Here is a 72089-nt window from a genome sequence, read left to right on the forward strand (position 1 = left end):
AAAAAGTGTGTAATAAACTCACGTTGAGCTTCTAAGTAGAGCGCCATGATCAGGACGAAGCCCAGGACCAAAACCACACGACTCATCTTCATGTTCTCAGCAGGTGTGTGAAGCTCTGCTCTCTTCTCTCTCTAACATTAAATTAGTTTAAGTCAGGTTTTCCTGGCTCATTTTATACAAACATTTATTCAAATTTTCCCCACCCCCCTACATCACCACTTCCTCCACTCAGGGTATACAAGCTTCTGAAGATCTATCTAAAAGATAAATGGGAGCAACTAATCCATTGCTCAAAAATTAAATACTGCTATGCAGCTTACAGTTTAGTGCAAAAGTTGATGAAATCAACATTTAATGCAAGTTAGCTTTTACAGAAGTTCCCTCATTATCAATAGTAACAAAAATGGTAAAAGAAATAATAATAATAATTAAATATGTAAATGCAAGCCACTGTAATCCATGTTTAATGGATAGGAAAAGAGCATTAAACGAACAGGGAATTCTGTTTTGTAGACAAACTGTAAAGTATAAATGCTTTTATGAGTAGGACATGTCTAGAAACCTCTCCATAGAAACAGTGGTGGCTGAAAACTAATTGGATTTACATTAGCCTGGTGTTATAGCGGGCCAAGGAGTTTTAGGACATGGGACACGAACAAGGGAGAAAATGGCACCAATCTCCCTGTCAGTGTCCACAGTAACTATGGTGATACCATCCGAATTACAGGAGAGACGGAGAGACAGTTATATCAAGTGACATGGAGGGGGGTCCACATCTACTCCATACAGACTCTCTACTGAAGTATCAGAAGGCTCACTACTTAGTCCGCTTCTATTTTCCCTCTTTACATGCTCTCATTGTGGTTATATACGCATATGCCCACTGCTATGCTGATGATACACTCAACTCATTCTCCCTGAGACACCAACATTTCTGCTCCGATATTGGCATATAATTCAGCACTGGGTGCCACTGAGGCCCTGTAACTTACAGAGCGTCGAGGATTGTGTCTCCTCTTTTTTGCATGTTTGCCTTAATGAAAATATGTTTTAGAGTGTTTATAACTAAAGGTGCCTTATACAGATATAGATAGACAATGTAGATAGTTACTCTGGTACTTCCGTTTTTCTGTTACCAAGTTGATAACAGTTTACTATAACAGGACACAGATACAGAGTGCTTTTATTATTTTCTTACTGCATTTTAATGTTCTAAAATCATGTGGTCTATTCAGTGCGCATTATTTCATTTTTATTATCTGTATTAAGCAGCAGTAACATTGCAATGAAGCGTAACTGTCACATAATGTGTTGCATTTTTATCCCATTAAAGCTGCAGCATAAAGTTTAATTTTTTTCTTTTGAGTGCACAGCCCAGGGAACTTCAGTGTCGTAACAGTGAAACACACACACTGATAAACACACATCAACAGAGTCTTATAACAGATCATTCAGGAGTGAAATGGGTTAAATTTTAAATTGAACTTATTGTCACTTAATAAAAACATTCATATATGTGTTTAATGTCTAAAGGCAGATACTCACATGAAGCCGTTCTGTGGACAGTGTGAGTCTGTCTTTTCCACCTTCAGGACATGTTAATGAGGAATTTTGACAGTAAAGAATTTGAAACAGCACGAGACAGGATTAACAGCGTGTGCTGGCCAAGAGAGACTGATCAGCTCTTTCAAGTTACATTGTAAAAAAGCACATATAAAATAAACTCTCAGAGTTAATAAACACATCAGAGATTTTACATATTTTATAGTGATTCATCCTTCAATTCTTTCATATGGGAGACATGTCTTAGAGAAATAATAATCTTGCTACTACTATGAGTAATGTAATAATGTTTATAAATAAGAATTTAATCTTTATGATTAGCAATAAATTAACAATTAACTATATGCCTTAATATTAATATTACTATTTTCTATATTCTTATTTGTATTTATTTGTAAATAGTGTTATTTTTAATATTCTTATATTAATACAAATCTAAAATTATTTAAAATTGCATATACACAAAAACAAAACAATTCATTAATATACATATATATATATATATATATATATAAAAAATTCTATACATTTATGAATTGTTTTGTTTGTTGTGACAATTTCTGTTGTTAAAAGCATAAATGTCAAATTGAATTAAACTGCATTAACACACTGCACATGGAAAAAGATCATGTTTATTCTTAGGCTATACGTCTACAAGGAGGATCGACAAAGTCGGTGTGGCTAAAATGTGCAGTACATTGGGTTAAACACTTACTATGTTGTTGCATTTAATGTACAGTAAATTTTGTACAGTTACATAATTGTGTAAAGGTGTATAGAAAAGGTGTATAGTAAATTCATGGTTAGCATCTGAGGAGAGCACCATGCTCAGGATGAAGCCCAGACAAAAAAAAAAAAAAAAAACATGACTCATGTTCTCAGCAGAAGTGTGAAGATCTGCTCACTGCTTGCTCTAAGATCAAAGTTGCTGTGGGCAAGTTTTATTGGCTTATCATATGCAAGGGTTTATTTAAAGACAGATTTTTCCCCCGCCCACTCTATGTTTACACCTATCTACACACATCCTCCACAAAACACTTCCCAGCCTCAGTGTACAGTCATCGAATTCTGCTGAAGACCTATAATTAAGACTTATCTAGAAGAAAGTAGCTGATCCTTTCAACTTTGCATCATTCAGACACAGGATGAGAATCCATGTGTTTAGGTTTTGATAAAAAGCACACGGAAACACAGTCCACAATCCAAATGCAACATCCAAACTGATGCGGAGGGCAGGGCATGATATCAGTAACAAATTAGAGCCAGACGGTCATCCAAAAAACAAATCCAAACCATAGCAAATAAAGGCAAATACAAGAACATGGCTCAGATCTTAATCATGTGTATAGCAAGGCTTCACAAAGAAACAAACTCCAAGAAAAGTTTATATAGTGTAGGACTAGGAAGTAATGAGGAAAGCGGGCAGAAGTCATAGTAGAACTCTAGTGAGCACAACCTCAGTGGAAATGTCCTGAGCCCTCAGTACAGTATCTCCATATCCCCCCTGATGGGCTACTCGCGAAGCCAAGCCACCCCTTCACCAGGGTCTGCCCCTACGTCTGAGAGCAGGCCACTCTGGATGTTAATGATGGAAGTCTGAAATTAAGGAGAGATCCAGGATGTCCTCACCTGAGACGTAGGAACTTTTCTCTGGACCGTACCCCAATGTCTGCTGGAGGTGTGGCTCACCTACAGGTGTCTGCCACTCTGATGAAATAACAGCAGGTTTCAAGAGTTAAACACGAAAATGTTGGTGCAGTTTGATAGAAGGCAGGCAATTCTAATCAATATGAAACAAAATTAATTTGTCTTGAAGTACTGAAAGAACAAATGCATCATGGGCTTTTTTGATGGTAGTCTCAGTTTGAGATTGCGGGTGAACTTAAAGAACTTTTTAGCCACTGGATCAGCTGCTCTTTCATTTACAGTGGGAAAAAAGCACCTTGTCTGGGAGACTTTCAGATGGCGAAGTTTCCTCTTGTGGTTCACTTGTGAAGTCATCCATCATATCCCACCTGATTGGAGCCACAATACAGCTTGAAGGCAGAATAGTTTCATTTGAGATTCCAATTCCCATGAATTCTAGAAAGGGCATCTGCTTTCACATTCTTAGATCCTGGTCTCTAGGTCAATGAGAACTTGAAGCACGTGAAGACCAAGGCGCATCTTGCTTGACAAGAATTAAGCCTCTTGGCAATGATCAGTGAGTATGAGGAAATAATGACAAAGGAGCACTGAAAGCACTGATGAACTTATCATTTAGAATGTTGAGTGAACTGTTGGCTGCTTCATTCCACTTAAGCTTATTTGGATTTTCCTCTGAGCAGAAATGTGAGAGGAGTGGCCATTGAACCTCTAATGAGTCCTCTATAAAAGTTATCAAATCTGAGGAAACACTGCAGCCCTTTGAAGTTGCAAGGTTGAGGCCATGACAAGCTCCTTCAATTCATTTTTGACCACCTTGACCCCTTGCGCATTTATGAAAATTGAGAGCTGATGAATTTCACACTTTTCCAAATTGGCATACATTGTCTAAGAGCTTTCTGAGAACTTGATAGACATGCTCCACATGCTAGACTTCTGAAGAAGAGTTGATATCATCAATGTACACAATGAAAAAATGCTTAAGAATTTCATTCACAAAGGAAGATGGAGCATTAGCCAGACCACAGGGCATTACTAAATATTCATAGTTACTGGAGACGGTGATAAAGGCTGTCTTTAGACTTCAGACTTGCTTAAAACTATGGTGAGATTGAGATAAGGTTCAGAGATAGAAATTTCCCTGCTGCTCTTGACATATCCTGACATATCAAACACACTGGTAAAAAGCACTTGCGTGTCTCAAGTAAAGGAGTAAGGCAAGTGCTCACTTCTCTAAACCAAGGTAAAGGATGATGGTCTCACCTTACAGCCACTTCAGAAATACCTTTTTCTCCACAATAGAAACATGAACCTTCTCTCTTCTGATTGATTTTCTCCTCTGCTTCTAGCCTTGTGTGTCCACATTTCATACTTTCCTCTTCACGCTTGTCATATGTGGAGAAGGAGAGTGTGGGAGTGCTTATTGTAGGCATCATGAATGAAAGAGATTATCCAAGTAGATAGCAGTTGAATTAACTGAAAGACCATTGAACTTTTCCACGTCAGAATCAGAAGCAGAATCACTTTATTCACCAAATATGCATAGGAGTTTAACTTGGCAGATCAGTGCAAAAAATAAAAAAATATGTGCAACAGGTGTGTAAATATGCAGATGTACAGACCAACAAAAGAGCAGACACACATACCATACAATAAATGACAAATGCAAAAAAAAATCCACATACAATACAATAACACAATAAGCTCGATCACAATGTCTGGTGAAAGCTTTCATAGAAAAAACAGTCACTGTTGAGCTTTCCTGATTAAGGTTATTGTTTTCCACCTGATTATGGTTACAATTTTCCATCTGAGGTCTTTACAGATGTCAATTCCTAGGAATTTGAATGGATCCAACATATTTTGCAGTGTTGGAACTGAAATGGCCTTAACTGGAAATATATGTCATGAAATTACATGCAATAGCTCATAATATTGATGCGGACAATATAGTCAATATAGTTTGCAAAATGATTTACAAATAAAAAAATGTAAAAGCTGTGATTGCATAAGTATTCACCCCCATTGCTGTTAAACCCCTAAATTAGTTATAATGCAGTTGCCATCACAGGTCACTTAATTAGTTGTATGGACTTGACTTGTGTGCAATTAAAGTGTCACGTATTATCTCAATATAAATACACCTGTTCCAGGAAGAACCCAGAGTTTCTTATAGAAGATACCTAAACAAACAGAATCATGAAGACCAAGGAGCTATCAAACCAAGTCTGGGACAAAGATCTGGAAAAATATCCATCAGGGTATTGTTTTTAAAAAAAATCCCAAACTTGGAGCATTTCAAAGAGCACTATTAAATTCATTATTTGAAAAATGAAAAGAATATGATATAGGCCATCCACCAAAAGTGACAGGGGAAGATGGGATAAGTTAGAGAAACAACCAGTATTAAAAGCCCCCACGGCACATTTTCTCACTCTCTCTCATGTCCATCACCTTAGTGAGCAGATGAAAAGAAACACCCCCTGAAGAAACAACTTATTGAAAAAGCCAATAGTCTTTGTGTGCATTTGGGCCAGAAGTGAAGGCATGAAGTGGCCAGACCCTCCTGTGCACTTCAAATCAAGATCTTGACTTTTATTTTTCCCCAGGATGAACAGATTCACAAGAATCTCATGTTCCAAAACACTCCATAGAAACAGTGGTGGCTGTAAACCAATAGCACATTGGAATGATGCTATCCTGGTGTGGGAGTTGACCAAGGAGGTTTAGGACATACTCTGACAAGAGAGAAATTGATGCCAATCTCCCTGCCTGTGTCCACAGTAGCCTGTGGGGATACCAACTGAGTTGCAGCACAGGAGATTGTCATATCAAGTGATGTGGATCTCCCGTTCTTCCTGAGTTTCTGCTCAGATCTTGGCATAACTAGTGGACATCTTACAAAGGATGAAAGCTCATCACCTGAAACTAAATCCCAGCAAGATCGACCTGTTGTGTATTCTTGGAGATGCATTTACATTTTGAAATCTTGTCATTTTCCTGATGAACTATCAGGTCCCATCATCAGACAAGGCTCACAACCTGCACAACTAACTATCATTCTCGGTCCACACCAGGAGGATATGGGCATTTATCTCCATGCAGACCATTCAGGTGCTTGTTCAGCTGCTTGTCGTCTCAAGATTGGACTACTGTAATTTACTCCTTGCAGGTTGTCTCTCTCTCTTCCCATCAAACCCCTGCAAACTGATCCAAAATGCAGCTTCACAGCTTGCTTTTAAGTTCCCCAAGTTCTCCCACATTGCTGTGTTCCCTTCACTGGCTTCCTGCATCATATTTACTTGCTTTGACAGACACCTCCCAAAAACAATGCCAGTAGGTGGATTGGCTGTGGTACATTGCGCAGAGTTGGCAGTGTATCAGTGTGTGTGTGCATGGTGCCCTGTGATGTTCTCACACCCAGTGTTATTGGGATAGGGATCTGCCACTCTGGATCTGCCTACTACACTACTGTCAGAGCTGCTGTTATAGAAGTCTTTGTGTGTGTGTGTGTGTGTGTGTGTGTGTGTGTGTGAGAGAGAGAGAGAGAGAGAGAGAGAGTGTATTACACTCTTACTGACTGCACAGACAAACATACACATGCTAACAATTAAATCATGCTGTCGGAGAGCCGAGGTTTAGTGGCTGTGTGAGTATATATATGTGTGTGTGTGTGTGTGTGTTTGTCTGTCTGTCACAGAGAGAGAGAGAGAGAGAGAGAGAGAGAAAGGGAGTGTTTTACTAGTATCTGCACAAAAACATATATGGGGTTATACAGTGATAATTTACTGATTAGTAAATTAATTAGTTATTAACATTAATGCATTTAAATGTTTTGAAATATGAGATTTTTTTCAGTGTTCAGTATTACATTTTTATTCATTAAGCATTAAGCATCAATAACATTGAAATGAAGCATCACACTGAGAAAAAATTTGAAGTGAATTAACGATTTATTAAAGTTTATTACATTAATATAGTTTATTAGATTTGTATTTCTGTCCAGTCAAAGCTGCAGCATTAAAGTTTAATTTCTTTCCCTGGGGTCTTCCCGAACACACAGGTTAGGGAACTTAGGCGTTGTAACACTGAAACACACAAACAAACAAATAACAATAATAACAATGTTATAACAAGAGTCTTATAACAGATCATTCAGCGGTGGAATGGGTTAAATATTTAATTTATGATATTATTGCATAAATAAACTGTAATGCATGTGTTTAATGTCTAACGGCAGATACTCACATGAAGCCTTGCTGTGGACAGTGTGAATTGGTTTTTTCCACCTTGTTGACATGTTGAGGAGGAATTTTGCCATGGAAGAATTTGAAACAGCACTGGCCAAAATCAAAGCTTTGTGCTGAGTAAGAGAGACAGACGAGTTCTTTCAGGTTACACTGTAATTACTGCATAAATGTACATTAACACAATGGCTTTGTTAAAAAGCAAACATTAAATAGGAACTATAAGAAATAATAAGTACACATCATACAGTTTATCTATTTTATTCTTGAAGTGATTCATCCTTCAGTTCTTTCACTCGGGAAACACTTATATGTTAGAAAGATTGTGATCATGCTACTAATAATAAAATAATGTTTTTTTAAAAAGTATTTAATCTTATTTGTTATTGTAATTACTTTATGAATAGCAATAGCATTAATGATTATTTATATTACTTTATGTTAATACTACTAATTATAATTATTTTTTAATTTGTCTTTATTTGTGTTTATTTATTCATATTTGTACTTTGTAATTAATGTTACTTCTTAAATATTTTATTAATATAAATATGAAATCATTTGTGATTGATTATCCATAAAAGAAAACAATTATTAAATATTTAGGGGAGGTCTAGCCTCAGACTGTACATCTACAAGAAGAATTGAAAAAAAAGTAGGTGTGACTCAAAAGTGGTAATGTTAAAATAAAAGTCAAAGTAGTGTTAAATACTCACTAAATTGTAAATACAGCACTTAATAAACAATATAACTATTGCATGGTGTGCAAATACATAACTCTACAAAAAAGTTATGTAGTAAACTCACGACTAGCATCCGAGGAGAGTGCCATGATAATGACGAAGCCCAAGAAAAAAAACACACAGCTCGTCTTCATGTTCCCAGCAGGTGTGTGAAGATCTGCTCTCTTCACTCTCTATGATCTAATTAGCTGTGATCACAATTTAATGGCTCATTATATACAAGCGTTTATCTAAAGACTGATCACCCGCACCCACACCGAACAACTCTACATTTATACATATCTACACACACATCTACACGTCTCCTCAACTTACCACCTCCTCCCTTCAGTGTCTATCCACCAAAAATCTACTGAAGATCCATAATTAAGACTTATTTGAGAAATCTGTAACTGATCCATCCAACATTGCATGGTTCAGACATAGGATGAGATTCCATATGTTTAGGTTTTAATAACATCACAAAAATGATGCAAGACACAATATTAAATATTAAATATTAAAGGTTTCACAATGTGACAGTGTCCATGAACAGTTTATATAGTGCAGGACCAGGAAGTAATAAGGAAGTTAGAAGGCATAGGTCACACTAGAACACTGATGAGCATGACCTCAGGGGAAATGGCCTGAATCCTCAGTACAGTATCTCCATATCCCACCGATGGGCTACTCCTGAAGCCAAGCCCCCTTCACCAGGTTCTGCCCCTAAGTCGGGGAGCAGGTTGGTTCTGATGCTCATGCTGGAATTCTAAAATTAATGAGAGACCTAGAATGTCTTTAGCTGACACCCAGGAACATTCCTCTGGACCATAACCCTCCCAGTTCACCAGATAAAACATACACTTGCCTTGGTGTTTCAAATTGAGCAGATTTCATATGGGGTATACTGGTTCAAGAGATAGCATCGTGGACTGTTTTGATGGTGCTCTCAGTTTGAGATTTGGGTCAAGAAACAATCTGTCCAAGTTGAAATGGTGGGTGTGGGCAGTATATTTTGTTTGGTTTTAATCTTCTGTCTTCTGGTTGCTCTTTGTAGTCTAACATGAGGCATTCCTCAGGTCTTAACAAGGAGGACGGGTTTATATTAATGCACTCGATCTAACACATCATCGTTTCTACAGTAATTCATAAGGACTTGTATTGTGGATGCTCCACATAATCTAAGACTAATAAGAAAAACACAGCCAATCAAATTTACTTCACCAAGACTGCTAAAAGGACCCTTTTTGCTCCCTGACTTCTGAATTAAAATCTTGGGTTTTGGTCTACCCTCTTAATTTTCAGTGTCAGTGTTTGAAACTTTAAGTTTGAGATGTCAGTGATGTTAATTCCCGATTCAATGATTGGCAGTAAGGTTCCTGTATTGACTCGCTACAGTGGCAGGCAGAACACAGACACAAACAGAAAATGGGGCTGGTGGTTACGGAGCCTTTCACTTTTTTGGTGAAAGGGGAATGGCAGATGAGAGTGCAGAGGTGTTATGGGACGCAGTCCCGAGGTGCAGAGGGCAATGAGGGATGTGTCAAGGTGAAGTGTGGTGGTGGAGGACTGGAATTCTTCCAAGTGTAGCGAGGGTAAAGGGTCTCAGCCATGGCATGCAGCACATGTGACCCTGCGCTCTGACCCCAGCTTTCTAACAAGCTGGGATATGTGAAGAAATGAATGTCACTGTGCTGTAATGTGTATGTGACAAACATCGGCTTCTTCTTCTTCTTCTGATGCATCTGTGTGCATGCTGAAGGGACAATCAAAATCTAGGTTCCTTAGCACCGGCGAGCTAGGTAGGCTACGAACTGGTGGTGTGGTCGTAGGACGACGTCTATGAGCCGCTGGAACCTCACAGCCACTCCGTGGAGCCCGAAGGGGAGAACTCGGTACGGCCATTGGCCACTTGAGGTGCTGAACGCAGTCTTGGGAAACAGGCTCTCCCAAGATGCGCCACCAGGTCATCCACCTGGAGGAGGGTGTAGCTATCAAACTCCCACACCTGAGGTCTTCAACCTTTTGAGGTATGCTCTGGCACTTCTGGGGAGCCATCACCAAAGGCTGACAAGGCAGTATCAGGTTCAATCCACTTTTTTATTAGACTGATGTGATACAGTTGAGTGTCTTTTTTCTTACCTGGCTGTTGCAGGCGGTACTTCACTGGGCCCACCCGTTCAAGGCTCATGTACAGGCCCTGCCAGGAGCACATGGTCCCCCAGCTGGAACTCATGGGGTCGGGCTGGTCAGTTGTAGATCCATTTCTGTTCCTCTTGTGCTTCCTTCATGTGTTGCTTCACAATGGCAACTACTCAGTCGGTCTAATCCTGCATACTTTCTGGGTCTCCTCCCAAAGAGAGCTCGAACAGGGTGAAGGCTGTGGATGCCTATGTGGTTTTGTGGACTGCAAAAAGGACAAATGGCAGGAGGAGGCCCCAGTTTCTCCTTTCCCCATCTACCACCCGCCACAGCATTCTCTTCAGTGTTTGGTTGAACCTTTCAACCAGGCTGTCTGTTTGTGGGTGGTAGATGGACATTCTGATTTGCTTAACCTGCAACAACCAACAGAAATCAGACAGTAACTTGGAAAAAAAAGGCGTACCTTGGTCAGTTAAGAGATCCTTGGGGATCCCTACTCAGCTGAAGAGGAGGACAAGCTCCCTGGTGATGTTACGAGAGGTGGCCTTCCAGAGTGGGACTCAGGGAACCTGGTGGCATAGTCAACATTCACTATTATGTACTCATGTTCCCAGGCAGATTTTGGGAGTGACCATACAGGGTCCATGCCCACCCTTTCGAAGGACACACCAATGATAGGAAGCAAAATGAGCGGGACTTCTTGGGTGAGGTGCACTGGCACTGAGGGCACCGCTGGCAGAGGTTCCACACTTCTGCCTCAATGCCTTGCCAGTGGAAGTGGTCCCTTAGTTTTGACATTTTTAGAAAAGTTTGCTGTTTCTAGAAGTCTGCTATTTTAGAGACTTCGTGCCATTTCTGTTTGTGTCATCGGGAGAGATATTGTGCCATTTGGAGTAATTTTTCTCCTAATATACTACCCGTCATGGGTTAGGTTAAATCTTTTTACCAGAGGCCAGAAGATGGAATTTCTGCCTGTTTTGGGGGTTCCCGTGTTCAGCATTGAATTTATTTGTGATGTCACACTCCACAGTAGTGGTTAATGGCTCATATGAAAGTAGACACTCAGGGCTTTAAGAATTTGTTGTGCTATCCTTTTTATGTCTCTACCAATGTTATTGTGGAGAGGTGTGAATTGTTTGCCCAGCAGAGGGCTCACACCCCTCCCCTTTCCCATCACCCTGCTCACCAGCAGCTAAACACAAAGTCACAATAGTCCACACAAAGAAACTCAACAGTGTCTGACTAATCTTATAACAGACCTGCAGTGATAAAATAATTAATTTGTTTATACTGATTGAAAATGTCCAATAAATCGATTTCCATTTGGCCAGTGGAATTAATCACCACCTTCTGATCCAACAGAATTAGAAACATTAAGAACATTCATAGCAAATAAGTCTGTGTGTGTGTATTTATATCTGTTTTACATAAATATATATCTATAGTTTTAAAGGATGTTTTTGTGGGGATATTTGGCTGGTCCTACGAAGAGTTTTTTCTTTTTTTAAAGTTATTTAAAAAACTAAAAGAGTCCAATTTTGGTTACTGAGGTTAAGGTTAGTGTTTGGTTTAGATATAGCATAGTATTAAGTGCCTACATTAAGTCGTTATGCATTATGTAAGGTCCCCACAAGGATAGTAAGACAAATGTATGTGTGTGTGTGTGTGTGTGTGTGAATGTGTGTGCAACACTCTTGCTGGTTGTTGGTTAATAATTCTAGCAGCACAGTCAAACAATTACACACATAAAATCATGCACGCACAGCCACTAAACCTCAGCCCTCTGTGTGTGAGTGTGTGTGTGTGTGTGTGCGCGAGACTTGGTGGGTGTTGGTTAATAATTCTAGCAGCACAGTCAAACAGTTACACACATATAATCACACTGTCAGAGGGCTGAGGTTTAGTGGCTGTGCATGCATGTGTGTGTGTGTGTGTTTCTTACTAGTATCTGCACAAACACACATATGGGGCTACAGTGGTATTTAAAATAGTTAATGAATTAGTTATTAATGCAGTTTACCATTATAAAAGCATGAGATTTATTCAGTGTTCATTATTTAACTATTTATTTATTTATTAAGTATCAATAACATTGAAATGAAGCTTCATATGGAGAAAATTATGACATGAATTAACAGTTAAAGTTAATTAGATTTGCATTTCTGTCTCGTCAAAGCTGCAGCATTAACATTTAGGGTTTCTTTCCAGGGTGTTTGTGAACACACAGCCTAGGGTGCTTAGGGGTCGTAACACTGAAACACACACAGATACATACACACAATAACAGCGTCTTATAACAGATCGTGAAATAAAAATATTAATTTAATAGATTAATATTAGTTTCATGTTAATTTTACTTGTTATTATCTCATAATCAATTCGTAACACATCTGTTTAATGTCTAAAAGCAGATACTCACATGAATCCGTGCAGTCTACATTGTGGGTTTATCTCTGACACCCTCAGGACATCTTCAGGAGGAATTTTGCCAGTGAAGAATTTATAACAGCATGAGACAGGATCCACAGCTTGTGCTGAACAAGAGAGACAGATGAGTTAGAAAAATTATAATCCTGCTATGACTAATATGAGTAATATAATAATATTTATCAAAAAGTATTCAGCTTTATTAGGTGTTATTATTAGGTAAGATAATTTGCAACTGAGAACCATACCTACAGAACCATATGTAGTAATATTTATTTGATTTTGAGTGCAATTTGTGACAATGTCTATTTTTAAATGCCCTATACTAATATCAAATTGAATTAAACTGAGTTAGCACACTGTTCATGAAAAAAGAGGTTTTTTCAGTTTCAGACTGCACATCTACAAAAAGAACCAAAAAAAAGTGTAGCTGTATCTAAAATGTGCAGTACTGAGTGTTAAATACTCAATATATTGTAGCACTTAATATACAGTATAAGCTGTTGTACAGCCACAACGTTATTGTACAAAAAAGGTGTGTAGTAAACTCACGCCTAGCATCTGAGGAGAGCATCATGATCAAAATGAAGCCCAGCAAAAAAAACATATAACTTGTCTTCATGTTATTAGCAGGTGTGTGAAGCTCTGCTCCCTTTTGCCTCAAATTTGCTATGCTTAGGTTTATTTGGGTCATTATATACAAATGTTTATCTAAAAACAGATTTTTCCCCACCCCTTGTATATTTTCATATTTCTACACACCTCTTCAACTCACCACTTCCTAGTCATCAAAAATCTGCTGAATATATATAATCAAGTCTTATCTAGAAGATTGTATCTGATTCATCCAACATTGCATGATTCAGAGACGGGATGAGGATTCATGTGTTAAGGTTTTAATAAAAAACACAGAATTGAGCTTTTGCGAGTAGAACGCACAGGGATATAGTTGTGGGAAGTTGAAGCATCAACCTCCACCACAAATGGTAAAGACGGATCTGGATGACAAAGAAGCACTGGGAGCACTGGCAAACTTGACCATCAGGATGTTGAAATCACTGATGGTGGTTTTGTTCCACTTAAGGTTCTTGGGTTTTCTCTGAGCAGGGACGTTAAGAGAGCAGCCAATGAATTAACCCTCCAATGAATCCTCTATAGAAGTTCACGAATCCTAGGAAGCACTGAAGCTCCTTGATTCTGCAGAGTTGAGGCCATGATAAGACTGCTTCAATTCTTCTTTCATCCATCTTTCATCCATCTTCTGGCACCAAGGTGGTGGCATGAACTTCCCCTAGATGTCCGAACGGCTGAGTCACTGGCAGTCTTCAAACGACGTCTAAAGACTTACCTCTAGAGATGTGAATGTGGCCTCCAAATCCATGGCTTTTCCTCAGATCAGGCCCGGCACAAGGCAGAAGAGGTGCCAGTGTGAACATAAACACAAGCAGGCTGAGACTGGGAGACTCTGCTAGACTAAGGAAGCAAACATACAATCTCCGGACAATAAAATGGATGAACTGAGACTCTGACTCTCAACATGACATGAAATGAGAAGCTTTTTATCTTCACTGAAATCTGGCTTCACAACAACACATCGGACTCAGCAGTCCACTTAGAAGGATTTACCATGTTTCATTTCAAAACAAAAGGAGGGAGCATGTGCATGTTTATCAAAACACATGATACACAAACTCAGCAACTATTGCCAGCCACTGTTCACCTAAACTAGTTTTCCTAATGGTAAGATGCCCCCATTTTTATCTCCCTAGAGAATTCACTAGCATCACTGTTGTAGGTGTGAATGTACCACCACAGAGAGAAAATAGTTTTAGGTAGTGCTAAAAGCATTAGCTGCAGTCAATAACAACCAGCAAGCAAAGCACCCAGGAGCAGCGATCATTGTTGTTGGGGCCTTTATTTAAACAAACCTGAAGACTGTACTCCTAAGTTTCATCATCATGTGTCCGGCCCAACAAGGGGTTAGAAAATATATTGGACAATGTTTACCAAAACATTCAAGAAGCCTACAGGACAATTCCACTAACGCCTTTTGGATACTCAGACCACATCTCTCTGTTCATTCTCCCTGAGAGGTCTATCTACTGACATAATCTACTGAGAGGACAGTGAGTGTGTGGCCAGAGGGAGCTGAATCAATGGTGCTGTCTTGATTATATGGACTGGGACATGTTTAAAACCACAGTGACTACAGGAGCGCATGTAAAAATGTGGGCAAATTTGCAACTTAAGTGACAGGATACTTTAGGAAGTGTTGATGATGTTGTAATTTTAAAAGCAATTAGAGCACTCCCAAACCAAAAACCTTGGATGAAACAAGAGATGAGGTGCCTGCTGAAAGCCCATGATGCAGCTCATAAAGCTTGTGCCATGGGGGTGCAAAAAGCAGCCAGGAACAAGCTGAAGGCTAGTGTCAGAGTTGCTAAAAAAATAACTACAGTCTGAAAATAGAAATGACTTTTCAGATAACCACAGAGCATGGCACATTTGACAGGGAACACAGGCAATCACTGACTATAAAAGCAAAGTCAACATTGATACAGCCACTAAAGCCTTCCTACTAGATGAGCTCAACATGCCAGCTTCGATGCCAGCTTCGAAACTCACTACAGAGAGAAAGCAGATGCCATCTCACAGGACCAGGCACTCTCACTGTCTATACATGAGGTGAGAAGAATGCTGATGAGAGTACATATATGCAAACTACTGTCCCTGCCTGCTTTAAAGCAACAACCATAATCCCAGTACCAAAGACACCCACCATCTCAAGCCTGAAAGACTACTGTCCAATTGCTCTCATGCTCATCATAATGAAATGCTTTAAGAGATCATGGACCACATCCAGTCCAGCCTCCTGCCCAAATTAGATTCACATCACCTACTATGCAAGCAGGTTTCTCTAAGTATCCACACAGTGCTTACCCACCAGCACCTACCCACTTACCCTCTGAAGAGAGTTTGAGAAAATATTTCCTGAAAGCAATTCCTTTAGGCCCTAGTTATTATCCACTTAAATGTCTATGGTAATAAGTCTCTTTATTCATCACACAGGTGAATAAAGATGGATTAATTTAAAGTTATTTCATCAATACCTTCAGCAAAACTGAAACAAATGATGTCTCATGGCAAAATCACCTTCTCATAGCATGCAGTGTTTAACCACATCAAATGACATCATAAGAAATGAGTCAAACATTAGTCAGCTATTTATGATTTTGCTCCACAAATGTTGATTTGCACTGTCCCTAATGCTACACACAAAAAAAAAAATGAAATTTAAGATACATTTATATAATATATATCTGTTCACTGATGTTGTTTCATGAAGATAAATAAAGATTTATTCCCAGCTGTCACCTTTGCTTTAGTGGATAATCTCACCCGAATAGTGTAGATTTGTACGTCAAAGAACTGCCGCTGTAGTCAAAAAGACTGTCCTTTGCTCAACCCAAGACTCTTGTCTACAATCCGCTCATGCTGAACATCCTTTCAACACACTCAGTACTGTTTGTCTTTACTCTTCTACACGTGTGTGTTGTACTGAGTTATAATCCCACTATCCGGTGCTCAGAAGAGCATTGGTTCACTTTTGGAGCTGCTTTGTGCCAATGTCTATTGATAAAAGCACTATAGAAATATTGAATGAATTGACAGCCTATAGAATGAGGTGTAACTTGACTGCTAGATGACCTTGATTTAGCAAATCATGCATTTTGCGTACAGCCAATCATTCGTCTGTATTCAGAAATCAGGCCAATAAACTTGGAGTGTTTTTTTGAACAACGGTTCAAATCTCTAAAACTGTTTAGCTCTAAACTTGGATTGTATTCTGCCCCACTTGTATAAGAGTACGAAATTATTAAATGTAATTCAATCCCATACTGGCTTTAGCTTTTGAAATGAGTGCAACGTAAATGTAGACTAAGTGTGCATTACCAAGACCTCTGTGGTTTCCTTTCCCGCTTATCTTCAATGCTGCAGCACTGACAGGCTTAGCAAAATGGTTATTATCGACATGTCACAGATTGTATCAGTCCATCTTCACACTGCAACATAACATGTTTACTTATTTACTTGCTTTTCTCTATACCAAACCCACTTCCCTTGCATGATTAAAAGTGTCCACGTCACTTTTCTTCAGAACAGAAAGAAATGTCATGTCACGTTTAGGGCGTAAGAAAACGTCTTTTTTGAGAATTGATCAGTAAAAAGAAATTAGGTCGTAATTAGCATACCACCTAATCGTGTAACACTTTTCCCCCAAAAGGCACATTTTATTCAGCCCTTTAAGTTTTACTCTTACTCTTTAACCTAATTTTGTTCCATATCTCTTGGAGGATCTATAAGTATGCAAATGACAGCTTCCTGGAAGTTTATTTTACTCTTGAAACAGTTTTGCTAGATGGAAAGGGTCATACTGAGCAACCAGAACATGACAGAATGAAACACACGAAAAGCAAAAGGTAAAAAGAGGCCTACGGGTCACCGACTATGTAAATGTGCGCATTATACTAGATTAATACATCATGTAGTTATCACTACAAACATTTCAATATTCACAAACATATTTTCATTGATACCACCTTTCTGTAGAATGCTGGATTCTGATTGGTCAGAAGGTGTTGATTCATTTTCTACTTAATACGTGATCATTTCCATAGTATCAACGTACACAGGGACTCGTACAGGCCTTTATCTTATCAGAGGAAACCTGAGTGCAAACATCAGTGTGTTCTTATTAAGGGAGAAGTCATGATCTTAAAGTTTTATCATCAGTGGGAAAAAAATGACACTTTGGATCCAACTTTCATCAAAGGTTTTTTTTTTTTTAATCCAAAATATATTTTTTTCAGTGTGGATAAAGATAGAATCCAGTCATAACAGTACAATTCTTTGGGAATTACATTCTGACCTCAATTTTATTTTTTTCCAATTAAATTTCACAGAGTAGGATTATCTGATAGTCAGATTTACCAGACGGTGAGATTGTGTCCAGCCCAGTTTTGGTTTTTACCCCAAGCAAGACTCTTTAAGAGTTCTTTAGGATAGACTGAATAATTAAGGGTTCTTACTTCCCACTTCACTGAACTCGCTTTGAGAACCACTGTCTTTGTATAGTTAAGGATTCCTTCTTAGATTTCTAAAAGCATTCCCATTTCCTGTTTTGTTCCTGTTACAGACTCTTTTTGGAGAAATGGAGAAACACTCTCACATACTACATTACATCAGTTTTTTTCACAGTCTTGTGTGAAGCAGCATTAGGCTGAGCTCTGGCATGAGTTTGCAGCTTAAGGGCCATTCGAGGGGAGTGGGCCGTTGGCTTATGTGGGCCTAAATTTAACCAGATAAGGCCCACAACCAAGTTACTATCTGGGTAAGAGTTCTAAATTTTCTAAGCATGTACATCATTATAAACTACCTCAACACCATCCTCAGAGAAAGGACCCTAAACTGTACCTTTCCTGTCACTTATCTTTTGTACATCTAATACTTAATATATATGAATGGAGTTTTAGTGTAAAGAATTAAAGGTTCACTACAAGCAATTTTCTAGGAATAAGACAAATACTAAAGCTACAAAAGGTCTACCATAGAGAGCAGCACTCCAGTGACAAGGAATGTTATAATTTAGGATGCTTTTTTTCTCAGAGCGTACGCTAGAATGCTAAACAATAAAAAAGTATACAGAAATCTTTAATGATTGGCTAAAGTGTGAGTTTGAGTGATTATAGGTTAGATATCTATCAGTCTAATTATTTTAAGATTTAGTAATGTTTAATTCACATTTTAACCATTTACTAATTGATAAAGTTTGGAAACTTTATTAATGATCAAAAGGAAGGCTGTATTATATCCGACACTCGTACAGGGTTTAATTTTGGGACTGAGCTGTGTATCATTTCAGTTTAACATGATGTGTCATTAACTGAAACTTCTAGTCGGTGTGATGGTTACTGGTTTTGATGACCTGTTACTTGAGAATATCTAAATGTCAAAGCAAGGATTTTGTAAAAAAAAAAAAAAAAAGAAGAGGTGTTCAACTGTCAGCTTTTGACATTGCCTAATGCGGACCGTAGGTTTCAGCAGGCGTGTAGGAGTGACCGCTTGATTTTATCTTCAAACACTTCTTTAATCACAGGAAACCTGAATGAATGAGTAATCTAAATTTACTGTCATGTACTTTATGACTGTAGTTTTGAAGAGCAGTGTGAGGACACTCGGAGATCTGGGAAACACGCTCATTTACCACTAAATGAGTTATTTATGTTGTTATTACTTAGTTATTATAATTCTGAGCCTAACTGAATTGAAATGTTTGGTATTAAAATGATACCAGTGACGTGTTCCTTACAGGTAATTCCTAAAGCTCAATGATTCTTAAATCTAAATTACCAAACCTTGAGTGAGCAAAAATGTGACACGACATGTTTCCAATGTACATTTTAACACAGTTGGTAGCACAGTGCAGTTGAATTCTCCATTCTGTAAAGAGATGTTTATGTAACATTTATGGAAGGAGTCTCCAGTGTCGGCGCTTTGTAAGAGTCAGGGGTAAAGCTGTATCTTTAGGTTTTCTGACAACTTCAGGACAGAGGAGTTTATGCGTTTTGCAGTTTCTAGATTAAAAATATGACCCCATTTTTCATTGTTTTATTCCTGACTCAGCTTTGTAGGTGTAAAGTTCAGGATTGTTCATAATTTAGCTAATGTGCTTAATATTCAAACAGATTCATGATGCGTTTAAAGTTAATGTGCTGCAGTCATAAGCCTTCTTTACAGTTAACAGCGTGTCTGTGTTTTGACAACGATGTTGACGATCATTTTACTCTGTAGCTTTTCTGTGTGACTGATTAAGACTGAAGTGATGAATCAGATAGAAAAGGAGACGTATGTTCAAGAGCTCATGTACAAGTCAGATAATCTGATAATCTGATAGTCTGCTGACTGTGGGGAAGGGTCGCTTCTGAAAAATTTTCCACAAAATTTACACACAGCTACTGTTCACCACATTGATAGTTAAATGATGCAGAGGCAGCAGTAATCCGTTTGATGCTTGTGATTTGACAAAGTGAATTCAGTTATGCTCAAAAGTGTGACGTATTATGAAAGGCAAGTCTATTTCTACAGGACGTTTCATATACAGAGTATTTTACATGACTAAAATCTAAATAAAAGAACATAAGGCATAAAATAGATATATAAATAATTAAAAACAAGTGTAAAGATTAAACTTTTTTTTTTAGGCTTGGATTGTCTTTTGCTGTATTTGTCATCAGAAACACTCTGGACTCTAAGCTTAGACATTTTGCCATTCTTGCCATTTTTACAAGTTATTTGTTTATTAGTTTAGCAGTTAGGTTTGCAAAAAATATTTTGCCAGCATTTCAGCACACACTAATGCACTGTAAAGTTAATCTAAAACTGAATGTTGAACTGTAAAAATAATCATAAAATATTTAATAATCATCAAAAAAGTGTGTGTGTGTGTATGAGTGGATTATATTCAGCACTCGAAGCCGTCTTCTCCAAGGCAGCTGGATTAAAAACAAAACTCATCCTCACGTGTGTCAGAAATAAAGCTACCAGACTAGCTTTCCTATGTTGCTGGTGCGACGATCAGAGTTTCATCTTTTACCTGAAAACATGAATATAGTGTATAGTCTGCTTTTATGTGCTTTTTTAAAAAAAAATCACACAAATAATAAAGCATGAATTGCATATGTGAGTTGCATATTCTGTCCAATGATTTAATGATTTAATGATTTAATAATCCTGTACACTATTTCAAAGCTCAACATCAAAACTATTATTGCAAAATGTGCTGCAAAAAATGAAGCAATCAATTGATTGTTCCTGTTTTTAATGGTTTTGCAGTGATGTTTTAATTGTTTAATTGTTATATGTTGTGTTCTGTGTCTGAAAGTTCTTTGTGGTAACTATTGTGGTTCCTTCTGCATGAGCGCTTGTTTGTAGAAGAGATTTTATCTCAAAGCGACTAGCCTAGTTACAGTAAATGGTAAAAGGTTACATAATAATAATAAAAAAAAAAAACTATTAAAACGAATGAAACGAATTTGATCAAATATAATTATTTAAAATAATTACATCATTTGTATAAATTTACTTGTACAGCATTTGGCAGGTGGATTTATCCAGAGTGACTTACAGAAGCGCTTTGTAGTCACAATAAACAATATAGCCTTGTGTAAGTACATATAAAGGAAATGAAAATGAAACTACTGATTGTGAAATTAAATTACTATTGAAAAATATTAATTAATTCATTATTTAATTTTTAATTAAACAAATTAATTAATGTAACAGTTCCTTGTTACCAGCAGGTGGCGATAAAGGAGGCATTTTGGTAAAACAGCTTTTAAACTACAGATTTGTTTGTTTGCGCGCCCTCTGGTGGTAAACGGGCGCAGCAGCAGCCGCCTGTCTATCAGGGTGTGTCCCAAATCACAGCAAATTCACTACATAGTCCACGATTTCAAGGGTCCTCCGATTTGTAAATCTCGCCCAAAATTCTAGTGTGGAATATTTATTTTACTCATTAAATCTCAGATTGTTATAATGTACCCTAGAGAGTACACACTCTACAGCTAAGTGCACTTTGGAGATGACGTGCGACCTTCATAGTGAATAGGGCGCGTTTGTGGTTCGGGACACAGCCAAAATACACTGGTAATGCTGAGACGATGAAACATGATGGACTTTGTATAAGGGAATTTTAGTGTACGGTCAGTGAGTGATTAAAAAACAAAAACAAAACCGATAGTGAACAAAAAGCGTTTATTTGTATCTACAGTGAATCCATTTCCTGTATTAGGGAGCTACATACATGGTATTGCTAGCTCGCTAATCTAATGATGGCGCCATTTTGAAATACGAACACTGTAGCTAGGAGACGGGAGCGAGAACTGGGCGGGGCATAAGTGATAACGGCAGCAATTTGATTGGCTGATGCAAATTAAATATTAAGAATATTTTTAGGCATATAGAAATTTTAACTATTATGCGAGGATTAAGTCTAATTTTTAATACAGTTGCATTTTCAAATATGAGTTTTTAAAAATCGTCCAATTAGAGGATTACTCGTCATGGTGACTTAGTAGCCAATCACAACACAAGGGGGCGGGGTTAACGGAATACGGGTAGGACATAGCAGTTCCGTCGACTGCTAACCGGCCGCCGAATCAGAACGCCTGAGTTCACGCGCCAAAACTAAGTAAGCTAAATAAACCATGGAGGTGAAACTGGACGGACCGCTGCGTAAAGAGCTCGCCGACTCGGTCTCCTCCTGCCGGGTGCTGGTTGTCGGAGCGGGCGGCATCGGCTGCGAGCTGCTGAAAAACCTCGTCCTCACCGGCTTTAAAAATATCGAAGTGGTAAGGAAGGAAAAGCGCGTCGGCGGCTTTCTTTGTGCGGCCTAAAACTTGGGCCGCATCTTAAATCACTCCACAGTCAACATCTAGGGCACTAGGTTGCGCGTGGACGCTGTTCCTTTATGTGCCCTAGATAGTGCACATAGGTAGGGAGGTAGGAGTTAATTTGGGATTCAACCTAACTTTTAGTCCGAGTTAGCTTTCTTCGTAGCATCGCTAAATATTAACATAAAATTCATCATAATTAAATTGCATTTCGTTAACTGTTGCTTTTGCTTTAAATCCGAGTAATTTAAAATGTATATATTTTCTGCTTTCAGTAAATTGAATGGCATTAATTAGCGTTAAGCTAGCAGCTAGCTAGCTAGCATCTCTATAGGTAAACTCTCAGACGTCATTGCATTCATTTATTATAAAGCATATTTTTAAGTAGAATTCTATATTTTTTAAACACTGAACAATAACATAATTTACTCTTGAGCCTAAATGTGAGATGTGTGGTGTGTGTGCTGGTCACAAGGAGCAGCTAAGCTAACGCTAATAATAATAAGCTAATGCTAACCGGCTAGCTGCAGCATTAAAGTGAGAATATAATATATAAAGAAGTCCTGTTTTGTATTAATTTGCATATTTTACTTCAAACTCTTCCAGTAAATGGCTTCAAAATACAGCATATTCTCTGCACAAGATAGATGCTTTACTTATATAATGGTGTTTTAGTTTATATATTTGTATATAAACACATTAAAGCAGAATGTCACTTTAAAGTGCTTCATGTGTCATTTTGCTAAATTCATATCACAGTATTAGCATAAAAATCAATTAAAACTACTCTTTATGATTATGATTGTTAATTACTGCTGTCTACATTTGCCCAATTAGACAGAGAGAGAATTTTAGAAATAATAAAAGTGTAAAACCATGAGACGAATAAGTCACCAATCAGACCGCAGCATTTAGGATTCTGAAGCTTGTGACAAGAAAAGTGCACAAAAAATATCAGATGTGAGCAGAGCACCTGAGGATGAAATGATGTAAAGAATAATACATGACCGACTGAGCGGTTCTAACAAAATTTTTTTTAAAAAAAAGTCCATGCTCAAGCGTGTTATTCAAATTTAAATTTTATTTGTCACGTGCATAACCATACACAGTACGAGTCGCAGTGAAATGCTTTATACAACAGAAAATATAGAAAAATATTAAATATATCACTGAAATATATCACTGATTTACACTGTTTAGTTTATTAATTAAACAAAATGACAAACATTTTACAGGTTTATAGTTAAATTTCGTGTCGTGGAACGTCCGAGAGACAAATTAGTTCCTGTTCTCATTTGCGTTATAGAAGCGATAAACATCCTGTCACCAGCATCTCCTTTCCCCTTTCTCTCTCCCTCTCATTCTCTCTCTCTGCGTTCCTCTCTCTCTCTCTCTCTCACTTTTTCTCTCTCCTTTCCTGTTGCTCTCCCTCTCATTCTCTCTCTCATTCTCTGTCTCACTTTTTCTCTCTTTTCCTCTCTCTCTTTTTCTCTCTCCCTCTCATTCTCTCTCTCTGCGTTCCTCTCTCTCATTCTCTCTCTCTCCCCCTCTCACTTTTCTCTCTCTTTTTCTCTCTACCTCTCATTCTCTCTCTCTCACTTTTTCTCTCTCTGTCTCTCTCCTTTCCTCTCTCTCTCTCCCTCTCATTCTTTCTTTCTCTTTCAGAAAAAAAAAAATAGTGCAGCTTGTCATTTTACCGTAAACTCGTCTGTCCTGAAGACTTTTCACTGTGACTGTTACGGAGCACTGACACTGGAGACTCCTTCCATAAATGTTAAATAAGCATCTCCTCACAGAAAACGTCACCATACCAACATTTATACATTTTACTTTGTTAAACAGCAGCAAGAAGTTTTTAAAATCTGTCTATTTTTAAATTAGTCTTTGTGTATGTTTGTCTTTGAGTGTTGGCCGTACCACTCCCTGTGTACGAGCGGTTACTATAGAAACGATAGCGTATTAAAATGAGAGCATTAATATAAACCGGTTGTTCACGTTACAGACGGCTCTTCTGTCCAAACCTTGCTGTTATACGAAAATAATGCACATCTTCTGACCAATCAGATTTGAGAATTCGGTTGAAATGTTGATCTTGTCGCTACGTGTTAGTTTTAAAGTGTTTAACCTGCTGTTTCAATGCAGATCGACTTGGACACGATTGACGTGAGCAATCTGAACCGACAATTCCTCTTCCAGAAGAAGCATGTCGGGAAGTCCAAAGCACAGGTACGTCCGCTCGTCTCTCTCAGCCTGGTTTAATCTCCACCTCCGTTTTTATGTTATGCTGATGCTTTACTCATTTCTGTTCCAGGTTGCTAAAGAAAGCGCGTTGCGCTTCTGTCCTTCTGCTAACATCACGGCGTATCACGACAGCATAATGAAGTGAGTCGGTGAAGAGATAACAGCTTCTCGTCCAATCTCTCCTACATCGTTACTGTTAACCGTCATCAGTGTTTCTTTTGCTCTTTGACCCCGGTCTGAAGATCCGTCTCGAGAGATCTAATCACCCTGGTTGTGTTGTGCTTCATCACGTCCAACATTTATTTTCTCTTTTCACGTCATTTACGAAAATTTTAAAACTTGTGTGTAAACCGAACAAATATTTTCTGCCGGATTTACAAAAGTTTCAGAGATTTTCTTCGTACTCTTGTATGCATGTTGATCAGCCGTTAAATGCAACGCACATTCCCGCCACAGCTCTTTTGCGTTTAGTGACGCCCACAAAATGCCATAAAAGGTAAAGTGCACAGGCAGCTGGGAGCACGAAATGAGCAATCAAGGTAAAGTTTGAAAAATAGACGTGGAAGTAATTTTGATTCACTTCTATGCTAATAAAACTATTTAACAGCTTATAATAATAATAGTGAAAAGCAAGAGCTAAGTATAAACACTAGATGTAGATTTATCTTATTTTTGCAGTAGTAAATGTAAACGCTCGTACAAACGATTTATGAATAAATAAATCTGTTCGTGTCTAGTTTGATAAACAAGGCTGAATGTTTATCCAGATCTCCAGAACACGCGGCGTTTCTTGCAGCGCTACAGCGTCTCAGTTCAGCAGCTAACATTTACCAGAAAAAAAAAACTCCTGCAGTCGAGTTGATGCAGAGTCGAATTGCTTTCTCACTGAAATGAAAAAAAAAAATGCAGTTTAATTGAAACCTGGATTAAATATATGTCCATCTGTTGACAACACGGAAGTGTTATTTATGAAATCCACTGAAGTGAAAAGACGCACAAAAATACCAGATCACCCGAGACGTTGTAAATAACAGGTGTGAACATATTTCTGCTTTGATTTCCAAAAAAAAAAACCACAACAGTGTTATTTGCCACCCTGAAAATCATTATATTCGTTCAGAAAAAGTTCGCATGTTTATCGTGAATGTTTTGAGAGCTCTGAGAGTGTTGTGTGTAACACGATCTTCTCTGTTCCTCATAGTCCAGACTACAATGTGGAATTCTTCAGGAAGTTTCAGCTCGTCATGAACGCGCTGGATAACCGAGGTACGCAAATTTACTCGCTTTCGACACGGCAGTGAATGCTCCGTGTTTTTATTGTTACCCAAAACTCGATTGTGATTCGTTTGTCGTCTCCAGCGGCCCGGAATCACGTGAACAGGATGTGTCTGGCAGCGGATATTCCTCTGATCGAGAGCGGGACGGCGGGATACCTCGGTCAGGTCACCGTCATCAAGAAGGTGAGAAGATGGTTTGACCTCAGCACGAGTGACCAAAGGAAGCAGCATCGACATGCAGCATTTTATTGTGAACATTTTCACACTGTTAACGTTAATTTAACTAATTAATTATCTTGTATGAACATTTGTGCAGAGTATAACATTTTTATCTCGACCTTTTTTTCCTCTCTTGTCTGCAGGGAGTGACAGAGTGCTACGAGTGTCAGCCCAAACCCACGCAGAAGACTTTCCCTGGCTGCACCATCCGTAACACTCCCTCCGAACCCATCCACTGCATCGTCTGGGCCAAATACCTCTTCAAGTACGTCTTCTGCTCATAATGCTTCATAACGCGTGGCAGCATCGTGTCTGTTCGATTGAGAGCAGTAATTCTCAAACCTTTTATTGCAACGGATGCTTTTAAATATAAAATAAATTCCTCGTCAGTATGAATTTATTTTATGAATGTTATTTAGATTTTTTCAAATAATATTTATTGGAGTTTTCTTTATCCTGAACATTCCAGCAACATAACACATTAGATCTGAGTTGAATTTGGTGCTTGGACCCCTATGTATAATATTTTAAATAATAACAAAATAAAAGAAAATCAGGGAATAAGTACTAGTGCTGGGAAATATGACTATAAATGATGTCGCATTACGTTTCTGAATATCGAGGATGTCACAATATCTTTTGGTATCTTTTTAAAAAATTATTTTAAAGCTATTTCTAACATTATAGCTGTATTCTACTGTTTTGAATTTTTTGAAATGTAAACATTATAAACATCTTTGTGCTCACTTTTATAGTTTTTTATTTTTTTCAAATGCAGCACCACAGTTTTGCTGGTAGCTTGTTAGCAAACCTAAATATCATGATGCATATCGTTTATCCTGGAAACATCATCAGATATTGTGATATAAATTTTTTTTAATATATTGACCACCCTAACGAAGTATCTCGTTCATGCGAGGTGTCAAAAGAATCAGATTTGTAATATGGATAATGGATTTTCCGTGATGCACAATATGGATCGAAATGTTTAGGTGTAGCGCCTTACTTTTTTTTTTTTTTTTTTTTTTTTTTTAAATAGACACATTTTATTTTGCATGTACACAAATAAATGAGAAAATTTGCTAGTGGTTACTAAACTAATTAATTTAGTCAGTGTGTTTAAAAAAAAAAACTTGAAGATGCCTCCTTTTTTGTCGTATGGATCTTATATTGTGATGATGTGAAGCTCTAGTTTGAGTGTCGCTGTGTAAATGTGTAAAGAGTGATGAACTGCGGTGATGTTTTTTCAGTCAGCTGTTCGGAGAGGAGGATGCGGATCAGGAAGTGTCCCCCGACACGGCCGACCCCGAGGCCGCGTGTAAGTGACTCCAGCATGTCTTTCTCCCTTACAAACCATCTCTCTCTCTCTCTCTCTCTTTTTTTTAATCTTTAACATAACTGTTAGAATATGAGCAGACAGACTCTTTTGTTTTTTTTTTTGTTTTTTTTGATTATATTAATGTCATATAGAAATAGAAAATTTAGTCGCAGAACTACAGAAACAATGTTTGATATTAAAGTGTGGCCTAATTAACTTATTTTGTCTGGGGTGTGTGTGTGTGTGTGTGTGTTTGTGTTTTTTAGGGAATCCTGAAGAAACAGCAGCTCGAGCCCAAGCTTCAGATCAAGACGGAGATATCAAACGCGTTTCTACTAAAGACTGGGCTCGCTCTACGGGCTACGACCCCGTCAAACTCTTCAACAAGGTGAGAAGAACTATAGAAAGTGCTGGAAAAGGGGTTGAATTTAAATCATTTCTTTTTAGAGAAGCAGACACATCCTAAACGTTTAAGTTTTCACCAGGACTAATTTCTTAACCGAGTGTTGAATTAAGTTACTTTTTAGAAATCTTTCCCGTTTTATTATTTTCACACAGTCGCCATCAGGTATTTATTCACGTGACTCGGGTTAAATGGTTCTGACAAGCAAACGATGTGTATCAGTGATGACTTTTTGGAGAGTAGGATTTGATTCACAATAGGTCAGCTGACTTTTCTTGACTTTTTCTCAGCTCTTCAAAGATGACATCATGTATCTGCTGACCATGGATAAGCTGTGGAAGAAGAGGAAAGCGCCCGTGCCGCTGGACTGGTCCGAAGTGCAGAAGCTCGGTGAGGAGTCGAGTATTAGACAATCAGTGGCTGTATAATTACTTTAATTAATTAATTAATCATTGCTTCATTTCAAATAAGAGTTGCATTAAGGGTTGACTATTAATCTTTTCTGGTTGATCAGTAATTCAGAAAAGGAGTCAACTTGTCATAGTTACGGTTAAATTTCATTTATGACATGTCTGTTTTGTAAATGCAGTTAAACAATGATAAACAACAGAAGAAAAAAAACAAAAATCATCCCTTACTTTCAAAACTTTCACCTTTCACAGGTTACAAATTACATTTCCAGCTTCAGTTTATCTTTAGGCTATACAGTTCATGACAAAAGTAGATAAATCAGTGCAGTAAATGTGCAAAATAATAAATACTTTTATCATACATTGTGTGGTCAAAAGTATGTGCGCCCCTGACCATCACACCCACATGTGCTTGTTGAGCATCCTATTCCAGATTTGCTGTTATAATGAGCTCCACTCTTCTGGGAAGCTTTTCACTAGATGTTGGGGCGTGGCTGTGGGGATTTGTGTTCATTCAGCTACAAGAGCATTAGTGAGATCAGGCGCTGATGTTGGTGAGGAGGTCTGGGGTTCAGTCGGTGTTCCAGTTCATCCCAAAGGTGTTCAGTGGGGTTGAGGTCAGGGCTCTGTGCAGGACACTCGAGTTCTTCCACTCCAACCTTCACACACCATGTCTTCATGGAGCTCGCTTTGTGCACAGGGCCATTGTCATGCTGGAACAGGTTTCCAGTGAAGGGGAAATTGTAACGCTACAGAATACAGAGGCATTCTATACAATTGTGAGCTTCCAGTTTTATGGCAACAGTTTGATGAAGAACCACATATGGGTGTGATGGTCAGGTGTCCACAAACTTTTGGCCATATAGTGTACTTTAGACTCCCATAGACTTTCACTGCCAGTTTAGTGTGAGTAATGTTTGTGTGTGTGTGTGTGTGTGTGTGTGTGTGTGTGTGTGTGTGTGTGTGTGAGAGCAGTGAGCAGTCAGGACGAGGTGTGTGGCACAGGGCTGAAGGATCAGCAGGTTCTGAGTGTGTCGGGTTACTCTCAGCTCTTCCAGCACAGCGTCAACACACTCCGCTCACAGCTGGCTGAGAAAGGGGAAGGAGCCGAGCTGGTTTGGGACAAGGTCAGTGCGCACACACAGACACACACACACACAGACACACACACACGCACAGATGTATAATGGAACATTATGATCACTCATTCTATCTCTCAAACACACACTAACTCTGACCGGACAGTGTGAGCAAACAGACACACACACACACGGTTATTTTGATTAAGACGGTTTCACACTGGAGTGCTGATCACGCTAAACACAACTCTCTCGGTTGCCAGGATGATCCTCCAGCCATGGACTTTGTGACGGCGGCCGCTAACCTGCGCATGCACATCTTCAGCATGAACATGAAGAGTCGCTTTGACGTCAAATGTGAGTGTGTGCGTGCTCGCAGCGTGCGCTTTCTTTCTCTCTTATCCTCCATTAACTGTGAATCAATATTTGCTTCCAGTGGTTTCTCAGGTGGTACGACCTTGGCCTCGGTGTTGTATCTACATGGTGCAGCTGACCATTATTTGTGTGTGTGTGTGTGTGTGTGTGTGTGTGTGTGTTGTTTCATCCTCTAGCCATGGCCGGGAACATCATCCCAGCCATCGCCACCACTAACGCGGTCATCGCAGGCCTCATCGTGCTGGAGGCGCTCAAGATTCTTAACTCAGACTTCCAGCAGTGTCGCACGGTGAGAAACGTGTTTGTTTTGTTTTTGTTTTTTAAATATATAACTTTTTTTCTGCTTTTCTTAGTTTTTTTTTTTTCCTCTCTCTCCCACTCTTGGAGTGCCTTTAACCCTTTATCGCAATACACTGCCGTTCTGTTCTGGAAACCGACTTATCAAACATTTTCAGTCAGTATAAACAAACTAATTATTTTATCGCCACAAGACCATTGCACGATTAGTCAGGACACTGTTGGGTTTCTGTGTGTAGAGTATCGTGACACTGTGTTTAGCTGTTGGTGAGCAGGCCGATGGGAAAGTGGAGAGATGTGAGCCCCCTGGTGGGCAAACAATTCACACTTCTCCACAATAACATTGGTACAGAGATAAAACGGACAGCACAGCTAAAGCTTCTTCTTTAGTAAAACACCGAATACAACTGCCACGATAAAATTATAACATGTAAACCTAGTAGGCTAGGTAAAAAAGAGAAATACTTATGAAAAAACTTCAAACACTGCAAAAGATTTTCATTCACTTGTTACTGCACTGATTGAGTTTTTATGTGGTTTATCAGCCAGTAACCACAGAGAGTTTTGTAATGGTGGTGCTTTGCATATAAAGAATGTTCTCGTTTTAAGATTTTCCCCTCTAAATAAATATGCTCACTCCCCAATGCTTTACAAATAGGATCTGAGAGAGAAGATATTTCTCTCAGACTTTACAATAGCAAAATGCTTGGAATGTAACCTCATACAACTGCTCCACACCACGCCCAGTTCAACTGTTTAGTGAGGTATTTTGTGGTCAGAGGACTAGTATGCAAATTTTGTTACAGTTCTGTGCAAAAGTCTTAGGCACATGCAAAGAAATGCTGTAGAGCAAAGATGCCTTCAAAAATAATGAAATTAAGTGTTTCTACATTTAAAAAAAATCCTATAAAGAGCATTAAGTAGTAATAAATGAAACAAAGTCAATATTTGGTGTGACGATTTTTCGCTTTTAAAAAAAACCAGTATCTGAGGTGCAGTGTGTGCAGTTTTATAAGGAAATGAGCTGGAAGTGTTACTGAGCATCTTGCAGAAGCAGCCACAGTTCTTCTGGAGACTTTGACTGTCAACTCGCTTCTTATTTCTGCAGCGAAACCCAGCAGCCTTCATTATGTTTTTATCTGAAAAGTGTCTCTTATGGAATCTGCTGCTTTCTTTACTGACATACAAACATTTTTCTGGAACATTTAGTTTTGAGCTGGAAAACTAATGTTTGGAATCTAAAATGTTTTTGTACTGAATCAATAATGTAGAAGTTGTGAAATAAAAATCTATAACAAAGTTTGTACTAAAAAAAAAAATAATAGGGTGCTTAAGACTTTTGCACAGTCCTGTACAGCCCTAGCACTTGTGCTTTCTGCTATGACATCTGACCATTTCCAGTAGAAAAAAAGAAATGCTTTGTAGGTTAAAGTACAAGGAAGTTCTTTTCTTCGCGTATTCCAGCTTGTTAGGAAGTTGGGGTTAGAATGCAGGATTAGAGATGATGCACCGTCCCTGTAGCAGAAAGGGTTAAGGCTCAAGATCCCAACAGTGACAGCTTGGGCACTTAAACATTTGATGTCTAATACCTCTTTAAAAAGGTTTACACAGATGCATTTAAACAGCCTGCTTTTGGGAGCGAAAATGGCAAACTAGGGCTGTGATATATAATAATATGATATAATAATATGATAATATTGATATTATGATAAACTGTTGCAATACGTTTTTCAGAAATATAAATATCAGTTACTGGTTTTTTTATGTCAATGACAAAGCAGCTATGAATGTTTTAGATGTCAGTTTTGTGCAGTTTCTTTCCTTTTCTGTGTTGAATAATTTTTTCACACTCTAAAAAAATGATGTTAGTATTCTCACTTTTCCATAGCTGATTTATTTTTATGCAGCGTACCTGTTTTGCTGGCAGCTTATTAGCAAATCTAAATATTGCGGTTCAGATCATAGAAATGTCTTTATGTATCGTGATTGGTATCATAATTTGACAACGTAAACCAGCCACCAATTCAGATCTAATCTGGCATCCAGCAACCACAGCGCTAGCAACCACAGCGCTATTATTCATGAGATTGAATAATGAAAGAATTAATGATGCCTGGAAAATAAAAGTCAGCTTCAGTCTGGAGTATTACGTATGTCTCTTGAAAGCAAAATATTAGTGCTTTCTTTGGCTTTTTGTTCTTACGTCTATGATAACATCTCTGTGTAACTAATTATTAGCAATGTTTTTTCTTTCTCTCTCTCTCTCTCTCTCTCTCTCTCTCTCTGTCTGTCTCAGATCTTCCTGAACAAGCAGCCGAACCCCAGGAAAAAGCTGCTGGTGCCGTGTGCGCTGGATCGTCCCAATCCTAACTGCTACGTGTGCGCCAGCAAACCTGAAGCCACAGTTAAACTCAACGTGCACAAAGTCATTGTACAGACTCTACAGGATAAGGTGAGGCGTCAGGGACACTGCAGTCTGTGTGAAATCCTGAAGTATCAACGTCTTTAGTGGTGCGATAGCTGATTTTTCTTTGTTTATTAATATTAATTAATATACACAAAATTCTACATGACTATACATAAATGCAGAAAGGACATTGTTCATATCACACACTCCAGTGTCACCCAAATGAGGATGGATTCCCTTTTGAGTCTGGTTCCTCTCAAGGTTTCTTCCTCATATCATCTAAGGGAGTTTTTCCTTGCCACAGTCGCCTCAGGCTTGCTCACTAGGGATAATTTTCTAACATAATTTTCTAACATGTAGGACTGTTTGCATGTTTTTGTTTCTGTTCGAATGTTTTTTGTTTCTTATGTTCTGTAAAGCTGCTTTAAGACAATGTTCATTGTTAAAAGCGCTATACAAATAAAATTGAATTGAAAAAAATTGAATTGAATATTTGTACAAATAACCTGCATAACATGGATTAAAACATGGTTTAAGCCATAACATCAGGACAAATACAATATGGCTGAGAAAACCCATTTGGAAAACTGACTTTCGGTCTGTTTGTGTTTGGCTGGACCTCTCGTTAGTCATTTTATAGATATTCTGCTCTACGGGTCACCGTAGATCCTGGGGGCGGAGCTTTGTGAACATGGGTAGGAATTGGGGTGGGATCAAAAAAGCTGAGAAGAAAAAAAAAAAAAGAAAGAAAGAAAAATTTAACCTACCTGCTTAACCATTAGAGAGTTCATTATGAAAAAATGATCTAATCTTACCTAATGCACCTTTAAAGGACTTTTACTTTGTTCTCACATTGGCAGCTTTTTTATTTATTTATTTATTTTTCTTCCCGATTGGTATGTTGTACGTTTTGCACTTTTATTTATATGCTTTCTGGGTAAAAAGTAGCTGTTTTTGATGACCTCATTTATCTTGAGCTGGTTTGCCATCAAGAACCGCTACGTTTTACCCAGAAAGCACATAAAATAAACTAATGAAACATGGCTAAACTTGGAGTTAATGGTCTTTCATATGAAGCCATTATATTTTGTTTCACTTCTTGTTCCAGGCTCCTGCAGTAATCACCTTTAAGCTACTGATATATTAAAAACATTTATGTTTGTGTTTACTGGTCAGATCCTGAAGGAGAAGTTCGGCATGGTGGCGCCGGACGTGCAGATAGAGGACGGCAAGGGGACGATCCTCATCTCCTCAGAGGAAGGAGAGACCGAAGGTGAGCCTGCAGTTCGCCAGCAAACCTGTAGAGGGCGATCACTGAATGTCAGATTCTAGCGTTTAATTTTCTTTTATTCTCATTTCTTATATAGCAAGACTTATATAGCAAATGCTCCACAAAAAAAATATGATTTAAAAAAAAAAAAAATGTGTAATTGTTGATATGGTGATGTTTCCTGTATAGAGACATTTATTTTTTAATATTTATGGAAGGAGTCTCCAGTATCAGTAAACTGATAAGTACTACGATCCGTTATTCTTTAACAAAGAAAACACTGTATTGATTGGGAAATTGCTGTGGTATAAAAGGAATAAAACGGTTCAGGACATGACGTTATCGAAACTTTGGGTTCGTAACAGTAACAGCACTTCAACCATGTACCTTAACTCAGAGACCACTTTTTCCCTCTCTTATTTATTTATTTATTTATTTTATTTTTATAGCAAACAACAGCAAGCTTTTATCGGACTTTGGGATTCGGAATGGCAGCCGACTTCAAGCTGATGATTTCCTGCAGGATTACACACTTCTGGTTAATGTTGTGCACTGGTAAGAGTGTGTGTGTGTGTGTGTGTGTGTGTTTGGAAGAGATTATGTCAAGCCTGAGAAGTGCAGTGCTAATTATCTTGTGTGTGTTTTAGTGAGGAAATGCCGAAGGATGTTGAGTTTGAGGTTGTGGGTGACGCCCCTGAGAAAGCTCCACCCACAAGTGCTCCAGAACAAGAGAAGAGCATCACCAATGGCAACAAAGACTCCGCCCAGCCCTCTACCTCAACAAAAGGTAAAGTTACAGCTTTAAACCCCACGTGCAATGTGTTCAACCTCATATACACCATGAGTGACCACTTTTTTATATATTAAATATTAATATTGAAGAGGGTGTGAGTAGTGAGTCTTCCAACACGACCCTAGTTTTAATCTAATTGCGCTTAAATAAATAAATAATAAATATATGATACCTGATCTCCATCATCTTCAGCTTCACCTCTTGGGGGGGAAAGACACAATTTTGATGGAAAAATCAAGCTCACATGATAAAATGGTTTAAGAAAGAAGTGACTATGTGAATTAGTTGTTCTGTAAATTTAAATTGAACCCGTTGTGTTTAATAATATATTTCTCTTTTTTCTTGTACTCAGCTGTGACTGAAGAGGATGACGTTCTCATCGTTGACTCAGACGAAGAACCTTCCTCCAGCACCATGGACGTTTCCACGGAGACCAGCAACCTAAAGAGGAAGCTCCAGGACGCCGATACGAGCGAAGCGGCGCCCAAACGCAAACGTCTCAACCAACAGCCGGCTGAAAACGACGACGACGACATCATCGCTCTAGACTAGCGTGTCCCCTCGTCTTCCCTCCACACAGAGGGACTTCTGTTTGTATTTTTCATACTGTTCCCATTAACGACCTTGTGTAAATATATGTGTACAAAAACCGCTGAGCGCTTCATCGATGTCTCTTTCTTCTATTTCTTTCTATTTCTTTATATTTTTCCAACCAGAACAAACAGACTCTCAGTGTTTGTTTAACAAGGACTTCTCCGATTGCTGAAATGCTTGCTGAAATTGTCTTTCAGAGTAAGCATTACGGTTATTAAGATGTATTTCCTGTTTGGAGGAGTAGAAGGCTGAAGGAAACACGTAATGTATTTTGGTGTGTTTTATCATCACTTTTGAAGACGTTCCATATTTATTATTATTTTTTTTTATGAACTTGCATAAACCACCAGAAGCAGGTGCTCATTTCACAGTATTTTTTTTGTTCAGTCTGTTCAGCAAGCTTCTCTCTCCAACATAAAATGTTGTATCCATGTTTTTTAATACAATTTGATGGCAGTTATTTATTCTCCCCACGAGTTGTCTTGTGTTTTGTTCCACTCAAATGAGATTCTCAATCTCAGGTATTAAAGACCTTATTTGACTCTGATTTAATCAGATTTATGGATGTAAAGTCTAATCAGTTCCAATCCGTGCACCAGTCTCAGTATTTATCATAATCAATGGGCTGTGCTGTTACAGGAAAGTAATCAACAGTAGGGTGATGTGATGAAGCGGAGTCACTGTTGGCATCCTGAAGTTGATTATTTTCCTATAACAGCATGTTCCTAAGTGTTTTTTTTACTCTTATAAAACAGCCATTTGCCAATGATTGCACTTTTTTTAAATTTTTATATCCATTTTATAATTATATTCGATGTTGTGTAATGTCCGTGAAACAAGCGAGTTCCTGTTCTCGCTTACGCTATTAGAGCTATAAACATCGTTCCCTTGCCAGTATTTCGTTTTATTCTCTGTCTTCAAGTTAATAAGAAACGCAGCTTGTCATGTTACTGAGAAACCTGGACGTGTAAAAGACTTCACTGTGTTGGAAAACAAGCTGACTAACAAAACACTTCTATAAATGCTTATTTAACATCGTAACCGGGAATGTTACACAGGTTTTTTAATATGACGAAGAGAGGAAGGAAATCTGGATGGTCCAGTAGATCCTTGGAGTCTAAGAGCTTTAAATCAAACTAGTTTCTCAGTACTAAGATGTATTGCACTTTATATCAACAGTTCTAAATCACATCCTTTAAATCTGTCATTCGTACATCAGGGAGTTGATCATTTACCGAGATGTACGTCATGTCATCTCTGGAGAAGTTCATACATGGTTGAGTTTTAACCAGAGAGCTGCTGAAGAAATAAAATTTAGTGCATCTGAATAAATTTTCTCCACTCTTAAACTGAAAAAGAATGAATGGTACATTCTGTGCTTGAGACTTGAGACCTGAACCTTGACCCGTTTAGTAACCAGCCTCACAGTGTAGTGTTATTATCTCGATCACATGAGATGTCTCAATGCTGGATGAAAACACCGTGTTTCTCTGAACACGTGTTATAATGTTTACATCAGCGGTCTAAAAGTCCAGTCAGTGTGTTAGTACTCAGTGGGTTCATCCAGGTGCCTGGTGAGATGATGTCTGTTACCTAGTTGGCATGAAGCCTGAGCATGATGAGAGAGATGATGTTTGTTGTCATTCTTTTTGGTCCATAGTTTACAGGAAGTAGATTTTGTCCTTGTCTAAGTCCTATGCCTTTGTACAGCATGTATTATATACTGAAAAAAGGATTTTTATCTTTTTTTTTTTTTTTAACTACTATATTTGCATTTTGTTTTGGGCATCATGATTTCAGCTAGTCCCATATATATATATATATATACACACAGTACTGTGCAAAAGTCTTTGGCACCCTATGTTTTTTAGTACAAACTGTTAAAGATTTTTATTTTCTGACTTCTACATTATTGATTCAGTACAAAAACATTTTTAGATTGCAAACATTAGTTTTCCAGCTCAAAATGAAATGTTGAAAAATGTTTGTATGTCAGTAAAGAAAGCAGCAGATTCCATAAGAGACACTTTTCAGATAAAAACAGAATGAAGGCTGTTGGGTTTCGCTGCAGAAATAAGAAGCGAGTCGACAGTCAAAGTCTCCAGAAGAACTGTGGCTGCTTCTGCAAGATGCTCAGTAACACTTCCAGCTCATTTCCTTATAAAACTGCACACACTGCACCTCAGATACTGCTTTATTTTTAAAAAGTGAAGGATCATCACACCAAATATTGACTTTATTTCATTTATTACTGTTTACTGCTCTTTATAGGATTTTTTAAAAATGAGGAAACATTTAATTTCATTGTTTTTGAAGCATCTTTGCTCTACAGCATTTCTTTACATGTACCTAAGACTTTTGAACAGAACTGTGCATATATATATATATACACACACGCACAGAGAGAGAGCCCACAATATAATATATATTATAATAATATAATTTATATGTAAATACGTATATAACTTTTCTTTATTGTGTCCAAAAATATTACTTTTCCTAAGTGTTAATAGTACGTATTTCAGTCTATTAATCAGAAATTATTTAGTTTAAATTGTTTTACAAAACACAGTATCAAAATTAGATATTTTTGCACATTTTGTATACGTGTATATTTATTAATCTAAGGTAAACACTAACATAAAAATTTTAACGTTTTATGAAGATCTCCATGGAAACGCCCCTCAGAGGCGAAAGCTGATTGGACAACGGCGCTCCAATTTCCAAAAATAAAAAAGAATTGATTAAACGTAATTTATTTTTTAACGGATGAATTGAACAAGTTCCGTATTTATATCTAAATATTTATAAACTGTGAGAAAATTAATAAGCTTTATAAACTTATGAAAAGTAATAAGTAGAAACGTCGAGACTTTGGGTGACGCAATGCGTGCAGTTGCAACCACGCCCACTTTTCAAAATCCACCAATCGGTGGTCAAAACGTAACCTCGCGTCTGATGTTAGCCTCGCGAGCAGTGTTATGCTAGCATTAGCATAATATTGGTAGCCCTGGGGGAAAGGTGTTGCGTTAGTGTCTGGGCTTAAATTGACGAAATTAAGTCATTAATTAAATAACTTTTAAAAAATTGTCTAAGGTTGTTTAAGTTCAGCTTTTAAGCGTTTATTGCGAAGCTTGTAGGTGAACTGTGAGCTGTGTTCTTAGCCATGGTGGCCCTAACAGTGCTTGCTCGGCACCTCCAGAGGCACCTGGTCCGGCAGGTTCGGCAGGTTCGGCTCCCGGTTCCGCAGCGCTCGGTTCCGGTCCGCACATGTAACCTGTCCGCCTGCTCCAGCAGAGTCGTCCTGTCCCAGAGTAAGTTCCATTAACAGCCTTTCTTCTTTCAGTAATGTGGACATATTACTGTTATGCATGTATTATTATATGCAGATGATTTGAATAAAACAATCTTTATATCTGTTTTGGTTCTAAGCATAAAGCTCCACTTTAGTGGACAGATCTAACATTTCCACAATGTTCTGATTCTTTTGTTGCAAATATAAATCTTACAGTAAACACATTTTGCTCTCCTGATCAAATGTACAATGTCTTGCGTAAGTATTCAACCCATTCTTGTACCTTTCCACATTTTGTAGCGTTACAGCCTGGAACTGAAATGGACTTAACTGCGAATTTATGTCTTGAATCTGCACAAAATAGCCAACGATACTGAAATAGGGGTTAAGTCTGTAAAGTTTGGCAAATTATTTGGAAATTAAAAAGGTAAAAGTGAAAAAAACATAACACTCCTAATCACCTGGAGAGCACAGTGAAGCACGGTGGCGGTGGCGTCAGGTTAAAAGGCAGTATAGTTTGCAAAACTGTTTACAAATTGCAAAATGTAAACGTTTTGATTGCTTTCCTGTTGCTGTGAATCCCGTGAAATTAGTTTCCAGTATCCATCAGAAGTGACATTACTTGTTGAATGGAGTTGGATCTGTGTGTGCAATTAAAGTGTCATGTGATCTCAATAAAAATACAATCTGTTCATGGAAAAAAAAAACCCAGAGTTTCTCAGAGAACTCACCTAAGTAAATAGCATCATAAAGACCAAGCTGCTATTAAAACTGGAGGTTCTGGGAAGGTGTCAGTCAGGGTTCGGTTATACTGTCGCAGGTATCGTATATCTAATCCCTAAAAGATAATACAGTGATGTCATTATGTGGCCTTTTGCTTTTCTTTGCCGATATCCTGCAAAAAAACAAACTTGTTTACGTCGTGCCTCCTGTTTGTGTGATCTTGCCAGCGTGACGAGTGCTTTTCTGGGAAAAGGAGCTGCTACATGTTCAAAAAGTTCCCACAAGACATCACAGACTAATTTGTGTATTCGTTGAATCTTTATACTCATTTGCATATCAAAATGTGTTACATAAAGAAGGAATTTTTCTGAAGACGAATAGAACAGAGCAGAATAGAACCATATTAATGGTATTCTTTTATTTTATATTTCTTTAACATGCCATCCATCACCCAGTATGTCTGAATGTCTTAGGATTAAAGCAGATAAGCTTGTAGTGAAAACCTTGCAGCATTTTCAGCACATTGCAGATTTGTTGTTAGGTCAACATTAGAGATTAGCACTGATCACTGCATTACAGTGTGTTCAAGATCAAAGCAAATTTCTTTGAGCTTATCTTGAAATAAATACAGATACTGACTGAAACATATCAGCGTCCATCTGGCATGTGGTGTCGTAATGAGCTCTAAATTGATACCGTGTGCTCTAACAGTTGCCTACTGTACAGATAGCATGTGAGACAGGAAGAGAAAATGACACACACTATATATAAAACTACAAAATGTTTATTTAGACTGTTTTTACTTTCCAAAACCTCATATTATAAAAAATTCTTGCTAAAAATAAAATAGAAAGCTGTTATTTTTAACGTCCTCTCATACCAGGTTGTTAGTAGGTGAAAGCAAATAAAACAGCTTTCTGCTGTTTTAACGTTTTTATCTATATTCAATATTTGTTTCATTTATTTGGCAAGTGGCTTTATTTAAAGAGCTTTAGAAGTGAGGAGGAAGAGCTGTGTAAGTTAAGAGTTAAAGGAGGACTTCGGTTCACCCATATGTCTTCAATTAGCTAAGACATGTTTGGTGTCCGATGCAGCTAACAAATATTATAATGTCTATCTCACTTAAAATCTTTTCTGTAAATAGATACATGCCTGAAACTTCATAGACTTGATTGTAAAGACATAATCAATCAAATTTTGTAAGAATGCATAGGTAAGCCCTATTCGGTTTGGATTAGTTTTTCAGGAGAACGCTTGTAAACAGGGCTATAATCAAGTTAAAGGGGCAGTTTGTAATTATTGGAGCCCTCTGCTGGTTGCGGGATGAATTGCAATTGTGATGAAAACGTGGATGAGTTCCTCTCAACTGACTCCGCCCCCTCACCATCAAATGCTTCATGAGTTTTTATTTAACCGCAGAGAATCGACGGATGTGTCCCCGGGGCCCAATCACGTCACATCATATTCTTATGAGATCATAAAAACTCCAAGACTTTGGTGGAAAACCAAGCAAAGGAGCAGAAGTTGAGCTTTCACATGATGTCTAGTTTATGTCCGTATATCAAGCAGAAGTAGAGATTTTGAAAATCACACAAAATTATTTACTGCTTGTGCAACTGTTACTCATAAAAACAAGCAGAAAAAAGCTCTCAGATCTGCTGGATATAAACTATCGATGCATTTACTCCGATCAGTCCCTTGACCAATCAGATTTAGAAATGTTTACATTATCCAGAACAATAAACTCATCCTCGTGCTAGTTCACTAGGTCAGTGTAAAACCCTGCTGGTGATGTCTTGTGTTTTTTTTTTCTGTACTAGCAAGTGCAAATTTAAGTGCTTGGTCAGGAAGTAGATCGTTAGTTATCGTTTGAAGACTCGCGGTTAGTATTAGTCACCTCATCCTCTTGACGAAACAGATTTAGTAACACGGCAGAACGAAGCTTTTGCGACAGTAACGTATTTGAAGTGAAAATGATTCGGAGCATTGAAGCATTTGACACTGAGCTCTATACTAACTATACTGATTGGACAGTAATGATTCTCACGCCACTCGCATGTCAGCTGAGTGGTTGCTTTTTTTATTGCTTTCTACAGATGACATTTTGTAATATAGAAATCGAAGGAATGACCAAAAGAAAAAAAACCTCCTGTACCTGCTCTGTTTTAATTGTAGTTATGGTGTTGAAGGAAAAAATAACTTTAAAAAAACTTTGTTAAGGGTGTTTTCCTCATTTATTCAATAAAAATTAGATTCTTTTTGGTGGGTTTTGTACTCTGTGGCATCAGTACAATATCTAAGAGTAAAAGAGAGGTTTTCAGGTTTTGCTGCAAAAATATCATAGCAAACACTTGAGGTAAAAACATTTAAGGAAGTATAATAGTGCACAACTATCAAATATCAAAATCTACTGCAGAATGTTCAAAGATACCACAGACTCCAGAGGGTTAAGGGAAAGCGCCAGTCAAGGTGTTCAGTTGGGAAACGGAGCTCGTTTCCGGGCTGGAAAAATGCAAGGAGAAGTTTGAAATACACAAACTAGTAGCATGCTTTGCGTGGCAGTATTGAGAATCAGCGTTTCGCTAAGGCATCTGTGAAGCTATGGGATTATTCCACATCTAAAATCACCTTTAAATATTACAACCATGATCTTTGTTTAAAATGGAAGTATATTATCATTTACATAATACATAGAACAGTTCTGCTTATTGTGTGTCTGTGTTGTGAATATAAAAAATGTTGCCTGTTGTCATCGTGTCCAAGATGGCCGACACCCAAAGCGTTCCAGCGTTCCAGCGTTCAGCTACGTTTTACGTTCAGCTGCGCAGTAAACCTTTGTTCGTGTTTATAGTTAGCAGGAATTGACTTACTTTACACGCTATAGCGTTTTTACACCACAGCGCTGTTGAATTCTGGATTCTGATTGGTCAGATGTTGGTCAGGTGTTGATTAATTTTTAAAAGGAGTCTCCAGTCTCCAGTTTTTTATTGAATTAATAAAAAAGTTAGAGAGAGAGAGAGAGAGAGAGAGACTGGTAACAGCTATCCGCTATAACGTGAAAACCCTGACATGTCCTTTTTTAATTAATTATTAATTGTAATGGTTGGCAAATTGCTGTTGCATAAGAGGAATAAAACACTTTGAGATGTGCTGTTTTCCTGTAACAGCATGACTGAGTGTTTTATTCCTTATTCCTCCTCAGTTATGTCTTGGCTGATGGATTAGGTTTTGTGGAAGTGGAACAATCCCAGTTATTTGTGCGCTATTTGCAGAGCAGGCTTTATTTTTACTCAAGACCGTGGCTGACTGTAAAGCAGGCTGTATTTTGTAAAGGTAGTTATTTTTGTATTTTTGTCCTGCTGGCCCTTGAAGTGGCTTGGAGGAATTACAGTGTTAACTGCTTTTCCAGTGACCTCGTTTAAAAAAAAAAAAAGAAAAAACCTTCCTCCTCGCATTCCTGTGGCTTAAATTTAATTCAGTGAAACGCCTTTTGCACACACACTACAGTCACATGTGACCATATAAGCACAACGCAGAGAGTCACATCTCAGGAACAGTCTCTGTGGAGAGGTTATGTTCTAGCGTATGCTCTTTTCTTAAACTTTTCCTAAACTTGTAGGCTTTTGGTCTCAAGGGAGCGCTGCTGCCAAGAAAAGTTCCTTCACTGGAAATCAATATTGCGTCGGATTGAGTTCCTGCTGCAAAGCCAGGTTTTTTTTTTTTTTTCTTTCCCCTCACCACATTCAGATGACGTGTCTCTTCCTCCAGCTTTATTTCACGGATCCTTCATGAGTCACGTTCTCAAAAGAGAAGTTTCTTTCCTCTCTGATTTCACTCGTGGCACGTTTAAAAAAAAAAAGGCGTCTTTCCTGTTCGCTTTGTCGATCCGGTGAAGTTTTATTTGTAAAATGATGTGTCATAAAGCGTGCGAGGCGGCGGAATATATTAAAAAAAGTAGGTGGTTGTTTTATGTCTTTTTTTTTCCCAGCAAATGTATTTTTTTGTTGTTGTTGTTTTGTTTTGTTTTTTGATCAACTGGATGTCTGCATGTTTTTTTTTTTCCTCACCTCAGTGCACCCGATGTGGCAGGAGCCTCTGGAAGTGCCCGGAGGAGAGCGCCAGTCTCCCATCGACATCAGCATGCGTAAAAGCATCTTCGACCCGAACCTGAAACCGCTCGTTACGCAGTACGACCCCAGAACCTGCCAGCAGATCTGGAACAACGGATACTCCTTCCTCGTCGAGTATGACGACACGACAGACAAGTCCAGTAAGACAAGAGCGCATGGAGTATTCTGATAAAAATACAGTAAAATTAAAAATCCTGAAGGAGTTGTTGGTCTAATTAATTTAACAAATGTAGCATGAGTCGATCATTTTAATGGCACTAATAACATCAACAACTGAAAATTCAGTAACCAAGAGCTGATTTAGTAAAAAATATAAATACAGTAACAGCTGGTTGTTAAAAAAAATCACATCCTGTAAGAGAGGATTATTTTTTTATAATATTTCCTGATCATTTTTATAGTGTTTCTTTTAAAATTGGTAATACTAATAAATAATTATTAATATTAATAAACTGTACTGTTTTTACAGTTACGGTTAGGATTAAAGTGTGATCATGGTGTTAATTTGCTGGAGTAATCGTTGTGTCAATGGAAGGTCTTCACAAGCTGTGTGTGTGTGCGTGTGTGTGTGTGTGTGTGTGTGTGTGTGTGATGCAGCACTGCGTGGTGGTCCTCTGGAGGATCAGTTCAGGTTGTGTCAGTTTCATTTCCACTGGGGAGAGAATAACTCCTGGGGCTCTGAACACACTGTGGACCGCCAACTCTACCCCGCTGAGGTAATGGCTCCTGAATCCTGGATTCTGATTGGTCAGCAGGTGTTGATTAATGTTCAATAACAGCAGCTCTGACAGTAGTGCAGCTTCAAATCACAGGTTTATATTAATGCGCTCATTCTGATACATTATGGTTTCTATAGTAACAGCTCATTCACAGGGACATGTACGGTGGACACGCCACATAAACAGATTTAAAAAAAACGTGTTGATATAGTGAAGTTTCCTGTAAGGAGATGTTTATGTAACATTTATGGAAGGAGTCTCCAGTGTCAGCAGTCAGAGGTAAAGCTGTAACTTTAAGTTTTACGACATCATCAGGACAGAAGAGTTTACACTTTTACAGTTTCTGGGTAACATGACAAGCTGCATTTTTTTGGTTGTTTTGTTTTGTTTTGGTTGGGTTTTTTTTTTCAAGAGAGAGAAAAGAGATGTTGGTGAGGGAGTGACTGTAGCTGCTATAACAAAAGTTCAATGTACATTCAACAACATGACATGACGTCTTTAAAAAAAAAAAAAAAAGCATAATAGTTTGCAGATTGCTGTGGTATAAGGGGAATAAAACACTTTAATTAGGAAAATAATCAACTTTGCAATTATTTTTCAGACAGTGTGTGTGTGTGTGTGTGTTAGTTTCTGACAGTCCTGTACACACTGCAGTGATGACAGTTCTCCATCTGAGCACAGTCATAGTTAAACAATAAAACTTTAATGCACGCAGAGATAATATTAGTGGCAAAAAGACCTGTGTGTGTGTGTGTGTGTGTGTGTGTGTGTGTGTGTGTGTGTGTGCGCGTGTGAGACTGCCATGTGAGTATAGGACGGAACGCAGAGGCTTACAGGAAAGTCCTCTATTTATGAAGTGGAATGTTCTTAGTGAAATGCTTTAACCTCCAACAAGGGCATGAGTTCGTGCACACACACACACACACACACACACACACACACACACACACACACACACACACACACACAGTGCACAACCAGGCCTCATGTGTGTCACTTTTTTGACCTCCCCATTGGGATTGTGAGCCTTCTAAAGCTTTCAGCACTCCCTGTGTGTATGTCTGTATGTGTGTGTGTGTGTGTGTGTGTGTGTGTGTGTTTGTTCCAGTTAGGTCTAGAAAGTCACATTTGTGGCTGTGTATGCGGTTTCTCCAAAGCCTGTACGTTGTGGTATGCGGTTACAGGGAAATAATCAACGATAGGGCGGTGTGATGAAGTGGAGTTACTGTTACTCCCCTGAAGTTGATTATTTTCCTATAACGGAATATCCCCTTCGGCATGTTTATTCCTCTTACACCACAGCAGTTTGCCAGTTTGCAGTTGTTTTTTTATTAAAAAAATCATGTCATGCTTTTTATCATATGTTAATATGACAGTTAAAAAAAAAAGCAGCTTGTCATGTTACTGAGACACTCCAAAGTTAACCTCCTCTGTCCTGAAGTTGTCAGAAAGCTTCAAGTTACAGCTTTACCACTGAGGGTTACAAAGCGCTGACACTTCCTGACAAGTCCTTGTGAATGATCTGTTGTAGTTACAGAAACTATAATCCGTTAGAACAAGTGCATTAATGTAAACCTCTGATTTGCAGCTGCACTACTGTCAGAGCTGCTGTTGTAGAAAATTTCAAAACTTTGCATGTTAAATATCACAATATATCGTAGAATCGATTATCAGTGCATGCCTGCTGTATCTCAGGTGTATGATTAAAGACCTATTTTTATGCATTACTAAGAATTTCATATAAACATGCACTCCTGGGCAAAAAAAAAAAAAAAAAAAACTGGCCCAAAATGGGAAAATATTAATAACAAATCATTGGTCAGGAAATGAGCAAGAATGAAACAGATAGATAAAGGAGATTAGCATGCGAGAGCTTTTCCCTTTGATTTCTGTATATGTTTAAGCCTCGTGGTCCTTGATGGGATGCATCAGATGCTGCAGATAACCATATAATCATAATCTTTTAAGAAAAAAACCATCCCAAAAGATATTTTTGGAAAATTTTGTACACCCAGACAAGTTAGTTTGAATTTTACATCAAACATTTTAATCATTATCATGATTTTACCTTTGCATACAAGAAGACTATAGAAGTGAATTTCCCTGTTTCTAGCTTTTCCCCAAACAGCAAAAGGAAACGAGTGAATGGAGGCACAGGAGCTCTCAGGACTGCATCTGGTTCATTCCTGCTGATGTTCTGACCAATCATTTGTTGTTAAGACCATTAAAAGCTTCATATTTGCCTTTTCAAGTCAAATCAAGTGGAGTTTATTGTCATTTCAGCCATATACAAGTACATAGTGAAACGAAACAACGTTTCTCTAGAACCAAGGTGCTACATAAGAAACACAGAACAACACAGAACTACAAGGGACTACATAAATTATACAATAAATTGCACAAGTGCAAACAAGTGCAAACAAGTGCAGACAGCACAAGACAGCACAAGACAGCACAAGACAGCACAAGACAGCACAAGACAGTACAATGACTACTGGGACAGACAATGGGCATAGTATGTCCCAGTGCAGCGCCGACCAGTACACAGTTCTGTTTGCCCAGGAGTGTATGCTGGTCCATATACATTGTGTGTGTGTGTGTGTGTGTGTGTGTGTTTGCTTCATACCACTATAAGCTGAGAGTGAGTGTTTCCAGTGTCTCTCTTTTTGCCCTTATTCTCTCTGGTGTTCTCTTTCACTCCGCTCTCAGTCTTTTATTTCCCCGGATGAATAGAGTCCAGTGTGGTTGAATGGCTTCTTTGTTCGGATATTGTGTCGAGACTGAGGAGTGGTGTTACAGGAGCAGTTTGAACAGCTAAAAATGAAAAAAAGACACAATCTTCCCCTTTACCCCAGAGGTAGTGAATCAATCAAGACATGTTTTATGTCCTTAGTTGGCTTGTTTATAGTTTAGACAAAAATTTATAGCTGCCACTTTATACTGATACAGACTGCACGTCAGTTGAATCAAAGCTGGCGTGCGCGCGCGCGCGCGCGCGTGTGTTTGCGCGCTAGGCCAAGAGGTATGTTTCTATTAGGGATGTAACTGAATACAAATACATGCGTTCTAAAAAAATAAAAACACACATATGAATAGTAGACAGACTGCTTGTTTTTGTTTATCTTTATCTAACGCTTGCCGCAAAGTTTCAGGCTAGCTGTGTGCATCGAGACTGGGGGAAAAAATTTGCGTGAGATTTTGCCTCTCATGTGGAACATGTAAAGACAGATCACGGGCAGGGTTGCCAGATCTGCACGAAAAGACTTGAAACTAGCCCTGAGCAATGGAAGACCTAGACTTCTTTCTCAGTTTTTGCCTGGAAAACAAGTTAACCATGGTGTGCGCGCATTTCTTATTTATAGTATCTGCAATACGCAGACAGAGAGCCTGTCACCCCGCTCGCTGGACAAACCCCATGTTCAGTAACACGATACATTCTTAAATGTCCGATCTCCATCATTGTGAAAAGAAATCCTGTCTGAAAATAATTCAGGAATTATAGTTTGATTCTGAGCAGCACTGCAAGTAAAGCTGATAAAATACTATCAGATGGATATTGTTGACAACTATTAATGACAAGTTTCTTGATTTGAGGAGTCAAAGGGTGAGAAAACCTTAATTTTGTTTTTAGTTTTCTTAACTTCTTCTTAACTTTAGTTTTTAGTTTTCATTGTTTATTCCAAATAGGTGTCAGAAAATTCGATCATTCTTTTACATAATCTCCACTTTGTTCAATGCAAGTGTACCAGTGCTTAATGAGTGTCCGGATTCTTCTAGAAAAAAAATCGTTTACATTCTACATTGTCGCATTTCCATTTGACTCTCACAGTTAGCTTGCTACTCAGTCACATTAGATAGAAGACAGAAAGCTTGCTAGAAAGTTCCACAAGTCGTCTGGTTCAGGAATTGAATAAAGATAGGTTCTGCAAATTCTGCACTTCTTATTCCTTCTTTTGCCCACTTCCACTTTACATCTGTCTGTACATATGTGTATAAAAGAGAAAGATGCCATGCCGGGGTGTGTGTGTGTGTGTAAAATATAACTTGTCCTGCTCTCCTGCAGCTCCACTTGGTCCACTGGAATGCAGATAAATACGCTTTGTTTGAGGAGGCCGTCGTGGAGGAGAATGGATTGGCTGTTATTGGCGTCTTCTTGAAGGTACTGCATCTGATATCTTAACAGCCAGACAGCACCCATTTCTTTTTTTATAGATGTATTTTGACACCAAAATGTACTTTGGTCTTAATCATGATGAGTCAGAAGCAGGAACAGAAAATGATCTCTGTCTGTAGATCTGCATCATGGTTTAACCCAATTATGGGTACTATACCTAGTTAACATGAAACATATTGCTTTACACCACTGAATTCTCAAATCTCATATCATACGACCTGTCAGGGAAAACCCAGACTAATACTATAACAAGTAAAATATTAGTTTACATATCATTATTATTATTATTATTATTATTATAATTATTACTATTATAATACCTTTTCTTATTATTCTTTTTCCGCTTCTTCGTCTTCTTCTGGCTAGGGTGTCTATGGCAGCCCATAGAACTGTGTGGTAAAAAGTTGTGAAATTTGGCTCACTGATTGGGGAGGGTCTAAGGAACGTTCTGACCAAATTTGGGCCAAGTGCTCCAAATGCCTAGCGCCACCATCAGGTCAAATTTGGGCCTAATATGGAAGTATGTTTATGGTTATAACTTTTGAACCATGTGTCCAAATTTTAAAAGCCAGCGTGCTATGACATCAATTTCCCTCTGGATTTTGTTTTGTCAAAAACAGTTTTCGCTACTTCTTCTACAAATATTTTCCAGTCATCACCAAATTTGGCACACATCATCTTCAGAGTAAGCCTCACAAAAGTTTTCAAAATAATTTTGATTACTCCAGACAGTTTGCCCGTAATGGGCCAATGAACAGGAAGTGCGACTGTATCTGAGCAGCAACATTGCGCACTGACACAAAATTTGTTACGCATCTTCAGGACAATGCAACAAATTTTTGCCACCTACTGGTCAAAAGTTTCTATAACATGCTAAAAATCTTTACATCTAATTGCCATTTTTGCTACTCCTCCTCCAAATTTTGTCCAATCTTCACCACATTTGGCTCACATCATCTTGAGACCTGTCTGAACAAAATTCATCAAAGGAACTCTGATATTCAAAACCTTTCTCCCATAACGGACTGGCAACTGCGTGAAACTACAAATCACTCTTGAATCCCTTTATGGCTCTGCTTTCCTGTGATTGCTTATGCAGCAATTGTAGCGCATCTGTGAATGTGTGGCTCACCGAGTCTGGGTGCTTGGCCCCCTGAAAATCCTGCTTGCAGCTTTAATTATTACTAATATTATTATTATCATTATTATTATTATTATTACTGCTACTACAATTGTGCTCACAATGTTATTCACCATATACGGTTTTCCTTTATGTCTGAATAATAATGGTTGCTTTTTGTCCTTTGTTTAGGTTGGGAAGACACACGAGGGTCTGCAGAAGCTGGTGGACGCTCTACCTGCCGTCAGACACAAGGTGTGTACCGCCGTTTTAAAACCTGCTGTTTTATGGAGGTGGAGGTTTAATCAGAAGCTCTGCATCTGTGTGAACTGTGTGAACTGTTTTGTTCCATAAAGGATTCTGTAAAAATGAAATACTTATTTTAAATGCATTATCGTTTCTATTGCTTGTGTTATTCTCATGGATCAGACCCTTCAGAAAGGGGCGGAGTCAACTCTGTTTTCAGAGGAGGCTAAAGTCCTTTGGTTCTACGTACTTTTTATGAGTCAGCTATGTTGAGTATTGGCAATTTAAATGGAAAAGGCACCAACAGACTCAACAAGATCATCAGGAAGGCGGGCTCAGTCCTGGGGCTCAGACTGGACTCAGTGGAGATGGTGGTGGAGAAGAGAATGCTGACCAAAGTCTCAGCCGTCAGGACTGAACCCGCTCACACAGTCCATGCTGAAATCATTCCTCTGCAGAGTCTAATTACCAGCAGGCATCTTCTGCCTCGGTGCAGAAGGAAGTGCATTCTCAGGTCCTTCCTCCCGGCAGCTATTAGAATGTATAACCTGTTTGTCTTTAGATCGTCTGTTCAGCTCTCCTGTTCTTACATGCACAGATTACACAATGAACAGTGTTATAGCCTGCACACGACTGTACATCTGGATATATTCTCACTTACATGTATAAAACTATAAATGTACTACATACGTACATATTGTCTGTTTTCGTATTCCTTCTTGCCTTTCTTCCTCTGTCTCTCTCTGTTTCTCTCCCTTTCTCTATCTCCCTCCTTCTCACTCTTGTTTTCTCTCTCTCGTCTTTCTATTCCTCTGTTTGTTTCTCGTTGTTATCTCCCTTTCTGTGTATCTCTCTTTCGCTCTGTCTTTCTTTCTGCCTCTCTCTCTCTTGCTCACTCTCACTCTCACGTTCTCTCACTACACAGGACAGTGTAGTGGAGTTCACTAAATTTGACCCATCCTGCCTCCTGCCTGAGAGCATTAATGAGTATTGGACATACGCCGGATCTCTGACCACGCCCCCTCTGACCGAGGCCGTCACCTGGATCATCATGAAGCAGCCCATTGAAGTGAGCCACGATCAGGTACGACCAGAGACACGGACGAACGTTCAGAGCTTCTACAGGAAGTGAACTTTAAAAAGTTTTAGTATTTTTTTTTTTTTAAAACTAGCTTTCAGCTCTGTCTTGCAACACTGCAAAAAATGACATCTTATCAAGTAGAAATACCTTGAATAGAGTCAAATACATCTGGTATTTCCTGTTATAAGATTACAATAAACCAAATAGATTATTATAAAAAGATTATTAAATCTTTTTCAAGCCATTTGTACTCATTTCAAGCTTGAAATTTACTCATTTTAAGCATTTATTTCTAAAAAGAAGCAAAATTATCTGCCAATAGAATAAGAAAACTACAAGCATGAAATGAAGAATAATGTCCAGAGATAAGTTTAATGATCTTATATTTGGTATATTGTAATCTTATAATATAGTAATTTATATATCTTCAAGATATTTTCATTTGCTAAGATGACTTTTTTGCAGTGAAAAGTGTAGGCTTAGTCCAGGGTGAGCTCTAAATATCAATATTATATAATTAAAATGTTTCATTTCTGTTCAGAAATGACAGGGTTCAGTTTAATTAAATGTTTTGTGTAATGACCGGTAATTAAATGGCTGGTTCTGTAATTGTCCTGTGTGTGTAAATCGCCTCTTGACTTCTGAGGTCCAGTTTTATTTTAAAAGCAGTTTTCGTGCTTCTTTCACTGGTCAGAAGCTGCAAGCTCATATATTTAGTTTTTGTTTATGTCTGTTTTTTTCCCCATGCAGGACTTTCCCATCTGACCTATCCAAATTTTCTTTTTAATCAGTGACACACCCTCGCTCTCATTTTCTGTCTTTCTCTCTTTTTCTGATAAAACCATAACGGGTTATGATATTGCCAAGACATTTAAATCTATAGATCATAAATCACTTTTTTTTATAGGAAGGTACAGGAAAGAGTATATAAAAAGTAAAATTATCTGCCCAACCTCCCCCTAATGCCAAGTTAAAGTGGGACATCCTGCTTTCTTTCAATAACAATCAACAGCTTTTTCAGCAGTTTTGGTTCCAGAAGGAAAGTTCCTGCTCATTTTCTTCTCCACAGACTTTTCAGAAAATTTTTCAATAACGAGTTTAAAGCTACAAACCAAACAGCTACGAGATGAATCATGACCTCATTAAAATTATTTAAAGTTTGACGTGTATATATGTTTATTATTATTAGTATCTCGGAGTATTCCATGGTAACAAAGTGACCTTTTCACCACAGCAGAACAGTTCCACAAAGCAAAAATGGCATATCGGTAACTCCTTCATCACACCACTGTCGATTATTTTTACTATAACAGCATGACATGGAGTGTTTTATTCTGTATATAAAACTAGGCAAACTTTAAGGATTTTTCTGTTTCACTCACCAGGAATGTTTTTTAACTTTCTTCTAACAATTTTCTCATTACTAGTCTTTAGGCATTTCTGCAAATTTGTATCTATTTTTAAAGAAACACATCACATATAAAGCTCTCTTTGCGTCATATTCCCTCTCTCTCTTCCTCTCTTTCTCTCTCTCTCTCTCTCTCTCTCTCTCAGTTGGCTGTGTTTAGGAGTCTGCTGTTCACCTCGGCAGAGGAAGAGGCGCAGAAGAGCATGGTGAACAACTTCCGGGTCCAGCAGCCTCTAAAGGGCCGAACGGTTCGCTCGTCCTTCACCCCGTTCCTCCAGAACGTTCCTCCAGCTGACCCCTAAACCCTCATCCTGACCTTGTGAAGTACTGATGGTGTCATCTCAGTCTTATAAACGGTGATACGTGTCACAACATCTCAACATTTCAGCCCAGTTTACGACCAGGAACCCGAGTCAGGTCCAAAAGTCTGAGTCCTCTAACAAATACTGCATTTCATCACAAAGAAATACAGGTTCATTGAATAACTGAACTTCACTCAGAATAAATCAGGCGCACAGGATGTTCAGATACATTTAATTTCATTTAAATGGTTAGTAAAAGACAGGATGTTGTACTCGACTCTCCTCAAACACTTCGTGCCACTTCATACAGTTCCTGCAGCTTCTGTTCAAAGGGATTTAACTTTTAGTTTTCTTTTTACTTTTGGAGGGGATTTTTTTTTTCCTGAACGTATATGCATGTAGTAGCTGATGTATGATTGCGGTGTAGGAAATGTACAACTTGGCTATACACTGCCAGTCAAACAGTTTTGAGCCCTGAAGTTTCTAATCTTTTCTTAATCACTATTACATGATACAGAATAGTAGTTAATTAAGCAAAGGTAAAGAACTTGTTACACTCTCGCTCCCAGATCTTATTGTGACTCTAAATGAGGATTTTATTTTAATGGCAGGCGCACTTGGGGGATTAAGCTGTTAAACTGTAGGTAAAAGACTTATATACGGTACAGTGCTAGTGTTAACTACAGAGGTGCCATCATTTACGGTTCAGCGCTAGCATTTTTGGCCCCTCGCTGTTGCGCTAAGATTTTCTTTCTTGAAAGAAAAACTGATCGCAAATAAAATTCACCCAGCAGAAAAAAAAAACAAGTCACTGTATTTTGATCTGCGGATTCACAAACCAGTAGAAAACAAGAAGGCGGGGCACTTGTGTGTTTGGTCGGTAAGAAAAATAGAGAAGCTTCTTAATTATTAATTTGCTCTTCTATTTTTTTTATTTATTAATTAGCCATCTCAGCCACTCATATGTGCTTAGGGGGGTAGATTTTTAATTTTAGAGTAATTGCAATGAGGTCATTTGAGACTGTTCGACTGGCAGTGTATGTTCCAGGTTTGTTCAGGATTTTTTGGTGGTTTTATTTCGGCAAACCGCAGAAGGCGTGCCTTACTGTAGCTCTACAGAAATATTACAGATTTTCAGTTGGGTCACTTACAGAGACTGGAAAAATGTTATGCATGTGTGAATTTAACTTAAAACTAGAAATCTAGAAACTAAATAATGACTCTTTAATCCTTTCAATTAATTCAGAATGTTTCATAAGACACCAGGTAATTTCCTTGATTTTCTGCATTCTTCTGCAGTGACATGGCGTTCCCGATGTTACTGCCAACACTGCAAGAGGAAAAACTCATTTTTCTGAGACCAGTTTATCTCCTAATGCCTCTTCAGTGTTGATGAAGGTTTATTTCCAGTCTCTGTAGCCGTCCCTGCTTAAAGTTCCTCTTCGTACAGAAGAGAAATGATACGCTGACCTTCTCATGTGTTCTTCATTTCTCATACAGTTTTAATAACTGACCCTGCACTTGATGTTTACTGCCCGGGAAAACTCAGTTTAAACCTTAAACTGCACACTTCCTTTAATGATTTACTGTTAACAAGCGAGATTATTTCATCTCTGACCAATTAGCTCATTTAGATGATATCTGTTATAAAGATGATCACTTTATACATGTGTGTGAGGAAATAGCTGAGTTTATAATATAGTGGATTCACATGCAGGATGTAAACGAACTACCGTAAACACTAAAATACCGTATACAAGACATGCTGTAGTGCTTGCCTGATTTTTTTTTTTTTAATGATTTCTAATTACATAACTCTCTTACAAAACTGCACTGTAGCTCTCTGTAAGTATTGGGACAATACAGATGTTGCTTTTCTCCCAAAAAGACAGTACATCTTATACTTCATATATAGTCCAGAAATATATATATAAATATCTAACAATATAAAGCGAATTTGTGACTTCTGGTGTTCATTTATTATTAGAATACATAATTTTTGTTCTTTGTTATTATTAGTTAAATTTCTCTGTAGCTGAATTTAGATGAAATCCTAATTTTAATCTTAACATATAACAAGACAGAAAAAAACAAACTTGGACAAAGGTTGTATATTTGTGCTTAACATATTTTTTACAATAATCTTTTTTTTTTTTACTTTCTGTAGTAGACATTTGTATGGCATTAAGCAACATCGGGGTTCCTAACATTGAGCTACAGATGTCACAGAAACAGCAAAGAAATGACATTGTGTGGCCCATTCTGCCAATTTCAGATAGAATTTATAATCTAGAGTGACATTATTATCCAGAAAATACGGTAACCGCATTCCAGCCTGTCTCTTTGTTACTGATTTACTCATGTTTTATGGTGTTTTCGGTACTTTTTCTGCTCCCTGCATGTGTTATACAAATAATATATGCTGTATATCTATAGTTTATACGCTTTATCTGTACGTTATAGTTACATGATGTAGTTTTAACACTTGAACGTTGAAGCGATGCGCACAGTTACTGGTTCAGACTTTATTCCGTATGCAGCAGAGTTTGGAAAACCACAGTGCCTTTAGCGTTACGCTCCCACACGGTTTCGTTGCCCAACTGCCAAAAATCTGTCCTTCATTCCTTTTGATAATTGAAGACAGATCAGTGAGAGTAGTGCTGTATTTGGGTTTTTTTTTTTTTGTTTTTTTTTTTTTAATTATTATACTTATAAGGGCCACTAGAGGGCACTGGAGCTCCAGGAGAGCAATGCAGATCCTGTCTATTCAGATTCCAGCAGTGATCTTCTGCTTTTACACACGAACTGACGACTTAAATCAGAGGTCTTGCAGCATGAAAATCACCAAATGTGCCAGAACTATAGGTGCCCTACCCACTCCACATCCTCTCTCACACACACACACACACACTGGAGTTTAGTGACAGATCCGAACAAAGTTGACTTTATCACTACTATCATGTGATTTCAGTCCGTAGGTTTAGCGTACATTAGGTAGATTAGATATAAACTGTATTTTAGCCGAGACTGTTCTTTAAGTCTTGCATATTTACAGTTATTGACCAGGTTTAGCAGGAAATTACCAAACAGTGTTAAAATCTTTCAACTGACAGTGTGTAAGCTTTAAGATCTGCAAGTTACTGATTTATTACTGTTTAAACACTATTAATGCAACAGACATGACATAAACGCTTACAGTATGGAAATTAAATTAGGTTAAATATGAATTATTCTGCATAAAGACCTAAATCTGTGTGTCTTTAAGATTGATGAACTTGCTGCTCTTTTTCCAGTTAGATCTGGATTGTTTCCAGTATTTATACTTACATGAGGGTTTAATATGAGCCCTTTTAACTAAACATTTAACTAAAATGTTAACATAGTATTCAAAAACTATTTAACCAGTCATGTATATCTTTCGTTGACTATGGCTGCTGTCACACTAGTAACTTTCCTTTTTACAGAAAAAGTGTTGACAGGGTGTTTTTTGTGCTAATATGAAAAAAAGCAGCTCAAGCAACGTAACAGCGCTAACTAACTAGCCTAGCTTGTGTTCTAGATTAGACTTATTATTCTGTGTAATGCAGATTGGTGTAACTTTGGTAATGAGCAGGTTTTCTGTCTTCTCTGTAGCTTTGGAAGCAGAAAATCAAGAGAATTTAAGCTGCTTGTGCTTCTTGACTGTACGCAGAAGTGACGTCCTCCTCATATTCACTCACTAACAAGATGTTTTTTTCACTGGCACGTTGTCCTCCACATTTGCTTTACTCATACGCCCTCCAACTTAAATAAATAAATAAATAAATTTAAAAAAGAAGTAGAAGAAGTGCTTGATGATTTCTAAATTTTTCGACTTGTAGCAGATCCAGTGTCTGGGCCGCTTCTCTCAGGTGTAAACTTTTCAGACAGCATTTGTTAACTTTATTAACTGATATGAAGTAATGTATTGTTTTGTAAGATCACGTAAAAGTACTAATGGTGTACCACTTACAGTAAGCTCACCTCCAGTAACAGGAGAGATTAAGTAAGTTCTATGAGGTTCCTCTGGTGTAAACGCACAGCTTGGTGATTGACATGCTCCACCTCTCCAACCAAACACAGTCCAAGTATTTCTAAACTGCACTTGGAATCTGGATCTACAGGAGCAGGTATTAGGAAGAGGAAGGTCACAAAAGACTTAAATCCCGTAAATGTGATACACCTCAGCTGTTAAAAAAAAAAACCTGCCGTGTTTTATTTATATGAGGAAATCAGTGTGAGAATTGTGGTAACTCTGCTGTGTTTGTGAGGGAAAGTGGGCTACACCACAGTGACAAAGAAGTCACGCTCAGAGTAAATCCCTGATCTCTGATCAGTTTGTTCATGACCAGTCTTGCTCTAGTCATGGGTGAAGGCTCTGATCCTGCATCAGCTCTCCCGCTCCGAGTCGTCTTTGTTTCGGTCTGGACGCCATCCTGCTTTGTGGCTGAATAAAAGCATTTCTGTACAAACCCTTCCTCTGTGTGTGGCCTCCAGCCTGAAAAGGCCAGCTGGTCGTATGTGTGTGCGCGCGCGTGTGTGTGTGTGTGTGTGTGTGGGGACCCAATACTCAGTTCAGCCTCACTAACCCAGATTAGAAAGCTGGGACAACTGAAAAACCACCTGTCCTCTAGCAACAGAAAGAGTGTGTCCTGCTTCACGTGATTGTTTTCTTTTTTTATTTCAAGTTTAACCTGATGTTGTTCTTTGGAAGTTTGAGCGGTTGCCAGGTTGAAACAATCTGCTTTTTTTTTTTTTTTTTTTTGTGATTGCCTTACACTACAGTTTTCTTGGTTTATAATCGCTAATAATCAGTGTATAAAAAGATGATACAATCTGGCAACCTAGGGTTTCCTTTTCCTATTCTTCCTTTTGTGGGTTTTGTTTTTTTGTTTTTTTAAACTGATCTGTTTGATGTGGAACAGCCTGAAGTGTTTAAAATTCTTTCGACTGCATTGAGCAGTATCAGACATGCACAAACATTTGGGTTAAATTTTTATTTTTTTCTTTATATCACGAGATGTTACAGTTTGCAATGAACGCCACATTGGCCCAACTGCTGTTTGTGCTGTTTTGTCCATCAGTAGGGATGCACTGAACAGATACACGCCTAAATCTCGGGATATTTTCCAATCAATTCCTATTCCAACTTTACATTTTTTTATAAATGTAGTGTAATGTGTGAGATGCTCACTGACGCATGTGATGCACTGGACAGCATTTGTCTTAAAGTGCCCCATGAAAATTGATGTTTCAGACCTTTTTTATACAACTCTTCTTAATATACTCATTTTAAGCTTAGAGTTTATCAATTCCACGAAACAGTGACAAATCTTTAATTTTTAATTCATCCTGTAGTCGTCCAATTTGAGCTTGGTTCAAAAGTATGCCTTTAAATTCAAAAACGTTTCATGTTTAATGTTTCATGTATAATCCTCATGGACTGGTTCTGATCATTTGAGCTGGTTGTTGCCTCCAATCACATTACGCCTGTGAACATTTTTGATAGTAACAGCTGAACATGTTAAATCTCCTGGAGTTAGATCTGAAGCGTTAGGATCAACAGAAAATCTGTAAAAATGTCACTCCGAAGAACTTTCTTAAGCATAAGCAATAAAGATCTCGACTACATTTGACCCGACATTGTTGGAAACATTTCAGAAAGAAGAAAAGGTCACTCTTGGACATCAGCGTGCATCCCTATTTAATTACATATCCACTGGTCATTTTCTGTTTTTTGTCAGTTCTGCCTGTTTGAAAATAATCACGCACAATGTGTTTTATTCTTATCTTTATGTAGCCTAGTGTGTAAAGTTTTGTAGTGTTTAACCGGACTGTACATGTTGAAACTTTGTGTGTTTTTGCTGTCGGGCGTCTTCTCTGCTCTCGCGTTCCACGGGAATCTAAAGTGGGCGTTTATTCTGGAGGTTTCCCGGGGCATGTGAAGGACCTTTTCCCAGCATGCTCTGTTGTAGCAGGTGCTGACCGGGCACAATCCAGCTGCACTGGGTCTCTCTGTGAGAGTTTTCTCTACAAATATACACACCCCAGACGTCTACGCTACAAACGCTCATTCATGCGGTCCAAAAAAATGCTGTGTAGTAAAGATTCTTTGATGTAAAGGATGAAATAAAATCTAAACAACTCGAGCCCTGTTTCCTTGTCATGTGTTTCCAGCTGAGTCCAGACAGCTGTGAATTAAACAGCATTAAATAACATGTTGATTTTTTTATTAACTGTGCCTGTGTAGAAAATAGTGATCCTGCCTGAATGAAACACTTCACCTCTATCGTTAAGCCTGTCCAAGATCAGAACAGTGCTTTTTTTAAAATAAAATTTCAGATGATTAAGATTGAGAGTTAAAGGAAAATGGGTTTACACTCATGAATGATAGTATATATTATAATATATATATATCCTTTGTTGAATTAGACATAAAAAGAATGAAAAGTGATCAGTTGAAACAAATGTGAAGAAATGGAGGAACTTGGAAAAAAAAAACTTTTTATACCAGCAAACTTTGCATTTTTTTATTTATTTGTACACCATCCTGCTAAAAGTGCCTTAAATTATGGTATACTCCATGGCCTTTCAATTGGATAAATTAAATTCAAATGTAATAATAATAATAATAATAATAATAATAATAAGCATTGGTCCAAATAAAAAGCATTGGCCCACACCCCATCAGCCACAGCGTACACTAGATATGTTTTACTCACAAACAATCTGAACAAATCATTCTCAGTCACTGCCATACACTGAATCATTCCTTTCCTTCCAATTTCTGCTGACAGACTTCACACCTGACCAGAACTGACTCGAGCATCAGCAAATAGCCTTGATATATGAATATTCAAAATAGATTTTACACAGGTTTATATTAGTTTAAAAAAACAGACGAATATCAGTTGTGCCTATTGAGTTAGAGAGTCGTTTAGTCGTGACCAAGATTCGCTCCTCTTACATTCAATAGGTGAGTGTGTGAGTGAGTCCTTTAGTCAGGACCAAGATTCAGTCCTCATGTTTAGCAGTTAAGTGTTTGACCCAGGGAGTTTTTTAGTGTTTAGAGTCAGTGGGTTTTTCGGTCATAACTGTAATTCGCCTCTTTCGTATTCAGCAGGTCAGTGTTTGGTCAGCAACAGACTGAGATTCTCTCCAGTCTGAGAGTCAGCAAGTTTCTGTCACAGACAAAAAAAAATCACGTTGTGCAATTTTTTGGTCGTGAGTTGGAACACATAATGCGACAAAATGTCATCAGCAGCCAGTTTAATGCCACTGCAACCAAAGCTGGCCGTAAACAAAGTTCTGGCAGTCTGAGGATTTTTTAATTTAAAATCTCAGAGTATAAACGCTGCTATGAAGCTCGTCTAAAATCCACCAATAGGAGGACGCCAAACTCAAAGAACAGCTACAAATACGCTACTGGCGATGTAGAAATGTAAATAAAACATGCTAATGGGCAGAAAAAGCAGCATCAGATATTAATCTTTCTCAGTGAAAGCAATCCTGTAATCCTGTTCACCATATTTTCGGAAAATATGACGGACAGAACTGGCTCAGGCTGCTGTGAATTAGGTTTAGTAATTAGTAATATATTCTTTAAAAGAAAATAGAAAATCATGATGATAGTATAAACTGGAATAAATGGATCAACTGGATATAAACTGTCTAATTTAAACTGTAAACCATTTTAAATGAGCAAACACATCAATTATTATTGCACCTCAAAGAAAGCGTGTTCATGACAGCCCTTTTCTTCACAATAGTCCCTTTCTAGCGAGCTGGCGTATAAAAGCTGGGCTCAGAGTATTTAAAAAGGAAATCACACAATGATACTTGTGCTACATTGTTCTTCCACGACGGAGCGATGAAAGAACTGCAGAACTCGTACCCAGACAGTACTCGAGAGGAAGAAAAAGCGCAGGGCTGAGGGTGTGGAGGGTTTGGAGTTTTATCTCAACCTGCTTCAATAAATCTCCTGTTCCGTGTTTGTTGTGTTTGGTCCGAGGGGGGTTACAAACACACGGGTTTCCCATCATTGTGTGCTAGACCACCTTCTTTGAAGCCTATAGAAAAAAAGCAAATGAAAGACTTGTGTTGATTTGAGATTTCATTCCAGAAATCCAGCGTCTGATCTAAATATGGGGTTCTTGGGCCGTGTTTGCATAACTAACAAATGGAGAATGAATAAACTTAAGAAAACGAGTTGTATCTCAGGTTTGGATGCCTGGGAAATGGGAAGATGGATGAATAAAGTCAAGTTTGTTTATTATAGGCTTCTTTTAATTCCTGAGCAATAAAAAAACAGCTGATTTTCCTTCATGCTCATCAGTTCTAGATAAACTTTTGCCACACAAGCTGACAAACCATGGAAGTGGAAACCAAACAAAGGTCAAAGCTTAGTTGGCAGTTCCTCCATTTTATTTTTCTTTTATACTCTCCTCCAAAAAATGGAGAAACTGCTACTTAAGCTTTGCTATCTACTAGTAGCGAGACAAAAATATGTCAAATGTCAAAATGAGGGAAAACACCCCTCAAGAAAAGGTCAATCCAAGGAGTAAACCCCGTTTGGGTTGGCATACAGTAGGTGACGAAAGCAGATGTTTATTTTGTTTTTTTTAAACTGCACAATAAATGAAACAAATACCATGCATAGAGTTGTGCAGCAGGTTCCTGACCGATCCATGAACATGAATAAGAGTTCACTAAAGCAGTTCTTTAGCACTACACTTTTATAAAATGTAGAACCCTTAAGGTTTCTTCGTTGTCCCTCTGGAGGAACCCTTAAAGGGTGTGTGTTTGTGGGTGAAATCTCAGATCCTCTGCTTTGTGGTTGGTCAGCAACAGAAGAATGCTTAATGTGCAAAACACCTATACACAGGACACAACTTACACAGGAACTTGTACAGCAGATGCTCCACATAATCAGATTTTAAAAATTTGTTGCTATGGTGAAGCTTTCTGTCAGACGTTCATTGAACAGTCAGAGGTAACTCTGTAATCTTAAGTTTTCCATCACCTTTAGGACAGAGGACTTTACGCTTTACGCTTTCTTTGTAACATAACCAGCTGCATTTGTTTGTTTGTTTAGCTTTTTCTCTTTAGAGACAAAAACAGGAATAAAACAGGAAACTTCAGGGTGGTAACAGTAACTCAGTTTCTTCACACCACCTCATCACTGATTATTTGCCTATAACAGCATGACACATAGTGTTTTATTCTTTACGTAATTTACAGGGTTAATAAAGGATGTACACTGTATGGCCAAAAGTTTGTTCACCCCTGACCATCACACCCATATGTGCTTGTTGAACATCTCATTCCAGATTTATTCCCCTGTGTTTGCTGTTATAATAAGCTCCACTCTTCTGCGAAGTCTTTCCACTAGATGTTGGAGCGTGGCTGTGGGGATTTGTGTTCATTCAGCTACAAGCATTAGTGAGGTCAGGCTCTGATGTTGGGTGAGGAGGTCTGGGGTGCAGTTGGTGTTCCAGTTCATCCCAAAGGTGTTCAGTGGGGTTGAGGTCAGGGCTCTGTGCAGGACACTCGAGTTCTTCCACTCCAACCTTCACACACCATGTCTTCATGGAGCTCGCTTTGTGCACAGGGCCATTGTCATGGTGGAACAGGTTTGGGCCTCTTAGTTCCAGTGAAGGGAAACTATAATGCTACAGAATACAGAGACATCCTATACAATTGTGAGCTTCCTACTTTGTGGCAACAGTTTGGGGAAGAACCACACATGGGTGTGATGGTCAGGGGTGCACAAACATTTGCCCATACAGTGTATCTATTAGCATGTTCAGAGATCAGGGTTTACTTGTGTGCTATTTTCTCCATGAGAAGACCAGTGACAACCCCAGACACTGTGCAGCAGAGGACTGTCTCAACGGAAGGAAGGTCAGGAGATGGACTTTGTTGTCTAGTGAACATCGCTGTGTGTCTGCAGGGTCCCATCCTCTCAGACTAGCACAAATAGCATGTGTCTATTCCAAAAATCATTTCCCTTTTTTCACTTGTATTCCTCAGTGGACTTCCTTTTTTGCTGCTTTTTTGGAGAAAAGCCACTTTAGCTTTAATAAACAGGATCCCAAGACTTCTCAGAACTTCCGTCCATATATTCTTTCTCTGTTCGCTTACAGTGGAAAGGCTTTTTTTAGTTTTCCTGATTGTGCTCTTCGAGGACCCCTGCAGTGTGTTCTGGATTCAAGAAAGCATCTAAGGGTTGGGTGTAAATGCACATTCTCAGAGCATAATAGTTTTTACCTGAGAGCAAAGTGTCACCGAGAAAATTTCAACACACACCAGAAAAAAACAAGGCCCGACCATTATGAACAAACATATATGTCCAAGTTTGTCATCACTACCAACTTCCAGGAGCTAAAAATTCCCAGAACTGATAATATGAGCTTATATAATTTATAAACAATCAGAAATTAGACACCAATTATATTAGAGAGCTTTAATGTTATGATTATTGACAATTATTGAAACTCAGAATCAAATTAATAACCTAAGGTAATAATTCAAATAAAGCTAAATAAATAGACCCAATAAATTTTCCATCCCACATTGAGATGTGTTTCTTATAAGCACCACCTGCTTCAACTGTGGGTCTGCAAGTCAATTTTCAGGTTCAAAATGGGGAGAAATATCAAAACTGTGAAAAGCTCCTGTGAAATGAAAGACTTTGTAATGTTTTCAGTTGGGATAAAGGTCAAGGAGTGTCTTGACACATTCTTAAGAGGTCATTCCTACTACACTGTGAGATGCTGGGATTCCCACTACAACATACACTATACTGCCAAATGTTTGTGGACACCTGACCGTCACACCCATATGTGCCTTTTGAACATCTTATACCAGATTTACACCTTCTTTGTTGTTATAATAACTTCCACAGCAATAAAAATGTACAAATTTCCCATCCATCTACCTCTGCTAAACTAGGTTTGTGTCTCATGTACTCTTCTAGACCATTATTGAGTAATAACACTAACCGATTTCATATTACAGTTAGTGTTTGAATTTTAAAAACCTCTCATGTAGCCTTCAAAGCTACCGAAATGTCAGACCTGTTTCTGGATTTTCTAGATTAGTAAATACTTTTAAATGTAAGGTCGGAGTTTTAGATTTGGGACGCAGCTCATGACAACAGCTTCTGCATGTGCATGGAAAATCATGTGTGAAGTATAACCGAGACCCCTCTGCTTCACGTCGGGCCACATCACACCACCCCGGTGTGGATTATTTTCCTGCATCAACATGCCCCGTTGTGTTTTATTCATTATGTATCGTTCGAGGCTGGATGTGACAGTGGAAAGAGACACGCCCTTTTAAACACACCTCCTTTGTCTCGGGAATTTACTTGTTCCTTGTTCCTTATTTAAGTTTGGTAGACTGATGTTGCTGAAGAAGGCGTTGATATTTTCTGAGTCTGGGTCCTCATGTGATGAGTAACCTTTCTTTGAAAGAAACCTAAATGTATTTAAGAATATTATTAATCTCCTCAGAGGTTTACATGCTCTTTCCTTCTGAGGTCTTGACAACTGGGATTTTTCTTTATTACTGATTTTACTAGAAAAAAGCAGAAAAAGTGCAAGTTGGCATTTAATGGTTTATGAGTCTGTGTATGTCATCTTAGACTAGGAAAAAATCCAAACAATCCTGTTCAGTTCTGCATTCATTCATTCATTCATTCATTCATTCATTTAAATTTAATTTTATTTTTAGTTTGTACCACCTGTGATACTTTCTAATAAACTTAGGTGCTTCTGTTTCTCAGGATACATCTAAACAAATCAGTCATTTAAACCACAGTGTCCCAGTGACTAGAATAAATAAAGCATTTACTGAAAATAGTGCACTCTGGATTCCTTGGAATCATAGAAATAAAACGTACTGCATTACATAATGTTTGAAACAGGACCGTGAGACTCTACCAACAATAAAAAGTGAAAATTCTCACGTGAATAACGGAATGAAACTAAGATGTGTTGAAACTTTAGCCTCGTTTTGATTTCTCTATTTATATTTAACATGTCAGTAAAATGAAAGTACAACAGAACAGAAGGATCATATAGACCTACTTTTTAAACACACACACACACGCACGTGCACACACACGCAGAGGTATCCCCTCCTGCAGTGTGGTGGGAGTGGATGCTGAAATACACTCCGTGTGAGTGTGTGAGTGCAGAAACGCAGCAGGTGGATCTGAACTGTTTACTTTTTTTTTCAATCCAATATCTCAGAGACCTTTAGGGTCAGTGAGACTCGGCCTCCATCGCGCTTTCACCTGAACTCAGGAAATGAAGGGGGGAAGGAATTTTCTCATTTTTATATTTAATGTTCCCAGACGGGATGAAGAATTCAGAAAAGCAGTTTCTAAACCTACAGATTTGACAGTACAGTATATTAGAATTGAAATGAAACAAAATCACTCCCTTATGGCGATTGGATTTTAAAAAAAACAAACATATAAAATAAAGTGTTTATGTTATTTACCACCAAGTAAAAACTACTCCCAGTAAAAACACTCTAGCTCGTAACACAGCGGTGTCAAACTCAGATCCTGCTCAGGCCTCCTCTGCTTTTCTGTGAGCATCTGAAAAGCCATAAAGTAAAGCTATTCATTTTTCAATGTATTATTATCATCTCTACTATTGAGTAATATTAATTAATAACTGGCGCTGGAAGTGGAATAATATGATTGTAGGAAAAAGAATGGTGAACAGAAACTATTTTCTGTGCTGTTAGGGTCAAGGTTCAAGGTTCTTTATTTGTCACATACATATTACATACATGTGATGTAGCGAAATGTTTTTCCTTAGTGCCTCGTCCCACGGTGCAACAATGAACAGAACAACAACGAATACACGTAAATAATAAAAACAGAATATAATAAAATCTAGTAGACTATATGACAAAAACATTTTTAGCAGCCTATAGAGAATGTAGTGTATAGAATATGAATATGCATAAATAGAATATATTAAAAAATTAGTTTTTTCATAGAGCAAACTGTGGTTAGGTGGTAACATTTATTATATTATTTAAAAGGTTTTTAAATATATATTAAGAACATATTTAGAATAATGCATTCACTAGTTGCTGGTGTGAGGATGTCGACGAGGCGGAGTGGTGGAATAAACAGAGAGGAAGACGGGAAAGAAAAAGCTGGCTGTGTGTAATATTTAAGATGAAACTAATTTTTATTTTCTTTCGCTTTAATGGAACATGATTCACTTTGGTATCACTTTGTGTAAAGCGCATTGCACTAATCAGTTTTTGTTTTATCTATGGAAAAGTAGATGACAAGTCCACAACCTTTTTTTGAATTACTGCTCAAAGAATAAAAACGAACAGTCGTGCAACCTCTAATATATATCTGTTTTCCAAATATTGAAAATATAAAACAGAAAAGATTACATTTCAGACAAATTCACAGAGGATTATCTCTGCTAAAACATGTCCTTAATCTCCTTACTCTCTTCTCTTTTCCCTCCACCAGTTTTTCTTTTTTCAGGGTGATACACTCAGGATTTGGAGTCACTTACCGAATCACACTGAAGGAGGCCAACACCTGACCTGTCTTAACGGATCCATGAGCAGCGAAGGAGCTGACTGTCATTATCATTATTTATTTGCTAAAAATAAAAAGGAGAACAAAAAGTAATAGAGTCAAATTTTAAAAATAAATCAAATTTACACAATTTCCCTTTTACATCAAATGTTGATTAGTCAAGACTGTCAGATGTTTGCGTCTTTCATTTTGCACTGGAGGTCCAAGGCTAATGTTGCTAAGTAGTAATGGATGTTTATGGCCTCCAGTTTAGCATGATGCACTAACCATCACAGAGTTTCCGTTCCTCAGTCATTGTTCAGTTGTTCAGTGTGTCAATCACACTTGATGATGTGATTTCTGACTCTCCTGACACACTGACACACTCCTATGTAGGCCAAAAGAACATTTTGGCACAATGCTAACCTGGTGGCTATAAGCTTTCCTACATTAGCTACATTAGCCTTGTAGCTCCAGTGCAGAACTAAAGAAGCAAACGTGTCGTAACTGATCAACTATATCTGAGGTAAAAGAGAACATTGTACACACTTTTGCATGAACCCCTTAAAACCGGATATGATCTCTTCTGTAAGACAAACTTCCATCGGCATATTTGGACTTTATTTAAAAAAAAAATAAAATAACTGAATGAAAAATACAAAAAAATTGTTTAGCTTGTTTATGGTCTGAACGTAGGACCTCATTTGTCAATTATTTAGTAAAGTTGTGTGTAAAGGTTTTTGTAGGCCAAAGTGAACTAAATAATTCTTGCTAGATTTACAAAAGTGTCTCTGATTTTCTTTGTTCACGTGTGTGCAGGTTGATAAATAATCAACCATAAATTACCAAGCACGTTTACGGCACAGCACGTTTACGGCACAGCACGTTCACGGCACAGGACATTTTAGGAAAGAGCACGTTAATAAGTGTGCACACCCTTTTATAATGGGCCACGTGCCTGCGCTCATGTTCAAAAGTATTCATCATTCATCTGTCATCAGTGAAGTAGTTCTGATTAACCCCCCAAAAAATGGCTGTTTCAGTAGAATTTTCTTGACATCTTCTTGGTTTTATCCGACTGCTGAAGCCAAAGAGCTTAAATCTCACTGTCAAAATATATCGATCAGGAGAGGGGTCCAAAAGAATGTCCAAAACATGAGATATACCACAAAAAACCATGAAAGTTTAATGTTTAACATCACAAAAACCTGCAGTACAGAGGTATCTTTTTCAAGTCAAGTCAACAAGTCAAGTGGCTTTATTGTCATTTCAGCCATATACAGCTCGTTAGTACACAGTGAAACGAAACAACATTCCTTCAGGACCAAAGTGCTCCATAAAACAACACAGAACTACAAGAGACTACACATTTCTACATACAGTGCACATGCAAACAGCACAAGACAGTACAATAACTACCAAAACAGGACAACAGGCGCAGTAAGAGACAGTGCAGCGCCGACCAGTACACAGTTCTAGTGCGAAAGTGAATCAGATATAACAATAGTGCAAAATAATAATATAATAAGTTGCTGTGAATGTAAACATAACATACTGTGACACAGTATTCAGCAGATAAGCTTATACCATATATGGGCATAGCAGTTATTGGGGTAGCAGCCAGGTAGAGAGTAATGACAGGAAATTATATACAATATTTTATAAATACTGTAGCAGCAAAAATGCAGGTAGTGAATACAGAGATGTGCAAAAATTGCAAAGAAAGTGAGATGGTGTTCAGTTGAGTACGAGTGTGTGTGTGTGTGTGTGTGTTGTCAGTCCAGTCTCTGAGTACTGAAGTGTACTGAGGACTATTGAGGAGTATTGAGGAGTATTGCTCTATCTATCTATCTATCTATCTATCTATGTATCCTACTGAGTACACACTCAGTCTCTAAATCTGTTTTCAGACAGAAGCACTGATAAATATTTTCATTTCAAATGTGACCGAATACTAATCTAGTGAATTAGAATGAGCTGTTTAAGAGGAGTTGGGTTTAATCTGTCATTTAGGTAGAGCAAAAAAATCTTTATATGTAATAATCTATAATAATCTAAATCTTATAAGTGCTGATAAGTGCTATCTATACAATGTTTATAAACTATATGATATAATTCATGGGAACAATAGAGCAAAGTTCCAGCTGGGAACACACACACTTTCAGCAGCACAGCTTCTTCTTTACTTCTTTCTTTCCCCATGTGTTCACTTCATACACACACACACACACACACACACCAATCCACTTTCTCGGTAAACTTCGTGCACGCTTCTGTCTGTCTCCTCCTCTGTTTCATTTCAAACGCGCGTGTATACCGTGTGAATGACGCAATAACGCGTTAAAGTGAGTATTGATCGCGTGGATGGAAGGGTGTATATATATGTGTGTGTGTGTGTGTGTGTGTGTGTGTGTGGGATTGGTACAGTGTTGAAAACGCGTCGCGTTGTTTCATCATCCGATCCGCGCGTGGACGGAAACGGCGGTGGCGCGCGCGCGCTTCAACATGGCGCTGTGATGTTTATGAAGTGCACTAGGTAGGGCGCATGAGTCCCTTGTTCTGGACGTGATGGAGTGCGCTGGTGCAGGGAGTGTGAATCAAAACTAAAGCCATGATGATGGAGGTTTGTCAAAATGAATGAATTAATGAATGAAAATGCTCCGAGTGAATCCACATCAATCAGCATTAATTATGTAAACATCAGATTTAGGCAGCAGTTTACGTTTCATCTGCTATCACTGGGCTTGTTAATGATTAAGGAATGAAATATAATCATCATCATTATCATTAATTGTAGCATCTGATATTTCCATCCATCCATCCATCCATCCTCTGTACCGCTTATCCTGCTCAGGGTCGTGTGGAGCCTGGAGCCTCCCCAAAGGGGCTCGGGGCACAAAGCGGGGACACGCTGGCCCCATCACAGGGGGCACACACACACACACACACACACTCACACACACACACACACTGGACAATTTGGAAATCAGCCTATTCCACATGTCTTTGGACTGGAGGAGGAAACCCCTGAAGCACAGGGAGAGCATGTGAACTAGGGAACAGCGCGTTAAGGGAACAGCAAGTTAATGGAACGGCGTGTTAACGGCAGTTGCATGTTCATGGGAAAGAGCACGTTAAGGGAACAGCACGTTAATGGAACAGCATGTTCACGGCTCTTGCCACGGGCATTAAGTTTAGCACGTGTCTTAACAGATCCATGAGCAGCTAAGTAACTGATTGCCGTCCTCTATTTTTGTTTGGTAAAAAAGAGAACAAAAAGCAGTAGATCAGCAAAACATCTAAGTTACACAATTTACACCAAATGTTGCCAAGCTAAGAAATAATAAAGATAAAATGAGTTGCAGTGCAAAATCTTGAAACCAAATCACTTTTTTCAGCAGCACAAACAATGATGCAGTTTGCAGGATGCTAAACTGGTGGCTACAAGCTTTTCATACATTAGTTACATTAACCTCATAGTTCTAGTGCAAAACTAAAGAAGCAAACGTCTTAAATAATCAACTCCATTTGGCGTAAAAGAGAACATCGTGCACAGTTCACATTTCATGTAAACAAACAAATAAATAAATAAATAAATGGATTTACTTGTTAAGCTTGCTTGTTAAGTTGTGTGTAAATGTTTTCGTAAGCCAAACTGAACTAAAAAAATTCCTGCCAGATTTGCAAAAGTTTTGGTAACGCTGATTTTCTTTGAATTCATGCATATGCTGATAAACACCAATCGTAAATTACCAAACATGTTTACGGCACAGCGGATTTACATTTAGCCATTCCTACAAAACTCCATAAAAGGCAAAGCTCACAGAAAGCAGAAAATGACAAAATGGCAACTAAGCGGTGAAAGAGTGCCTCTTAAGTGCGGCGTGCGTGAAATCTTCCAGTAATGCAGCTCAGCCATTGCAGTGTGTTGGCTACCACAGACACACACTAACTCTTCCTCCTTTTATAGGGTGCCATTACTTTTTCATCATTGAATGTCTAGTTTTATTTGCGTTAATGTTTGAATCATTTTTTTTCCAAGATGTTAATATGACATGACTTGTGCAAACTGGTCATTAAATTGGTGTGTAACTGAAATAAGTGATTTAAACTTGACAGAGTAATCTGGATATAAAATCACAGGAATTTCTGTAAATTTTTGTGTAAATGTTCCTGTGAGCGATTCATGAATATACGTGTCCGTAACTTTATTCGTATCCAACTTGATAATCGCGACCCAGAGTCTGTGTACAGTGTGTTATAGTAGAGGAAAAGTAGAGGAAAGATGCCAGCTTGTGCAATTGCCCTGTTTCCTTTTCAGCTCTCCCTTGTGTAACAGTAAAATAACGTCCTGTTTTTCCATGAAACAAAACCTGAAGTTTGTGATGTTCCTGAGACTTTGTTTTAATCGTGACCCATAATTCACCTCTCTGTGCCCTGTGTAGCGCCGTATAACTGCACCCCGATACACCATGAGTGTGTTCCATTCAGAGATTATTAACATGCCACTGTCCTGCCCTTTAAAAAACAGGCTTCGCTCTCTGCGCAAGCTGAGGTACACTGTACTTCACCATCATTTTAAAAGCTAACAGCGTTCCACAGTGACTGATATTTATGCACCATGACAGAAATGAAAGGCTTTGGGAACTGTGCTAGCTTTCTGGTGTGAATGTCAGTCTGAAATTTTGAGCTTCAACAGAATTTCTCTCCTTTTAAGGAAAATGGATGAGGCCAGCATTGGGTAATGAAAGTGTAAGTGTCACTCTAGAGGAACAGTATCTGGGACTGTAAACTAAGCAAAAGTTAACCAGTGAGCCAAAACTAACCTAGTTATTGAAAACTAACCAATGAGTGAAAGCTAGCAAGCAAAAACTATCCAAACTGTCATACTATCAAGCTAACCTAGCGAGCAAAAACCCACTGAGTGAAAGTTAATCTAGTGAATGGAAGCTAATCTAGTAAGTGAAAATTAACCTAGTGAGCAAAGGCTAAGCTAGTCAGCAAAAGCTAACTTAGTAAGTGAAAACTAACCTAGCTAGCAAAAACTATCTAATGAGCAAAAGCTAATGTTGTACATGAAAGCTAATCTAACAAGCAAAAGCTAACCTAGCAAGCGAAAATTAAACTAGTGTGCAAAAGCTAACCTAGCGAACGAAAACTAACCTAGCGAGCAAACAGCTTAGCTTTCCCACACTGCCTTCATCACATACACAGAATGTCAGCATTTTATGTGATTGGTTTATGTGACTCAGCCTCTACTGTGACGTCACAAACTGAGCTAATGCATAGCTCTCTCTTACTCTTTGTTTATATCGAAGTACAGAGAAATATTTTCACTATTAACCTAGAAAGTCAGAGCAAAAAAACACACCCTTTCATAATGGGGCATGTGACTGTACTCATGTTCAAAAGTATTTATCATTCACCTGTTATCAGTGAAGTAGTTCTGATTAACCCCCAAAAAATGGCTGTTTCAGTAGAATTTTCTTGACATCTTCTTGGTTTTATCCGACTGCTGAAGCCAAAGAGCTTAAATCTCACTGTCAAAATATATCGATCAGGAGAGGGGTCCAAAAGAATGTCCAAAACATGAGATATACCACAAAAAACCATGAAAGTTCAATGTTTAACATCACAAAAACCTGCAGTACAGAGGTATCTTTCTCAAGTCAAGTCAACAAGTCAAGTGGCTTTATTGTCATTTCAGCCATATACAGCTCGTTAGTACACAGTGAAACGAAACAACGTTCCTTCAGGACCAAAGTGATCCATAAAACAACACAGAACTACAAGAGACTACACATTTCTACATACAGTGCACATGCAAACAGCACAAGACAGTACAATAACTACCAAAACAGGACAACAGGCGCAGTAAGAGACAGTGCAGCGCCGACCAGTACACAGTTCTAGTGCGAAAGTGAATCAGATATAACAGTAGTGCAAAATAATAACAGTATAATAAGTTGCTGTAAAGAATTTAAAAAAATATTTATGTAGTGACAAAATGCAAGGTGCCTTTTATGTAGAATAAAAGTATAAGGGTTAATATAGTTATGTACATATACACTATAATATAAAAGAAAATAAATAAAATACAGTAAAATAAATTAGAAGTAGAGTAAATAAAATGTGTGTTGCGTGTGTACAGTTGTGCAGTGAGATGTGATCAGAGCAGTAAGTGGTTTGTGAGCATGTGCAGCTCAGAGATGAATTTCGCTGCAGTAGGTGCGTGACTCCGCCCCCAGCAGCACCTGCATACAGGTCGTTTCTGATTGGTTGGAAAACTGCGGTAACAACTTAGAGAATTTTACAAAGTATTTTCTCTTGTGTTATGAAAGGTATCACAGAGAAGGAGAAAGTGTGCCTCTGTCTCAACCTCACCAGTCTTACAGTAACAACACACTCTTTCTTCCTTTGGAAGCC

General features: G+C 38.2%; 3 protein-coding genes and 1 long non-coding RNA gene across 5 annotated transcripts; 2 read left to right on the plus strand and 2 right to left on the minus strand.

Moving 5' to 3' along the window:
• Positions 1–7141: 7141 nt before the first annotated feature.
• Positions 7142–8397, minus strand: LOC113546606 (C-C motif chemokine 13). The gene is made up of 3 exons (XM_026946554.2): positions 8262–8397; positions 7456–7570; positions 7142–7295 (listed from the first exon to the last, which is right to left on the minus strand). The coding sequence occupies exons 1-3, from the start codon at positions 8329–8331 to the stop codon at positions 7235–7237; spliced, it is 246 nt and encodes an 81-aa protein (XP_026802355.1). The 5' UTR covers positions 8332–8397; the 3' UTR covers positions 7142–7234.
• A 13516-nt stretch (positions 8398–21913) lies between these two features.
• uba2 (ubiquitin-like modifier activating enzyme 2) lies at positions 21914–35349 on the plus strand. Its single transcript, XM_026946547.3, has 17 exons — positions 21914–22155; positions 24340–24423; positions 24509–24579; positions 25640–25704; positions 25798–25898; positions 26078–26199; positions 27185–27252; positions 27519–27640; positions 27946–28045; positions 29041–29192; positions 29408–29501; positions 29696–29808; positions 32113–32268; positions 33400–33496; positions 33943–34048; positions 34141–34280; positions 34639–35349. The coding sequence occupies exons 1-17, from the start codon at positions 22012–22014 to the stop codon at positions 34836–34838; spliced, it is 1935 nt and encodes a 644-aa protein (XP_026802348.1). The 5' UTR covers positions 21914–22011; the 3' UTR covers positions 34839–35349.
• A 2278-nt stretch (positions 35350–37627) lies between these two features.
• Positions 37628–53839, plus strand: ca5a (carbonic anhydrase Va). 2 transcript variants are annotated; one of them, XM_026946604.3, is made up of 7 exons: positions 37628–38194; positions 42971–43168; positions 43626–43744; positions 47811–47906; positions 49234–49296; positions 50213–50371; positions 51923–53839. In XM_026946604.3, the coding sequence occupies exons 1-7, from the start codon at positions 38047–38049 to the stop codon at positions 52076–52078; spliced, it is 939 nt and encodes a 312-aa protein (XP_026802405.1). In that variant the 5' UTR covers positions 37628–38046; the 3' UTR covers positions 52079–53839. The 2 variants fall into 2 exon arrangements, with proteins under 2 accessions (XP_026802405.1, XP_053091352.1); XM_053235377.1 differs by lacking the exon at positions 37628–38194 and adding an exon at positions 42245–42852.
• On the minus strand, positions 38048–40004 carry LOC128318592 (uncharacterized). Its single transcript, XR_008302001.1, has 4 exons — positions 38907–40004; positions 38637–38816; positions 38459–38526; positions 38048–38184 (listed from the first exon to the last, which is right to left on the minus strand). It is a non-coding gene; the product is annotated as an uncharacterized LOC128318592 (long non-coding RNA).
• Positions 53840–72089: the final 18250 nt, after the last annotated feature.

This window comes from Pangasianodon hypophthalmus, chromosome 7 (genome assembly GCF_027358585.1).
Source record: "Pangasianodon hypophthalmus isolate fPanHyp1 chromosome 7, fPanHyp1.pri, whole genome shotgun sequence".
Lineage (NCBI taxonomy): Eukaryota > Metazoa > Chordata > Actinopteri > Siluriformes > Pangasiidae > Pangasianodon > Pangasianodon hypophthalmus.

What these genes read in the sequence shown, in the direction of transcription:
- LOC113546606 (XM_026946554.2), bottom strand. Translation starts at nt 8,331, where the DNA reads ATGAAGACGAGCTGTGTGTTTTTTTTCTTGGGCTTCGTCATTATCATG. An exon ending in ACTCTCCTCGGATGCTAGTC is followed by an intron (nt 7,571 to 8,261) that starts GTGAGTTTACTA and finishes TCTCTTACTCAG; the next exon opens with CACAAAGCTTTGATTTTGGC. An exon ending in TGTCCACAGCAAGGCTTCAT is followed by an intron (nt 7,296 to 7,455) that starts GTGAGTATCTGC and finishes TGTGTGTTTCAG; the next exon opens with TGTTACAACGCCTAAGTTCC.
- uba2 (XM_026946547.3), top strand. Translation starts at nt 22,012, where the DNA reads ATGGAGGTGAAACTGGACGGACCGCTGCGTAAAGAGCTCGCCGACTCG. An exon ending in GCTTTAAAAATATCGAAGTG is followed by an intron (nt 22,156 to 24,339) that starts GTAAGGAAGGAA and finishes GTTTCAATGCAG; the next exon opens with ATCGACTTGGACACGATTGA. An exon ending in GCCCTCTACCTCAACAAAAG is followed by an intron (nt 34,281 to 34,638) that starts GTAAAGTTACAG and finishes TCTTGTACTCAG; the next exon opens with CTGTGACTGAAGAGGATGAC.
- ca5a (XM_026946604.3), top strand. Translation starts at nt 38,047, where the DNA reads ATGGTGGCCCTAACAGTGCTTGCTCGGCACCTCCAGAGGCACCTGGTC. An exon ending in CAGAGTCGTCCTGTCCCAGA is followed by an intron (nt 38,195 to 42,970) that starts GTAAGTTCCATT and finishes TCCTCACCTCAG; the next exon opens with TGCACCCGATGTGGCAGGAG. An exon ending in GCCAACTCTACCCCGCTGAG is followed by an intron (nt 43,745 to 47,810) that starts GTAATGGCTCCT and finishes GCTCTCCTGCAG; the next exon opens with CTCCACTTGGTCCACTGGAA.